Below are 53,812 nucleotides of genomic sequence, written 5' to 3' on the forward strand. Positions count from 1 at the left end.
CGCACTCATTTATACTGCTGGGTGGACAGAGGCAGAGGGATTTTTAAAGACTTTCCCCTGGATTGTAGTTGTATATAATGACATACTTCACACTTTACCAAACATTAAAGTTTTGAACTTCATATACCAGACGAAAGAAGTTTAGGCTATTTTTTTCTTACATCGGTCAGAACTTTAAAAACGTCCTCCGAGCTAATGTTTTTCGAGTAACTCTCAGAGACTTAGATGGAAAGTTTATTGCGAAAAATCGCGCTGGTGCGAGACATCGCTGCGGCGAACGTGCTCGGTGAGGGGCGTTGGGCAGCGCGCTTCACAAAAAAAAAACAGCTCAGCTGCTTTAAAAAACATCGCTGGGCAGACGCATGCTGTTGAGAGCCATGTGGGACCCCACCCCAGCCTTAAGGATGCTGCTGCATTAGCAGCAGCAGCAGCAAGTGAAGCCCAAAAACGGCACGTGCGTTTGAAGTTTCCATTAATTATCACCAGCGGCCTTGGGCAAATCGACTCGTGTGCACGAGCTTGGATGGATTGTTGATTCGCAATACTGTGAGCTGGTGGTGACTTTTGGAAGGCCTTCATCCAGCAGTGGATGGATCATGGGTGGCCGTGATGATGACGAACCAGGCCAGATGTTTGTGTGTTTACACTTCTTGATCCGCATTTGCAATGGCTCACCGTGTCGCTCTTTACACCATTTATCACAAGCGCTGTTTGCCAGTGTACATTGTTAACAGCGTATTGTTGTGGGCCGCATAAATGTGGGCTGGCTTTTCAAGGCTGAAGCATCATCGCATGCCGCAAATATGCGAGGCAAATACATTGTTGAAGGGTCAGTGAAGCAAACAAAAACACTTAATACCAAATGTTTTATTGTGATGCTAAACATGGGAGGCATTGCTGTTGAACAATGGCTTAGAGAGGCCTTCATCCAGCAGTGCATCGACGATGAAATGAAACATTTTTAAGTCAATGATAATATCACGCAATGCTAGCGAATTAACAATGGTATTCTTATCAATAGTAATACATTTCATCTGCTTGTTACAATAAATCTCATCTGACCTATCATAGAATATTACTTCTCAGGCTAAGGACGCATCGAAGAAGCTTGTTTTTTTTTCTAAGAAAGTTACTACTACTATTCAAAGCACAGCCGTGGATTGACCACGGCTGATGATAATAATGATGACGACGAATGAGGGCTGCCGAATCCATGCGTTGTTGATGTTTTTGTTGTTGTTTACGCCACGGACTCGCACACGTGGCTCTGGGGATGCCAACTCGTGGTGAAAGCCCCATTTGAGGATACTCTCGTGGAGCGGGGGGGGGGGGTCCTTAAGGCTCGGCGTGAGTGTGACGTACGCACTGTAACGCACCATATCAGCCCCGTGTCGGTCCATGCTGCCATCCACAGCCCTCGCGGTTGTCCGCCCGCGCTCCCCACAAGCCCCTCTGCGGACATCTGAACCGCGCGCAGCCCTTTAAAGGTACGCCGATACATCCTCCGTGGCCTGTTAGCCCACGAGCCTTGCGCGAAGTTGTTTATTTTGGTTGGTTTTATTTTTTTGTAATCGTATTAAAAGATAGTGACAGTTCACGTAGTTTAATGGTCAGCATGCAGGGTTTAGGTGTGCAGACTGCCCGTGTTGCTGGTTGGGTATGCTTGTGGAAGTTGTGTGGTTGTCTTCGTTTTTGGGAACGTGCATAACATTTGTTCTGTGGATTCTCTGACGGTGCTGAATAACTTGGGGGAGTGGGTGGATTTGTTTGCGAGGAGACGTTTAAAGAAGACGTTTTAAAGTAGCTGTGCATTGTTTGAGTCAAAGGTTTAGTGGGACCCAACGCAGGCGTCACCAAATGGACTGTCTCTACACATGAGTTTTAAATCAGTACAGGTCGTATACAATAACAGGGTACATATAAACCATTTTACAATTTAAACGCAGATTAAAGTGTTCCGAGTGGACGCAATATTGGCACGCATTTTGTTTTCGATACCGATAGGCAATGGTCGTCAACTTTAAATAAGTCCCGTTTGACTTGCTGTGCGGGAATGTTTCAGCCAAACCTCCACATTTGAATTTTGGCAGCTGATTTCACTCCTTAACAAGGTCGTAATCTGTGTAAGACACGTGGCTTAGGCAGCCAAAGTTCTCTTCAGACCCTCAGTACGTGTACAGGCGTTTTAAAAATAAATGCATTCAACTACAACCAAAGTTTTTGAAGAAACATAACGTTTTTAAAATCAGTGACAGATGCACATCCTCTGACATTGCTGTGAAAGGAGAAATACATGAAGATAAATTGTGATATGATGCTAATAATGTAACTGGTATGGATGGTGGTTGTGGTGGTGGTGATGATAGTGATGGAGGTTGTGGGTACATTGAGTCAATGATGATTGTGATGGTCGTGGTATGGGGTGGTGATGATTATTATCACGGTGGTAATGGTGATGGTTTTGATGGTGATAATGGTTGTTGATGATGGTATTTGTGGTTGTGATGGTGTTGTTTTTTTTCGTCTCGGGGATGGAAACTCGCTGTTGCCGTTACTGAGTCAAACGACAGACGCCATTCATAACGCTGCACCTTTAAAGCATTGACTCCAGAATTTCCGTAAATATTTTCCGCCCGTGTCATGTAATAAAAAACACATTTATGCACACTGCACTGTACTGTTTTTTTTTAATCCTTGGCATCACCGCTGTCATAAGCGTAACATTAAAAAAATATATTCGTCCTAACTTTTATTAATTTGTCAATACACTGCTGATCTTGCTACGATCGAACGCTTATAGGAGACAACTTGGTGTGAAATATGTTGGAACGCTGCCACTAATGCTGTTTGGTATTTTTTTCTTGGGAGGGCCTCGTTGGCATGTCGTGTGCAAGTCAAGTTCTTCTCTGATCGCTCATCCAAATATAAATGCCTCTGCAGTTCGTCAGGCAGAAAGCCACGACAGATACTGTTGGGGGCCTGTGGCTCATGCGCATCGCCTCATGCCGCGCGTCACCTCTGCATTTAATCAATTGCTGTTCTGTGGCCAGGCTGTGGCTGCCAGGTTCACGTAACAGGGCCTGCGTTTAACTCCGTACATTTCCTAAAGTTTGCAGTGTTAAATGGCCAAGTACAAGCGGTAGAGCGAGCGGCTCGCATTCAGGAAGGTTGTGAGTTCAAATCCTGGTTCGGTGTTGACGCGGCCCATCATCCCTCCATAGTCGATAAATGTAGTACTGCTTTGTGAAAAAAAATAGGCAGTGGATGTCCTATGGAGAGACTCGCCCGTGCCAAAGGAATGAGGAATTTCCACAACTGGCTGAGGATGAGCAACACCTCGATGCACGTTTGGGCAGGAAATCACTGTGACCTACAATGCAAACCGCCGTGAACTTATGGTTTAAACCTCACTTCAGATATGTCCTGCAACCGACCACGAATGGCAGTGGGACTCTACCCGTCGGTCGTGGCCCCGTCTCGGCAGTTAGAACGCCACGGTAGCTGGGAGATGTTAACTACCTCGCCTGGTGTGCAGGAGGTCTGTGTCTCTCATCATCATCATCATCACGGTGGCTAGGAGATGTTAACTACCTCGCCTGGTGTGCAGGAGGTCTGTGTCTCTCATCATCATCATCACGGTGGCTAGGAGATGTTAACTACCTCGCCTGGTATGCAGGAGGTCTGTGTCTCTCATCATCATCACGGTGGCTAGGAGATGTTAACTACCTCGCCTGGTGTGCAGGAGGTCGTGGGTTCGTTCCCGACCCTGACGCCTGCTGTGTATTTGGATGTTGCATGTCTCTCTCTCTCTCTCTCCCCGTGGTCACGACGATTTTTTCTCCGGGACCCCCGGGTTTCCCCTCCACATTTAAAATCAACACCACGCGTTTAGAGTAATTTGGCTGCTATACATTTCCACATAAGCCAGGTCGTTTCTGAAAATTAAAAACATTTGTTAATAGTTAGTAATAGTTGGTTCTCGACTGTCGGCCACCCCCGTTTGAGTCTAGTTTATTTGCTAGTCCATCGTTTGATGGCTTGGCGAGCGTGCGAGCGAGCCACGTTGAGACCTCTAAAGCGGAACGCTCACCAGATCTACTCCGTCCAGTGCATGCGTGAGCGCCTGTTGTTATTGTTGTGTGAAGATGTCCTCCTGTAAGCCTGCCACAGCAGTCTCTCAGGCCCCCCCCACCCCAATAATGTGGACCATTGAACAAATATGTATCGCTGAGCAAGTGTTTCCAAATCCAATGTTTCCTCAATGCATGTATTGTATTCGGGTATGACGATGCAGTCATGCTCCAGCAAGGTTAGAATATGAATTGTAGTCAATGCTGTGGAAACCTTAAATCCACGTTACTTCCATCTGGTTACATTTCCTTAGATTTGTTTCATTCTAAGTATAACTTAAACGTTAAGTGCGTAGAGAGTTTATTTTAGAGTGAACCTTAGTTTTACAGGTTTTGTTTTATTGCTGCATTTCTTATACAGCTGCAAAGAATCATTGCATTGGTGTCTGGTTTTCTAAATCTGGCTGATTGCGAGATCGTTATTTCTCCTGTAACATCTGTTTTGAAAATGTAGAGCCCTCTTGTGAAATCTGTAGGTTAAACTTGTAACTTTGACTTGCATTTCCATCACTTGTGAAATCGCAAAAACGATCTGTCCACTCAATGGGCTCTCAAGGATTTACAACATTGTAAACTTTCATATTCATGGCAGCGAAAGTCTTGACAACTATGCCCACGTGCAAAGATGAATTCACGATCAGTGCATTTGGCCGTACCAGTTTTGCAAATAATTTTTTGCAAAACTTGGGATGCTTCACGGCCCTTGAAGAGCAGTGACCTCCGTTTTTGCAAAAACCCGGGTGTGTGTATGTGGAGTTGTCGAGTCAGCGAGTGTTCACGTCGTGCGAGTGTTCACGCCGTGCGAGTGTTCACGCTGTGTGAGTGGTTCACGTCGTGCAAGTGTTCACATGGTGCGAGTGTTCACGCTGTGCGAGTGTTCACGCTGTGCGAGTGGTTCACGTGCGAGTGTTCACGTCGTGCGAGTGTTCACGCCGTGCGAGTGGTTCACGTCGTGCGAGTGTTCACGTCGTGCGAGTGTTCACGCTGTGCGAGTGTTCACGCTGTGCGAGTGTTCACGCCGTGCGAGTGTTCACGCTGTGCGAGTGTTCACGCCGTGCGAGTGTTCACGCTGTGCGAGTGTTCACGTCGTTCACGTCGTGCGAGTGTTCACGCTGTGCGAGTGTTCACGCTGTGCGAGTGTTCACGTCGTTCACGTCGTGCGAGTGTTCACGTCGTGCGAGTGTCCACGCTGTGCGAGAGTTCACGCTGTGCGAGTGTTCATGTTGTGTTGCCTTCATAGCGGGCGGTGCGTGACATTTTGGAGCGGCCAACACGAAGCGTAGCACCGTACGTAGAGCCTCCAGAGTGTTACCACTCCTCACTTGTTCATCACCACCAAGAGAGAGTGTTACCACTCCTCACTTGTTCATCACCAAGAGAGAGTGTTACCACTCCTCACTTGTTCATCACCAAGAGAGAGCGTTACCACTCCTCACTTGTTCATCACCACCAAGAGAGAGTGTTACCACTCCTCACTTGTTCATCACCAAGAGAGAGTGTTACCACTCCTCACTTGTTCATCACCAAGAGAGAGTGTTACCACTCCTCATTTTTTCATCACCACCAAGAGAGAGTGTTACCACTCCTCACTTATTCATCACCAAGAGAGAGTGTTACCACTCCTCACTCCTTTATCACCAAGAGAGAGTGTTACCACTCCTCACTTGTTCATCACCAAGAGAGAGTGTTACCACTCCTCACTTGTTCATCATCAAGAGAGAGTGTTACCACTCCTCACTTCTTCATCACCAAGAGAGAGTGTTACCACTCCTCACTTATTCATCACCACCAAGAGAGAGTGTTACCACTCCTCACTTGTTCATCACCAAGAGAGAGTGTTACCACTCCTCACTTATTCATCACCACCAAGAGAGAGTGTTACCACTCCTCACTTCTTCATCACCAAGAGAGAGTGTTACCACTCCTCACTTCTTCATCACCACCAAGATAGAGTGTTACCACTCTTCACTCCTTTATCACCAAGAGAGAGTGTTACCACTCCTCACTTGTTCATCACCAAGAGAGAGTGTTACCACTCCTCACTTGTTCATCACCACCAAGAGAGAGTGTTACCATTCCTCACTCCTTCATCACCAAGAGAGAGTGTTACCACTCCTCACTTCATCATCACCAAGAGAGAGTGTTACCACTCCTCACTTGTTCATCACCACCAAGAGAGAGTGTTACCTCTCCTCACTTGTTCATCACCAATAGAGAGTGTTACCACTCCTCACTTCTTCATCATCAAGAGAGAGTGTTACCACTCCTCACTTGTTCATCACCAAGAGAGAGTGTTACCACTCCTCACTTCTTCATCACCACCAAGAGAGAGTGTTACCACTCCTCACTCCTTTATCACCAAGAGAGAGTGTTACCACTCCTCACTTCATCATCACCAAGAGAGAGTGTTACCACTCCTCACTTGTTCATCACCACCAAGAGAGAGTGTTACCATTCCTCACTCCTTCATCACCAAGAGAGAGTGTTACCACTCCTCACTTCATCATCACCAAGAGAGAGTGTTACCACTCCTCACTTGTTCATCACCACCAAGAGAGAGTGTTACCTCTCCTCACTTGTTCATCACCAATAGAGAGTGTTACCACTCCTCACTTCTTCATCATCAAGAGAGAGCGTTACCACTCCTCACTTCTTCATCAGCTAGCCAGAGTGTTACCACTCCTCACTTCATCAGCTACCCAGAGTGTTACCACTCCTCGCTTCTTCATCAGCTAGCCAGAGTGTTACCACTCCTCGCTTTGTCCTGACCAAGAGAGAGTGTTACCACTCCTCACTTCATCAGCTAGCTAGAGAGTGTTACCACTCTTCACTTCTTCATCAGCTAGCTAGAGAGTGTTACCACTCCTCACTTCTTCATCACCAAGAGCGAGTGTTACGACTTCTCACTTCTTCATCAGCTAGCCAGAGTGTTACCACTCCTCACTTCTTCATCACCAAGAGAGAGTGTTACCACTCCTCACTTCTTCATCAGCTTGCCAGAGAGTGTTACCACTCCTCACTTCTTCATCAGCTAGCCAGAGTGTTACGACTTCTCACTTCTTCATCAGCTAGCCAGAGTGTTACCATTCCTCACTTTGTTCTCACCAAGAGAGAGTGTTACCACTCCTCACTTCTTCATCACCAAGAAAGAGTGTTTCCCACTCCTCACTTTGTCCTCGCTAAGAGAGAGTGTTACCACTCCTCGCTAAGTTTGTCAAGGAGTGTATTTTGTGTGGCTCTCGCTGGCTTGGCCAAACGGATTTGTGAACTAATTGGGGAAAAATGCGCGGAAATCCTTGGGCAGGGCTGGCTGGGCTCCCTCCCGTGATTGTCCAACGAGCGAAATACAATACAATATAGTACACTACAATATAGTACAATACAATATAATACAATACAATATAGTACACTACAATAGAGGACAATACAATATAGTACAATACAATAGAGTACATTACAATATAGTACAATACAATATAGTACAATACAATATAGTACACTACAATAGAGTACAATACAATATAGTACAATACATGTAATAAGAATGCAGTGGCCATCGGACTAGTCAACAAATTGCAGCTGTCTGCATAGCTCCCTTCAGGTCTCCTGAACAGTGGCGGTGTGTTTGCCGCGCTGCGTTACGGCACGGTGACACCGGCTCAAGACGGTGTCGATTGATGCCTGAACCGATCCTGGTCCTTGACTGAAGAGCATGGTGAAGTATGGCTAAGCAACCCCCATGCCCAAATCAGCACGAGGAAGCTTTCATCCAGCAGTGGATTGAGAGAGGGCTTGTGAAGTTTTTTTTACTTTAACAATGGGCTTGACCTTGACTATGGGAAGTTCTGTTCATGGCTCAGTGTCACCAACAGAGACGATGATTTCCCAATGTTAGTTTGAGCAGAGACAATGATAAAATTTTACGTTTAAGGGTATCTTTAAAAAAAAATACTCCAGCCTCGTTAATTTGTATCTAAATTCCCCTTGGCATAAACTTTCACTTTTGAATCAATTGTTAAACTCAAACCGCGCTAAAACGAGTGGACATTTAACAAAAATTTCGGCTCGCCGTAAAGCAACTTCTTGCTTTAAAAAAACCAAGACCAAATTTAGCGGAAGTCAGACTGCTGAGAAAAGCCAGCGAGCGGGCTTCTCATTGTCTCTGGCACTGGCTCGGATTCAAAGGCGGCCTGTGAAGAGGCAGCGTTGCTTTGTTGTCGGTGGAGGCTGAGATCAGACGAACGCAGGGGGACAGTGGGCATCTTCGGCACCAGCCAGTGGTGCTTCCCGTCCGGGCATCAGTGGCGAAGCTATCGAGGGTGCAGGCGGTGCAGCTGCACCGGGGTCCACGGGCAGGATGGTGCCCGGGCGCCGGGCTGCGAAGAGACGGGAAGGTGGAGAGGGGGCCCACATTCCACTCCGTGCACCAGGGCCCATGCCACACACACAGTACGCCACTGATTTTTGTTTGATTTTTATTGAATCTCGGTGCTATCCCTGTCAAGCTCTTTCTAACGGTGCAATTCATCCAGTGCGGTGTCTCTCGTGAGTATTCGAGTCAAAGTCCCAGTGGCTGTGAGGTATCCAGGCTATGGCACTAGAGCAGTGGATTCTTGAGTCTACAGTATCTGTGTGTTTCATGGAATTGGGCAATGCATTGCAATGCAGGGCCATCCAGAAAAGGAGTATTCAGACTCAATCATGCTCTCGTGGGTAAATAGAAGTATTTATTTTAAAAATATTAACATTGTTTTTTTATTATTACAAATCTCTGCTCAAATGAGAACTGGGGCAGCATTAAACACCACTGGTGAGCCAGAGGGGACCAGTCTCCTCAGAGACGTTCCACTGTTGACCTCCCAAAACAGGGATACTCATCTTATTGGTGCTGTAGGGATGATGGTGTATGTCAACCCTCACAAAATGGGATTTTGAACTCGCAAAAAAATTGACTGCTCCAACAGAAGCTAATTTTACGCGGATCGGTATTCTTTGTTCACAACAATCTCGCAGTATTACCACTGCATTGTTATTATTACATTACTAACATAACATCCTCATGCCATCAGATTCTCAACTTTTGAGATTTGTTTTTCCTGCTTCCTTGGAATTGCCGAGCAGACTGACAGCTGCTTATGAGATTATTTCAGCACCTGCTTATAATACCCCGGTCGGTCAGAGGCGCCGCTTAAGCATTTAAACCACGTGCTCGAGAAGATCACTGCAGCCTCTGCCGGCCAGGGCACGTAGCTGCTGGCTCCATCACTCTCCCCCCTCTCTTTCCCCTCTCTTCCCTCTCTCACCTCTATATTACCTTGCCATCTCTCTTATCTGCCCCCCCATCCACCCCCTCTCTTCTTTCTATCTCTTCTCCCTCTTTCTCTCTCCCTCTTCTCTTTCTCTCATTCCATCCTCTCTCTCCTCTCTCGTATCACCCTCTCTATACCCCCTCTCCATCATCTCCCCCTCTCTCCCTAACTCTTTTCCTTCTACCATTAACTCTCCTCTCTCTCTCTTCCCTCAACCACAACCACTCTCTCACCCCTCTCTCTTTTTCCTTTCATCTCCCTCTCTCTTCCCCTTTCCCTCCCAGGGACCGTATCGTTGTTTATATTCATCGGACACAATCTGTGTGTCCCAAGCGTGTGTTTATTCGAGCTATATCACGGGCTGCGGGGAAGACAACTTCAACCGCGTGCCCTTCCATGCACCGGCAGGGTTTTCGGGACCCTCTTGCGCAAACAAGACAGAGAGATTCATATCGCCCCCGATCGTACAACTCTGAAATAGTATCCGTCCGAAATTACGGCCGTCCTTGGGGACTGTAAAACACACGCAAACAACGAGCCACGGAATGGAAAAAAAAATCTAGGCGTTGAAATTTTTGTGCGGAATTCCATTTTTTTTGCTACCCGTTGTTTTGTTTAGAGGATCGTAACGAAAAGAATAATATTCCATCGGGCTGCTTTGGCAGGGACTCAACATCCACAAACAGGCAGTTCCCCGGACGCCCCAGCTATTGTGTGCGGGCAGTGACGGGATCGTAGCAGTGAGTTACTCCTCTAGATGGGCGCAGGAATGTCCATTCCTCTCCTCCCTCCATCTCTCGCGAGCCTTCCCTGGAATCTCTCTGGTGCCACATTTCACAGGGTGTGGCCTGGGCAATGCTTTTTTTGTCATCTACAGTCAAGAGCTCCACATGCATTTGCATCTGCCGGGGAAAAAATAGTCGTGTTGCAAAACCTCACGCTTACTGCATATCTGTGTAACATTTGTAGCATCGTGTTACAGATTGATTGCAGATTACTGCCTGGGGTGTGGCAGTCGAGTGGTGAACTGCACTTTGAACCTGGAAACCTGAGTTCAATTCCTAGCCATGGATAGCATCGGTGTCGAGTGATTTCCGAACCTGTACTAGGCCACCATTCACCAGCCCGCACAGTGCAGAATGGTGAAGTATGGTCAAACAACACCCAGAACTTGCACAGCATGGGGTGGTGCTTATCCAGCAGTTGATTGACAAAGTGTCTGTAAATAATTATCATTATTAGGCATTCGGAAAATTATGCAGTGATGTATTTAATTTTCCAAACGGGTCTCTGCTGGAAACATAGCATTACGACTACTCTCACGGGGTATGAGAGTTCTGCCTGTGACTACATTAGCTCGTGATTGTTCACCTGGTTAAACAAAATAGGCATGCAGCTCTCTGTGAATCGTGCTGCAAAAATCACGAATCTCTACGCCTGTCTCGTGTGTGAGATGTCCCACTGTCTGCCCACCGTCTTGAGATGCAGCTGCACTCTCAGCACTACGCTTGCTTGAATGTTCGCGACTGCCCGTGACCAAATGGCCCGCAATGCGCCCAATCTCATCGGATCTCAGAACCCAAGCGGGGTTTGAGCCTGGAGAGCGCTTGGAAGGGTCACCTCTGAGCGGGGCTTGATGGCAAGCAGCAGAAGGCAACGTAGGAAAATAACACAATCGTTGTAGTGTTCTTCTATGCCTAACTGACCAGGGTGGTGAAGTATGGTCAAATAACGTCCACGACCCACACGGTATGACAAAAGGTGCCAGACTTTTGGGAGCTGAGTGAGCTGCAAGGTGAGAAGACAAGGGTGTGAGCTTGAGTCAGAGAGGATGCTACGATCCCGAAGCCTCGAGTCAAATTCCCGCTCATGGCCAACACTAGCGATTATCTAGACTGGTTGAGCCTCCTGTAGGTTGACTCAGCCTTAAATGATGTGTGTAAGCATCGCCACTGGAGAGACAAAAACGGTCACTTTGTGTGCCGTGCCGGACTTCGTAGGTGCTCGCTAGCAGCGCTACGGGGGATCTTTGTCTTTGTGATTCAGCGTGCGGCAAGTGTGCACTGGATGCGCGTACGCGGGTGTGCAGGTGGAGTGAGTGCGCTTGCCCTACACACGTGCGTGCCCACATCTGACTGTTGTGTGCGTTACGTTGCACCCTGTTCTGTCCACACTTTCTCGATGAAGGTTGGTACGAGACTCGCGCCGCTTGCGTTCCGGTTCCTCTCCGCGGACTCTTCGGTTTCACCGGCTCGCGTTGCTGCACACCCAACAGCACTAACTCCTCTATGTCGTCGTCGTCGTCGTCGGCCATGCTCAATCCACTGCTGGGTGAAGGCCTCCCCACATCGTCATCCCTACGCCATTATCCATCTCTCTGGTCCATCCAAGTGTCAACACGCAACAGGTGGTCTTCCTGTTGGGTGTTGACACTTGAAACTGTTCCCTCTGTCGGCTCTGCCGGTCTATCGCCTGTCCCGTCGAACAACCATCACTCCCTCGAGCCATCGTGTGCATGGCCAAGCGCGCTTTTACACTCGCTAACAGTACATATACTTACATTTGTCATTTACATTTGTTCTCCGATCCCTGCATCCCTTCTCCCTGTCTCTAAGTAGAATTCCAAATGTGCATGCCTCCATGCGTTTTCAGTTGTTGTTGATGCGTTATTTGTGTCAGCCTCCGTGTTTACTGATCGACGCCACGGCTGGCAAGACGCATCGATTGAAAAGTGTCCACTTTAAGGCGTGTATGTGGCTTTTCCTTAACCAAACCACAATTTGTTTTACCAATAAAGCTTATTATTATCAAGTACGGTCACAAACAAATAACAAAAAAGCATGCCTATTCCTGGAATCGGTAATACTTTCCACCATGTGTTCGTCATCGGAAGTGTTTAATTATCGATAGCAACAGTAGCGCTCACACCATGTGCACCGGACGCTAAGGTACGTCTCGAGGCAGAGATGAACAATGAGTCTCGGTTTAGCGGCTCTTCCTGGGGAGGGCGCACGCTCACCCTTTCATCAATCTCGGCCGGGTTCCTCAAGGTTAACGTCTCTAATAGCGACGCAACTTTTAGTCTGAAGTTGTGTTGCCTAAAGTTGTGTTCATATTGGATCAACTCGGCGAGAGTGTTAGTGAACACTTCTCACACCCGGTCAGAGACGGGCGGACACAGCTGACGCATCAACACCCGCGTTGCATCGCGTTTGAGATCAATCGGACGCAGTATCACCAAATAATTCGTGTTGAAAGTCAACACGGTCGATCCCTATTCACGTCAATGGAGGCAGCTGTCACGTTGGCTGTGGTGGAGGTGGGCGTGGAGAATGTGTTTTGGTGTTCGTCTTGTCTCACAGTCACCAAAAACTATTTAAAAAAATCTATGAAACTATATTTTTTATCTTGATTTGAAGCTTTTTTTAAACCATGTAGGGCCGACTGAGCTCTATAGCTCTTTTTCAGAAACGACCTGGCAACAACTGATAGCTTGACGAAGTGGCTTATCACGTGGACATGAATTAGCAGCCAAAATGCTCTCAACGCGTGATGTCGATGGTAAATGTGTTGGGAAAAACCGTGGGGCTACTGAAAAGAAAATCCACGCGAGCACGAGGAGAACGTGAAAACTCCAAATTTACAGCAGGCGTCAGGGTCGGGATTGAACCCATGACCTTTCGTGTACCAAGCGAGGTAGTTAACATCTCACAGCCACCGTGGTGCCTGGGTAACGCCGTGAGGCTGGGCCGGCAGTAGGGCTGCAAAGCCCACGGAAGATTTGGGCAAGGGATCGCACAGAGAGTAAAAGTTCAACTTACACAAGATACACGGTCGATTAAAGCATTAGCCTGCACGTTGAACATTTAACGTTACACTTTAGACATTCGAAGGACCACACAAAAAAGGTGATCTTCATTTGAAACCGCTTGCCGTAAGAGTGCTTACCGTTGATCACACTTCGTTCTGAATTCTAATTTGGAGCAACTCCTGAATATGTTCACTGCCGAGACGCGTGCTGTGCGTCTACCCTCGGTGTGTTTCATTTTACTGCTCTACGGAATCACGTTTCTTCACGGCAGTCAACTCTTCACTTTCATTCCTTGCACCCGAAGCCATTCGCTCTTACGACGTAGTTCTATCCTATCGAGTTCTCTCCCTGCCACGAGGGACGTCTGCTGGTAATCCCCTGCTCTCACCCAGTGGGGCTTTTCATTAAAAGCCATGGGGTGCGTTTGCTAGATTTTTTTTGCGTGGTGGATGGGGGGGGCGGGAGGCGAGGATTTGACTCGCCGTACAGCACACTGTACTCCTTATTCCCATCTGATCTGAATCATCTGCTGAGCGCAGTCCAAGGGGAAAGCGAGCGCAGCTGTTTGTGCCAAAGTTTACAGAGTTTTTCGACGTAATTCTTTCCAGCGCCGGTCGCCGCTCCTTATAGCGGCGGCCGGCGCTGTGAACCTCCTTTCTGCAGAATCGGACGCAGGCAGCAATCGAGACGCACAGAGTAACAATCACGGTGCTTTTTGTGAAAACGAATGTTTATAGTAAAACTCGTGTGGTGTGTGCGAGTGTGTGCTTATCGTTGGTAATAATCGACCAAAGGAAAGTGTGGCCGAGTCTCACGACCCTTCTTTGCAAGAGGACTCTGCTTGGGATGGTTTTTTATGTTTTGGTGGCTTTGCACAAGTAACGACGTGAGGAACACCCAGAGAAAACGAAGTCGTACAAGAGGGGTGGTCTCCTCTTGTTCGACTTATTTCAGGCAGTCGCTGTATTATATATATAGCAGAGGCCGTGACCTAAAACCTGGACTTATGTATTTTTCAGTTGAAGGTACTGTACTGTTATTGCTAATAACGGCTGTGGTAAAGTGTACACAGCCTGCGGTATGTATGTTGAACGTAGGCCAACCGTGCTAATCGGAGGTGCATGGTGCATAGCTTTAGACTTTACCAGATTGTCTCGACGATGATAGATAACACGTGTTAGAAATGTCTTAAACCCTCCTGACACGAACGCGACTAATGTTTTTTGAACGCATCGCTGAGTTGCAGCATTTTTTACGGGCCAACGTGCGCTGTCGGTTTCACGATTAAGACAGCCGCCGCTCGCGAAGCGCGTCGTCTCCTCCGCCGAAGGCTCTCACTCTCCGAACGGTTTCCCCTGTCGTGTGTCAGGCGCGGGATGAAGAACCGGGCTCCTCCGCCCCCTCCGGGCGTTGCTCCCCTTCGATTGCCTCGGTCCCCCGAGGCTGAGCCCGCCTCGGCGGACAGGGCCGGAGCGATTCCATCTGCCAAGGTGGCAGCGGCGGCGCTGTCTTCGGACAAGGGCGATTCCCCGCCGGCCATCAAGGCGGCTAGCGGGAAGCCGCCCGCCGAGAAGGGCGCGACGCTGCCCGCCACGAGAGTGGGATCTCCGCCGCTGGAACGGGGCGGAACTCTGTCGCTTGCCAAGGGAGGAACGCTGCCTTCGCGGGGAAAGGCGGCTGCCCCCAAGCCTCCGCTGGTGGCGAGGGGCCAGAATGTGTCGTGCTGCGAGGTGGAGTTCTCCGTCATCCTGCCGTCGGGACAGCTGCACAGCGCCACGTCTGAGAAGCGGTAGGGAGCCCCGTGACCCCGCACACCTTGACCCCGCGCACCTTGACCCCACGCACCTTCACCCCGCGCACCTTGACCGCACACCTTGACCCCGTGCACCTTGACCCCGCACACCTTGACCCCACACACCTTGACCCCGCGCACCTTCACCCCGCGCACCTGGACCCTACACACCTTGACCCCGCGCACCTTCACCCCACACACCTTGACCCCGCGCACCTTGGCCCCACAAAACCTTGACCCTGCACACCTTGACCCCACACACCTTCACCCCGCGCACCTTGACCCCGCACACCTTCACCCCGCGCACCTTGACCCCGCGCGCCTTGACCCCGCACACCTTGACCCCACGCACCTTGACCCCGCACACCTTGACCCCACACAGCTTGACCCCGTGCACCTTGACCCCGCATTCCTTGACCCCGCGCACCTTGACCCCGCACACCTTGACCCCGCGCACCTTGACCCCACACACCTTGACCCCACACACCTTGACCCCATGCACCTTGACCCCGCACACCTTGACCCCGCGCACCTTGACCCCACACACCTTGACCCCGCGCACCTTGACCCCACACACCTTGACCCCGCACACCTTGACCCCGCACACCTTAACCCCACACACCTTGACCCCGCACACCTTGACCCCGCACACCTTGACCCCGCACACCTTGACCCCGCACCATGACCTAATTTTGACCCCGCGCACACTAACCCTGTACTCCACGACCCTTTACGTCCTGACCCTGCTGACTTTCGCGCGCGTGCACCTTGAACCCTGTGCGCTCTCACCTCGTGCACCTAAGGTGCGTTCCACAGGGAGAGAAGGGATATTTGATGTCTAATGGGGATCCTGGCCACGCGTCTCGCCTGCCCAGTCCGCATTAGACGCTTGTTCTTCGCACACGGTGTCAACGCTGGCGTTGGAATTGCCTTTTGCGTGTTAAATACGACATCGGGCGAGGTGAGAAGTCCCAGCTCAGCCACAGGGGAGCTGTTATTTAGTGTCTCGAGTGGAGTACATTGAGTGGACAGGCGTGGAAGGTGTCATGAATGACAACGGAATTATGTCAATCCAGGGCTTAAATTCAGCCAGGTCTGTTCGGGTCAATGACCCAGAAAATATGTTTGCACACGTCACACCGCATCTAGTCTACATCTCACTATGGCTGTGGCTACGAGTCATGTGCCACGTACTTCAGTATATCACCAATCTTGAACATGTTCAGTGAGAAATGAAGCCCTGGGTAGAATCCCATGGTTATTCTCCTGCAGTTAATTCATGCAATCTTACTACTTAGCCATTATTATGGGCTGTGGGTAGCAGCGGGCAGTGCAGAAAAAGACATTGTTGTACCGTACTTCTACGCTCCCTTGTCTACGCTCCCTGCCTTCACCAACCCGTGCTCACCAGCCCGCACTGCCAGCCTATGTGTAGGAATTTTGATATGATGAGGTAATTATTTTTTTATATTCCAGCTTCCTCCTGCAGGGACACTGTAGAACTCTTTCAAGAAGTGGCCAATAATGCTAACAAAGAACCCTCACGGAAAAGTTCCCAGAGACTCAGTGAGGCTTTGCTGGGCAAATAAAGCCCTACCATTAAGTTATATTTGCTCATTGAGGTCTGCGCCTGATAGTTTACTGGGTGATTGGCTCAACCTAATGTCTGGCACGAGTTGTGCGCAGGCGCATTCTTGACAGTCTGCGAAACATCGCGCTTTCCGCCGTGATAGGACAGAACAAACAATTTTAACGAACAAGTGAGACACTGCGCAACTGTGCACAGAAAAAAATATATCGATTTCATTCGCAGAACTCAAAACCGCTTGCATGGCCTCGCACCGCAGAGGTCGAAGGCGTTTTGGTGCAAGGTCACTCACCATTGCTCGAGGCTATTTCTAGCCCAGGATTTCTAGTCCCACATAGCAGTTGCATGACTCTTGTCTCAGAATGTTTTGGAAAAAAAAAATGTGTATTCGTGGTGGCCGGTCAATGGCTCTTGCAACTCTGACAATAATGGACGCAAAACGCCCGTCACTGTAGTGTACATGCGGCTGTGCGCTTCATTTGACTGAACATTTATAAATAAATCACGGATATCTGACGCTGCCAAATCGCTCTTTATAGAGCATGGAGAACAACGTTTGTGTGGTGGTGGTGGTGATGGTGATGAGAGAAGCAATTTACATTTGTGGCACGAGTGGAACTGTGGGCATCATCTTCCACGTCGCTTCCCCAGCATCACCTGCCAATGCTGTTCTGTTTCTTCCTCCGGTTCCTTGGCCTTCTGGGCCATTGGGCCACGTGACCGTTTCCTTCACCAATACCTCCTTCCCGTGGTCTCTCTCCACTTCTCTCTGTCCGTCACTGCCAATTTCAACTGAGCGAGCTCCCATCCCCATACAGTGTTTGATGTTTGACGTCCGGTCAGACGGCGGCCTTTCTCTTCCCTGAGCACCTTTCAGTGTTTCCTCCATCGCTGTCCTGTCCAGCCGGTCACCATTCATCCTTGTCACGTGCATGACATATTGCAGGATGCTGTGGCTGCAGGAAATGTTCAGCTCATTTCTTTGCCTGTGATTTAACTCAAATAACACACATTTAGAGAACGTACGCAGGTTAAAGACGTCCGGTTAAAGGCATCGTTCTGACTGTTAACCCTTTCCCGTTCTGAGATGTCTGCCACTTGCAGGGTGGGTCCCGTTCGCCACTGATTCTCGGAACGCTCCAGCGCTTAGCGTTAATTTTATTTAAGAGAAGCATAGCGCCGTTGTTTTTAAAGACCTTGTACTCACCGCAGAGAACTGTAACGACACGACCGCACTCTATGATAGCTGCCGTCGAACTGTGCCACACGCCCCTCCCTCATGGCCTTGTGAGAGCCTCAGTACGTCTTCGGACGTGGAGACGCACCAATAAAGTTATGTTATTTATTTATGATGCTGATGATGCTGATGCAGATGACAATGCTGCTTGTTTTGTGCAGGAAAGCCTCATTGAGTTTAAAGACTATTTATCCAGAGAGTCCTGCCAAGTTCTCGCAGTAGGGGGCGATGATGCTGCTGCTGTGTGTGATCCCAACTGAGTTATTATCAAGTCCATTATTAGTACCTGTATTGGGATGTTTGGCCAATACAAGTTACATTTTATACAAACTCCACACACAGAGAACATACAAACTACACACACAGAACATACAAACCCCACACAGAACATACAAACTACACACACAGAACATACAAACTACACACACAGAACATACAAACTACACACAGAACATACAAACTACACACAGAACATACAAACTACACACACAGAACATACAAACTACACACACAGAACATACAAACTATACATACAGAACATACAAACTACACACAGAACATACAAACTACACACACAGAACATACAAACTACACACAGAACATACAAACTACACACAGAACATACAAACTACACACAGAACATACAAACTACACACAGAACATACAAACTATACACAGAACATACAAACTACACACAGAACATACAAACTACACACAGAACATACAGACTACACACAGAACATACAAACTACACACACAGAACATACAAACTACACACACAGAACATACAAACTACACACAGAACATACAAACTACACACAGAACATACAAACTACACACAGAACATACAAACTACACACACAGAACATACAAACTACACACAGAACATACAAACTACACACACAGAACATACAAACTACACACACAGAACATACAAACTACACACAGAACATACAAACTACACACAGAACATACAAACTACACATAGAACATACAAACTACACACACAGAACATACAAACTACACACACAGAACATACAAACTACACACACAGAACATACAAACTACACACAGAACATACAAACTACACACACAGAACATACAAACTACACACACAGAACATACAAACTACACACACAGAACATACAAAATACACACACAGAACATACAAACTACACACAGAACATACAAACTCCACACAGAACATACAAACTACACACACAGAACATACAAACTACACACACAGAACATACAAACTACACACACAGAACATACAAACTACACACACAGAACATACAAACTACACACAGAACATACAAACTACACACAGAACATACAAACTACACACAGAACATACAAACTACACACAGAACATACAAACTACACACACAGAACATACAAACTACACACAGAACATACAAACTCCACACCGAAAGGCACCTGCATCGGGAATCAAACCGAGGCACTTCTAGCTGTGAGGGGAAACTGTTAACACGACGCCACCCTGCGAGTCAATGACAGTGATATAGCGATCAATGCTGATGTGACAGGCAGTACCAAATGACACAAAAACAAATGCTCATTGGCTAATATGAAGAAAACGGAATGCCCGCAGACGATAACGGATAACGGATAATGCCGTGGACTACGATTCATCCACGTGACCCTTTCCTGTTCGTCGCCTTAATCTGCCGCGATGCCGATTGCTCCCACCAGCATCCCCATGATGGACGTGCTGGTGCGCCTGTGCGCGTGGTACCGTCTGAGCCCGGCGCGCCACGCGCTGGAGCTGTACTCGCGCGTGGACGGCCGCCTGCTGCCCTTCAAGCCCAACACGGCCATCGGCAGCCTCCCCGTGGGGGCCGTGCGGCTCATCGAGCGGGAGCCGCTGGACGCGCGCAGGGCCCACCGCTCCAATGCGCCCGAGGTGAGATCCTGCCCCCCCCCACCCACCCCGCGAGGTGAGCCCCCCTTGAATTGAGCCCTTCCCCGAGGTGAGCTCCCCTGCCCCCTCCCCCCCCCCCCCGAATCCTTCCCAAGCGAGAGGCTCATCGGTGGCCGTGGCGCCGTCGTCTGACGCGACTGCCCCAACATGACCACCACTCATCGGCAGTAGCAGCAGAAGCCTCAACATCATCAACGGCAGCATCACCTGCACTGTCATCTGACACGACCGCCACGGCAACCATCAGCCGCAGCATTGTGGTCTTGAGCAGTAGCAGAAGCATGATTATTATCACAGGAGCCTTTCAAAACCATCACTTTACCCTACATTGCGGGGATCACAAAAAAGATCTCCAAAATCTTGAATAAACACAAGATCCAGGTCCGTTTCAACACATTACATAAAATCCGTGATCTGGTTCCGTCTGTAAAAGATGTGATTCCGGACATACAGTACCCTGGTGTCTACAAACTAAGTTGCCTCTGTGGTAGTAGTTACATTGGAGAAACCAAACGCCATGTCTCGGACCGCATTCGTGAACACAAAGCAGCCCTTAAACACGGTAGGACCAACACCTCGGCCGTAGCAGATCATTGTTCTAATTCAGTAGGCTCACATGCCATTGACTTTTCCAAGACAGAGGTTCTTTGTAAGCCATCTGGCTACCATGAGAGATTCGTTCATGAGGCTATCCACATATATAAGCATAGAGATAATTTCAACCGAGAAGATGGATTCTGGCTTAGCAATCATTGGAAAGATTTGATTAACCATTTCAGGTCTTAATTGATTGTTCATGCTTACAGTGGCTTTCAGACAGCATACATTAATTTTTTGTCTCCCCCCTCCTCTTTTCAGAACATAGATGGACTAGTCCTTCTAAATAAACTGCCAAATCGCTGCGCGTGGCGCTGACGTTTTTTTAGAAATAAATAAATACACCGTTTAAAAATAAATAAATTTATGCAAACGACACACCTGATGACGATCGTTTGTGTTATGGTCGAAACGTCAACGTGACTTTACCGAAAGAGCTAAGAATATAGCAATATCATCATCAGAGAAGCATCATCATCATCAATAATGTATCCACCTATCTTGAAAAGGGATAAATGTTCATGAAATGCCGTGGTGTCGGAAGTACTCGGACAAACATTGACTTTTTCATCCTCGCTGGGGTGACAGTGGTGGTGCATTCAGTTTTGGGTATTTGTCAAACCAGTGAGAAACTTTGCCGCTTGCGCGTGCACGTCATGATATGGGGCGGTTTCCATCCAGCAGCGGAATGGATGGCCGCAAGTAAGTATCGGTAAATCCCGGACACTCGGCATGGGATGACGGAGGCGCAAAAGAGTCACGCGTGTCGCGTTCCCTCGCGCGTCGCACATTTCGGAGTCGGTAACAAATTTGACAGCCACTTCCGTTGCGCGGGATGCTGCCTGGCAAGAGCTGCACGCAGCCCAGAGGCGTGGGACATCTTTCACGGTTGCCCAGTTCAACGCCTAAACACACGTCGAAAAGCACGTACACAGAAACCAGCTGATAAATAGATGGCGCAATCTGCTGCGCTCTGGAACGCGGCTCTGGCAGGACATCGCATTACAGAGCTGCGTCGTTCCATTTGTCGTCTCCTTTTGGAGTAGGCACGAAAGAATTCACGTTGTGACCGATTGATTTGTCCAGGGTTCAAGTCAAATTCGGTCAAAGAATCTCTCTGCTCAAACGAGTGATACTGTAAGCGGCCCTCATCTACATCACTGAGCCAGTGGTGGGAGATACACATTCCCATAGCAGTAGCTCTTGTCTGTGTCGGATATTCTCCAGCATTACGTGAAAAAAACTATTTGTAAACTAATTTTATTTTTTAATTGGCAGGAAAAATTCCTTTTCCATCTACATCGGCTGTTACCGGTTTACTTACTAAATAGGGCAGTTGAGGACCATTTCATTTTAACATTTCAAAATATTACTCGATGAGATAAACCAACTACAAACGAGTTCATTCTTGATGAATGTGCTTGCAGCACTTTCTATTTTAGTTTAAGTCGATGCAGTTAATTTCGTTAATGACGGCATCCCAAATGGTCCTAATTTGCTGACCGTTGGAGCCTCATTTATGAGCCTATAAATACCGCTATGAACGCTGGGTCACTGAGTGAATTCCATCACGCGGTGACTCACGTGGCTAATGACACGCACACACACAAACGAGTAACACACACACACGAGTAACACACACACACGAGTAACAAATACACAGTTCCCCGAGTAGCCTACACAGGTTGTTGTGAAGAGTGCCGTGAGCGAGCACCTAATAGGCGAGCACTGCTCATGGTGGTGTGGCCTGGACCACCTCTGTCTCCCCAGTGCTGATGTTTACACGCCACACCAGAGAGACTCATTTAAAGCTGAGTCGACCTAGGGGAGGCCAAGGACGGATTATCCACGAGCAGAATGAGAAATCAGGCCCCCGGGTTAATTGTGAAGTGCGCTAACCACTGTGCTACCGGTCCCTTCGTAAGAACACTCGCACATTCATTCACACGTGCACGTCAATGACGCGATCTGAGCACATTCCTGGTTTTCTTGGCAGGAAAACAAAAGAGCCTCGCTCTCCTACCCCGGCAGCGAGTACCCGCTATCAACTAGGCATTTAAAGCGCCGTTTTAAATGTCATAAATAAAAAGAGCATGCTGGTGCTTTGAGATACGACGTCCTGCGTATCTCGTGGTTATAGATTAAGCAGGAGCGTCATGAGCTGGGAATATATCCCTCTGCTCCGGGCTGTACGACCAGAGATATGTGACCGTGTTAATTTGATGGCCTGTGAAGGTGAAACACGTTTAGCGCTGCTGTGTGGATTTATCTTCCAGAGTCTCGACCTGAACGGCGCAACACCGAGCCGAATGACTTGACACTGATGTTTCGTCCTGATGAACAAAAACCACGTGGCTGTAAACAAAAACAGACGAGGCCTGTTTGTTTTTTGTTTACACTGTAACTTGTAACACTAACTTGTTACTATGTAACTTGTTACAGTGTAACTTGTAACACTAACTTGTTACCATGTAACTTGTTACAGTGTAACTTGTTACCATGTAACTTGTAACACTAACTTGTTACCATGTAACTTGTTACCATGTAACTTGTTACAGTGTAACTTGTAACACTAACTCGTTACCATGTAACTTGTTACCATGTAACTTGTTACCATGTAACTTGTAACACTAACTTGTTACCATGTAACTTGTTACAGTGTAACTTGTAACACTAACTTGTTACCATGTAACTTGTAACACTAACTTGTTACCATGTAACTTGTTACAGTGTAACTTGTAACACTAACTTGTTACCATGTAACTTGTTACAGTGTAACTTGTTACAGTGTAACTTGTAACACTAACTTGTTACCATGTAACTTGTTAGACTGTAACTTGTTACCATGTAACTTGTTACAGTGTAACTTGTAACACTAACTTGTTACCATGTAACTTGTTACCATGTAACTTGTAACACTAACTTGTTACCATGTAACTTGTTACCATGTAACTTGTTACAGTGTAACTTGTTACAGTGTAACTTGTAACACTAACTCGTTACCATGTAACTTGTTACCATGTAACTTGTTACCATGTAACTTGTAACACTAACTTGTTACCATGTAACTTGTTACCATGTAACTTGTTACAGTGTAACTTGTTACAGTGTAACTTGTTACCATGTCACTTGTAACACTAACTTGTTACCATGTAACTTGTTACCATGTAACTTGTTACAGTGTAACTTGTAACACTAACTCGTTACCATGTAACTTGTTACCATGTAACTTGTTACCATGTAACTTGTAACACTAACTTGTTACCATGTAACTTGTTACAGTGTAACTTGTAACACTAACTTGTTACCATGTAACTTGTAACACTAACTTGTTACCATGTAACTTGTTACAGTGTAACTTGTAACACTAACTTGTTACCATGTAACTTGTTACAGTGTAACTTGTTACAGTGTAACTTGTAACACTAACTTGTTACCATGTAACTTGTTAGACTGTAACTTGTTACCATGTAACTTGTTACAGTGTAACTTGTAACACTAACTTGTTACCATGTAACTTGTTACCATGTAACTTGTAACACTAACTTGTTACCATGTAACTTGTTACCATGTAACTTGTTACAGTGTAACTTGTTACAGTGTAACTTGTAACACTAACTCGTTACCATGTAACTTGTTACCATGTAACTTGTTACCATGTAACTTGTAACACTAACTTGTTACCATGTAACTTGTTACCATGTAACTTGTTACAGTGTAACTTGTGACAGTGTAACTTGTTACCATGTCACTTGTGACAGTGTAACTTGTGACAGTGTAACTTGTGACAGTGTAACTTGTTACCATGTAACTTGTTACCATGTAACTTGTGACAGTGTAACTTGTTACCATGTAACTTGTAACACTAACTTGTTACCATGTAACTTGTTACAGTGTAACTTGTAACACTAACTTGTTACCATGTAACTTGTAACACTAACTTGTTACCATGTAACTTGTTACAGTGTAACTTGTAACACTAACTTGTTACCATGTAACTTGTTACAGTGTAACTTGTTACAGTGTAACTTGTAACACTAACTTGTTACCATGTAACTTGTGACAGTGTAACTTGTTACCATGTAACTTGTTACCATGTAACTTGTTAGACTGTAACTTGTTACCATGTAACTTGTTACAGTGTAACTTGTAACACTAACTTGTTACCATGTAACTTGTTACCATGTAACTTGTAACACTAACTTGTTACCATGTAACTTGTTACAGTGTAACTTGTTACAGTGTAACTTGTAACACTAACTCGTTACCATGTAACTTGTTACCATGTAACTTGTTACCATGTAACTTGTAACACTAACTTGTTACCATGTAACTTGTTACCATGTAACTTGTTACAGTGTAACTTGTGACAGTGTAACTTGTTACCATGTCACTTGTGACAGTGTAACTTGTGACAGTGTAACTTGTGACAGTGTAACTTGTTACCATGTAACTTGTTACCATGTAACTTGTGACAGTGTAACTTGTTACCATGTAACTTGTAACACTAACTTGTTACCATGTAACTTGTTACAGTGTAACTTGTAACACTAACTTGTTACCATGTAACTTGTAACACTAACTTGTTACCATGTAACTTGTTACAGTGTAACTTGTAACACTAACTTGTTACCATGTAACTTGTTACAGTGTAACTTGTTACAGTGTAACTTGTTACCATGTAACTTGTAACACTAACTTGTTACCATGTAACTTGTGACAGTGTAACTTGTTACCATGTAACTTGTGACAGTGTAACTTGTTACCATGTAACTTGTTACCATGTAACTTGTTAGACTGTAACTTGTTACCATGTAACTTGTTACAGTGTAACGTGTAACACTAACTTGTTACCATGTAACTTGTTACCATGTAACTTGTAACACTAACTTGTTACCATGTAACTTGTTACCATGTAACTTGTTACAGTGTAACTTGTTACAGTGTAACTTGTAACACTAACTCGTTACCATGTAACTTGTTACCATGTAACTTGTTACCATGTAACTTGTTACCATGTAACTTGTAACACTAACTTGTTACCATGTAACTTGTTACCATGTAACTTGTTACAGTGTAACTTGTGACAGTGTAACTTGTTACCATGTCACTTGTGACAGTGTAACTTGTGACAGTGTAACTTGTGACAGTGTAACTTGTTACCATGTAACTTGTGACAGTGTAACTTGTTACCATGTAACTTGTGACAGTGTAACTTGTTAGACTGTAACTTGTTACCATGTAACTTTTGACAGTGTAACTTGCGACAGTGTAACTTGTTACCATGTAACTTGTGACAGTGTAACTTGTGACAGTGTAACTTGTTACCATGTAACTTGTGACAGTGTAACCTGTGACAGTGTAACTTGTGACAGTGTAACTTGTGACAGTGTAACTTGTTACCATGTAACTTGTGACAGTGTAACTTGTGACAGTGTAACTTGTGACAGTGTAACTTTGTTACCATGTAACTTGTTACCATGTACCTTGTTACAGTGTAACTTGTGACAGTGTAACTTGTGACAGTGTAACTTGCTACCTCCAACAGTTTCCCTCCCCAGATGTGTTCCGCAATGTCGACCTCTCAGCCGTGGTGCAGGGAGCCCAGTGACTCATGGACTATAGTTTTAGTTTCCTCGGGACAAGACGCACTCCTGCGTTGTTTCCGCATTGTTTCGTCGTGTTGCTTCCGACGATGTTGCCCGACGTTTTGCTCCACGTGCTGGGGGTTTCTCCAGGAACTGCACAACCCGAGAAACACACCGGGTAGCTCGAGAACACAAATGGTGGCTGCATGCACAGAGCTCAAACACACCGCACACAGCCTTGTTTGTTTACCCATCAATTTATTAACACCGATGGATACCACAACAGCGGTTGCCTTATGTGTATAAACCCACCCCTGCCATAGGAACGTGGAACTTCCATCACTGACTCGGGGCTGTATACGGTAGACGAGCATAGCCATTGTGCCCATATGAGCCCAAAAACAAACTTTGATAATTTTGTCACACCTAAAAAAAAAATGTCCCGTTGCATGATTTTGTCATTTTGGTTTGTGCGTGCGGACAGCCGACGGTGCGGCTGGTGGTGAACCTCTCGCGCACGCAGAAGGAGTTCCTGCGCGTGAGCCGGCGCGTGCCGCTGCGCGTGCTGCTGCCGGCCATCGCGGCCAAGAGCGGCCTGGAGCCGCGCTCGCTGCTGCTGTTCCGCGACGCGACGCAGGCCGAGCGCGTCGACCCCGCGTGCTCGCTCGCCGAGCTCGGCATCCGCGAGCTCTACGTCGTCGACACCAGCAAGGGTGAGAGAGGCGCGCGGCCCCTCGACCCCCTGACCCCTGCCGCCGCCACCTCCTCCTATCGCGGCGTTGTCGGGGCTGCGTTTCGAGCTCGTGGGCCGTAATCCCGATGATTAAGTCGACGGTTTGATCGCCCGATTCGAGGGCTCGTTCGATTACGCGAGTGATCGGAGGGCACGGCGTTCGCTGGGAAGAAAACCTCTCGCCTCTGTGCCGCTGGACGGGAGGTGAGGGACGGGGCTTTAGTGGCGTCATCGGCATCATCAGGCGCGTCACTGTGGCCGTGGCTCGTAGAGAGGGCTTCCAGACTTCCATTTTAAAAGAGGCCAGATTAATCTCCATACATATAAAAGGCAACGTTGTGATTATGTGTGTCTGTTCAAAATGTTTATTGTACTTCCCGACATGCAACAAACTGGAAATTTGCCATGTGGGTACTTTCCAGACTGTACACCATGCAAAAGTTATAAAAATACACTTTTTTGGGGGGGGGGAGCTAAATAATGCATTTATTTTTTTCACGGCAAGTGAGCTGTGACGTCAATTTGTCACGTGACCCGCGCATGTGGAAGCGTAACGCATGGTAGTGTAGCATTTAGCGCGCCGCGCTACGAACACGGCGACCGGCCACCACCGGTGACGATTATTTTAACCGGTCTTGGGCCTCCCCTAGGTCGACTCAGCCTCAAACGAGTAACTGGTGTGGTGTGTGAACATCGCCACTTGGGGGACAAAGGCGGCCGGGCATGGTGAATCCAAGTCCAGGGCGAAGCCGGGTAGTACAGCTAGTCTACCATAAAAAAAAGTAGTTGATTTAACTTTAATTCAGTTAGTCTACCGAATCGACGAATGTTCCCAAAATAAACACAAATCTTGGATTTCTATCGACATCCATGAGCCTCATCATCGATTAAAAATAATTTTCCAGGATCTTTTTTTCTGAACTCTTTTGAGCGTGGCATTGAGAGTGGCAGTGTTTTGTTGGATAGCTCCTGCCTGGATCACCAGCCAAGCCAAGTAATATTTGTGAAATGGACTACACCCTGCTGATGAGATACAGAATAGTGCATACTGTACTAGTCGAGGTTTTGTAATTTGGCCAAAAGACACATTGCCCGATGTACGTAATTGTAATGTTATTCAGTGATAAAACAGACACAGATGGCTTTCCTATTTATGTATTTTGTAATAATAATAATAATTTGTATTTATTTGTTTGCTTGGGAAAGCAAAGGCACACCGAGTCCCAAGCTTCTCTTCATTGGGTATATTTGGCCGGCTACATGTTCCAGGATTTATTTTGAGTGTGGGAGGAAACCAAAGTGCCCGGAGAATTCTCAACGCCAAGCTACACGCGGTTGGGTCACCAACCTCGGGGAAGGTTTTTCCTGCGCTCGTTTTTTGTGAAAAAATTGTTTGTGAAATAAATGTAATGCTTGTTTATCTGTACTTATTTACACTTCTCATTTACACCCCCCCTCCCGCCTACCCCTCCACCATTCAAACAAGCTCTCATCTCTACACGCTGGCATCTTTGAGTCAGTCACGGAAATTCCACATCTCTATGGCAGGATCCATCCTCCCCATAGTGAAGTCGACAGTAACCTATTTATCCGCGTGATGCAATAGTTCACACACCCGCGCTACGAACCTGCCCTCCCGAGTTCGATCCCTGGCCATGGTATCACCAACCCGTAGTGGCGTATGGTGAAGCAATCCCCGTGTACCGACATGGCACGGGGAAGGCCTCCATCCGGCAGTTAATTGACAAGAGCGCTGTACGCTGCGTTCATTCACCCCTTTATTTTGATAAAACCCAGGCAGGATGCGTGACTGATTGGGAACCCGTGTGGTTATTTCCTTGTGAGTGAAGCACAGGTTACAGTCAAACGCACCGATCTCTGTTGCACGTCCATCACGAACGGCCACACTTTTTGAAAGACTCTTTGCCTTTATTTTAAGTTCTCATATGCAAGATATGTTAAAACAGTGATAACTATGACACCGCCTAGCCAGATATCGCTGTTCGGCCTGTCACAGTGTGTGGTTGTTGATTGACTAATGATGACACGGGTGACAAAAGGCCCTCCAGGTTGTAGGAATTGACAGCGGCATTGTCAGTGACGTCAAGCTCTCTACTTCTTGTTCTGTGTTTTGACAGCGGCCACGCTATGCCATCCCATCGTGCATGGCTCCCACACCTACCCAGGTAGGGACCCCACCCACGCCTGCACCTCGCACTGCCGCGATGTCTCTCTCATCGGCCCACGCAGCTTGGGTGCCGGGGACCAGACCGCAGAAAAGAGAGATGCGCAGACAAATAGACGGACAGGAACATTGCCACAGAGAGAGAGAAGAGAATAGAGGCAGACACAGACAGACGCAGAAACATAGAGGCATAAAGATAAAAAAATACACAGACGCAGAAAAATTTACACAAACAGAAACATAGCGACACAGCGGGACAGGTATGAAAAAGGACACAATCAGAGATAGACAGATACGGAATGAGAGAAACGCAAATACACATCGAAACACACAGAGGTAAAGACACACAGAGAGAAAGAAACGGAAACAGATCGGCAAAAGACAGAGACACAGCGACACAGAAATCTAGAGACACAGGGAGAGACAGATACATCGGGGGAGACATAGTGAGGGGGTCAAACATGACCACAGAGACAAGAGACGCACGCAGATTGAGGCCACCGTAACTTGCAACCCCGGCTGACAATCCCTCGGGGCTGCCCCGGGTACCGCGTCTACCAACCGGGCCCTGTCAGCGAAAACAACGATCCTCTCACCAGTGGCCATGCATTTGTTGGACAGGGGCCCGCAGACAACCACCGCCCCCTCCTGGAGTCACAGAGCATGCTGGGAAGGAAAACGCGGGCATCTTCAGCTGCCTTCGGCCCCGAAAGAAAAAGCTGGTGAGTCTATCACACGTTGTTGATTTGTTTTACATGTTTTGAAATACTGAGAGTGTTATGAATAAATGTGCAGCGGCTGGCGCGCTGCGCTACAAACCCGGCGACCCGAGTTAGATTTTCGCTCACGGCAACCACCAGTGGCGATTATTTGAAACGGTTCCAGGCCTCGCCTAGGTTGACTCAGCCTCAAATGAGTAACTGGTAACATGTGTAAACATCGCCACTGGCCGTGCCGGCCTTCATAGGTGCTCGCTAACAGCACTTGCCCTAATAGCCTGTTAAGGCTATATGGGGGATCTGTGTCTTTGCTATGAGCAATTATCATACTTATTGTATGTAATTGCCTAATTTGGCTGTGATTGTTGTTCTCTACATTACCAGTGAGTGATCTGAAATGATAATAATTGGCGCGTTAAACGCTTGCACACCAATGCAACAATTACTTTTGTTTGATTATGTCGGGCGGTGGAAGGTCTTACGACATAAATGTGGTCAGATCATTACATGGCCCAAGTAAAACATCAATTATGAATCCTAACATTGGCTGCGAAAAAACCCAGCGCATGAGGAGCATTACAGGGCAGAGCGGAGACGCAGTGGCACACCACACGAACCCCGACCACCTTGGTTCGATTCTCGGCCAGGGCTCACATCAGGGGCGAGTGACATCGTAACCGGTCCTTGGCCTCCGCTAATTCACCAACTCAAATTGACCGGCGTGGTGAAGTATGTTCAGACAGCCTCCGTCATTGACAAGGCGTGGGTGGGCTCTGATCCAGCAGTGGTTTTACAGAGGGCTGTAAATTCCAGAGCAGCGTTATCCATTGCAAGGCCACTGGTAGCCCCTGGTGGCCTTTAGTGTGGCCCTCCACCGACAAGACGGAACACGTGGCAACACCCCTTGTCGGCGGCGTGGCGGCCCTCACACTGATGACGTCTTATCGGCAAAAGTGGCCCCCCTCTGAACATGAGTGAAGAACGCTGCTCTAGAGGCTCGTGACGCCCCGGGTTCTCGGCTTACAAGGGTTCGCTCCTGTCCGGATGACTTGTCACAGTCCGTGGGGTCGAGGCTCGAGTCACTAAGACGTTTTTGTCACTAGTTTCTACAGGAGCTCTGAATCATGTAAAAAACAACTACACGCAATATGTAAACCAATTACATACAACGTATGCCAATCAAAAATAGCACAATCGATTCTTTGCGAGCACGATTCGATGCCTGCTCCGTGAGGTCAATCTCTTCCCTGGTTAAACAAAATCGACTTGACTTTAACTAACGAATCATTAACTCGGATACTGGTCACCTCACGGATTCCACTCTAACATCGATTTCCGAATCAAATCGTGAAATCCACGGGACTCACGGCAAAGGTGAACCCGCGACAACTCACCGGTAACATCGGCGGCGCCGTGCAGTCGCGTTCCGCGAGACTGCAGCCTTGATTTGACGGAACTTGCGCGCCCCGCGCGTCTTTGACCCCGCGCGTCGCCGCCGCCGCCGCACGCCCGCAGGTTCACCACTCGGTGCCGGCGTCTCCAGCCCCGGTCCTCGCCGCCGCGGCCCCCAGGAGACGATCGCTCGAGTCGGACGCCCCCAAGAAGCGGCGCGCGCCGGCGCCGCCCATCGTCGCCGCCACGCTGCCTCGCGCCGCGTCCTCCGCTCGGCCCCGCGCGGCGCCGGCCCAGCCCGAGCGGCCCCGCAGCCGCTCCCTCCCGGGGGCCGACTCCGTCGCGCCCGAGCCGAGCGGCGACGGCGGTGCCGATGGCGGCGGCGCCAAGAAGAAAAAGAGGGCCGCCCCGCAGCCCCAGGGGCAGCCGCAGGCGCGGCCAAAGGAGCGGCCGCAGGTGCTGCCTCAGGTTCAGGAGCAGCCTCAGGTGCAAGTGCAGCCAAAGGTTCAGGAGCAGCCTCAGGGGCACTCACAGGAGCAGCCTCAGGTGCAGGTGCAGCCAAAGGTTCAGGAGCAGCCTCAGGTGCAGGTGCAGACAAATGAGCAGCCTCAAGTGCAGCCAAAGGTTCATGAGCAGCCTCAGGGGCAGCCTCAGGTGCAGGTGCTGCCAACGGTGCAGCCTCAGGGGCAGCCAAAGCCACAGGGGCAGCCTCAATCACAGGATCAATGTCACGGGCAGCCGAAGGGGCGTGCTCACCCTCGGACGCAGCTGGTGATCGTCAGCGGGTTGGAGGTGACGGTCATCAAGGACTCGCACCCGGAGAAGCGCGGCCGCTGCGACGGCGAGGCGTGCGGCGAGGCCGACGAGCGACGGTGCAAGGAGGGCGACCGCGGCGATGCCGAGCAAGCGGAGAAGACGGAGTGCGGCCACGGGGAGCGCGCGGCGGGCGGTGGCGGCGGAGATGACGGCACCGGTCCGCAAGCGTTCGGTGCCGGGGCCGGAGGGGATGCGGCGCCAGTGAGGGCGGTACCGGTGAGGGTCGTGCCGAGTTCACCGGAGAAAGGGGCCGGCCACACGGTGACCTGGGCCGACGTGAAGGTGGCGGAGGCCGTTGCGGCGTTGCCGTACATCGACAGCGTTTACGAGCAGGTTCGTGTGGCGACAACCACATCGGTTTCTCTCTTAGTGCCATTCCCCATCAGCCATGATCGATCCGCCGGTGGATGAAGCCCCCCCTCCCCATGGTGTGTCAGTCAGGGGGGCTGTTTGGTCATACTTCCTCATTCTGGACAATGGGTTGCTGGAGGCTAACAGCCAGTTCAGACGTCGCTTGCACTGATGTCAGCCGTGGCCAGGAATTTAATTTCGGTTGGCGGGTTCATAGCGCAGTGCGCACACAACCAGCTCCACCCTGGACACTCTTCATATATTAACCGCCTCATCACTGACTTCTGATGTATTCAATGAAATCGACAAAGCAACGTGTGGTTTATTTTATAGCGTTTTCTTTTCGGGGTCCCACGATCACAAAAGGAGAAGTCCATAGTGGAGGAAGGTAGCTCCGAGATTTACTCAATTCCGACGGATAAGCAAGTAAATTTTAGACAGCGTGTGATGCTACTCCACTCCACGATTCCCTACAATGCCCGAGTAAGCCAAGGAGGTCCTAGGTTGTGACCTGACCGGAAGTGACATCCCAAACCAACAACAGCTCTAATTTTGTAATAGCTGTGCGTCTAAAAGTCTGGTACGCCCATCTCGAACCTTTACAAGCAGCCTGCATCGCAGCTTCCCTCCTCGTTCTTCCGCACGATGACGATTGCTTGCGTTGCGATCGAAACGTCCTGGCATTCTTATTTCTACCTACGGGACTTTACCGAAAGACCCAAAGAATATTGAGATGCGTGTGTATATGATTGTACACGTTAGGCTATTCGAAAGAACAAGACAGAGCAAACAAGGCGAAACATGCGAGAAAAAAATAACACAAACAAGGTAGCACCGAAAAAGACGTGAGAAAATATTTTTTTATGGAATTGTGATCCCACACCATGGCAATGTATCACCTTGCCGAGGCAGTGAGTAGATAAATGCCGCATTTTTTGCTGGCCTTTACTCCGCACGAGCTTTGTCTGCTGTGATAAGGATGGTGTCGGTGAGAGGCAAGGGGGGTCTGGACGATGTTTGGGTGATGTCCACTCTCGGTCCAGGCCCCTTTTTAAAGGGAAAAACGTGAATTCATTTTACGCTGCCGCACGGCTCCCACCAGCAGGTGGAGGCACACCCACGTGTCTGGGGCTGCTGCTCGCGTTCCAGAGTCCCAGGCATTTAGAACATGCAGCGGCAAGGCTTGGACCAATTTACCCCCAGAGATTTGAGGAACGATTACAATTTGGGTTCACGATGCAAGGATGGGTTGGCATCTAGCAGCTTATCCCCACAGATAGTTGATGACTCATCGCAATATGGGTTCACGATCCATTTAAAAGATGGGTTATTTTTTGTGTGTATTGTTTAGGCTCGTGTATTTTTACATTGTTTGTTTTGACTCGTTCGTTATAATAGCGCTTTAGTACGTTAGCGTTACATTCGCATACGATTTTCATTTATTGTAACCGATTCTTTGACGTCAATATTATGCACGTATTGTGACCACCAGAATCAATGAATCTACAACTCATTACATTCCGTTTAAAAGGACGTATGATTATCATGCTATATTATACAAAGTTTTACTGGCTGGGTGCATGCCTGCATGGCCTTCACGTCTGGAGTGAGGGAGGGACGGACGGTTATGTCCAATGGACGTTGGGGGCTGCTAGTTAAATTAAAATAATAATCTCATACGGATGTAATCACGTTTGAGTTTACTGTACTGTACTTCAGTGAAATCTCACAACTCTCACACACTCCATGCAACGCGTGTACCCAGAACGTAAAAGTCGTGTTTTTTGTTGTTAAATCGATTGATGGAGCCCCCCATCGTTGACAGAGGTACAAGGCAGTGCCGCATGCAGCCAGAGTGAGGCGCACCTTAGCAAGACCACAATCAGCTGTTGAGTTAGGGCCATTCACACAACCAGCTTAGATCACCCGCAGCAATGAGCCCTGCTGCACAATGTTGACATGAGCCGAGAAAAACGCGTATTTTTATTTCATTTTGTGTCTCTCTGTCCCCCTGTCTTTTTGTCCATCTGACTAACTCTCTGTCTTTTTAATCTTTCTGCCTGTCCTGCCTGACTGCCTCTATTTTTTACTCGTGGTCTATCTTAGTATATGCGACTGTTCATCTGCCTGTCTGCCTGTCTGCCTGTCTGCCTATATGTGTGCTTGTCCATCTCTCTGTTCACCTGCCTGTCTGTCTGTCTGCCTGCCTGTCTTTGTGACTGTCTGTCTGTCGGTTAACCCGCCTGCCTTCTTATTTGTTTCCCTTCTCTCGCCGCCTCTCAGTTTTGCCAGTCTCTCTCTCTCTCCCCCCTGCCCCTGCCTCTCTGTTTGCCTTTGTCTGCCTGCTGTCGTGTTCACCTGTGCGCTCTCCGCTGCAGGAGGAGCTGCGCGAGGCTTTCCCCAGCATCTCGGCCCACGGCCCGGCCCTGGAGGACGGCGAGACGAGAGGGGGGCGGCGTGGGGCGGGGGCACCCACGGGGCCAGCAGCGTCCCCCTCCTCACCACCCAGCGAGGGGCAGCCCCCACGCCAGGTGAGGCCACGGGTCAATTCCGCACACCCCCTCCCTCCCTCCCTCCACCGTTTTATAGATTATTCGTAAAAAGGGGGGGCTATTGCACAAAATTGTCTCACCGTGCTGGACAACCAAACGATATAACAGAATTATCGTGTGCTCCGGATTGTACGTCGCACAGTTACTCCTGTATTATAAAGCGAGATTTGGGGGTGCGTCGTATAATCCGATTGCTGTGTGTGTGATTTGTAGAATTTGATGTATACTGGGCACACGCTTTTTGGGGTATGTCTTAGTTGGCGGAGTATCTAATGATCCGGAAAATATGTAAAAAAAATTTTTAAAACAATATTCTTTTCTTAATTATTTTAAATTCACCACTATATCCCAATTGCGCTATCGTCTTCACGCTGTTCAGACGAACACATTCCAGCTAGCAGTGCATCACCCTGTGTCAGAGAACGGCTCCGGACGGTGATGCCTTGGAGCTGCTGCAGTCGGCTTCTCTCGTCACGCTGGTGTCACATCGTTGTACATGCCGTGCAGTGGGCATCAGTGGTAGTCGCATGTCCATGAAACAAACCGTTTCTATACTCTTTGGTTCTATTCGGTAAAGTCACGTCTGCACATGTTCACCCCCTCTACACCGTTCACCATGCTAAGTCCGCCAATTGAATGCTAATTTTTATGCTAAATTCCTTTGTCAAGGCACCTTAATTCCTCTCACACAAGCTTAAAGGTCGCGGTCTGAGCTTGGCTGTGTTCACTCCAGCGCTGTCCTCAAGACAGTCTGGTCCCTTCACCTGATGAAGGCCACTTGTGTTGTGGCCGAAACATCGTGAATTTTTTATTTAAATTTTTTGTTGTTTTATACTTTTACGTGACTTTACCGAATAGAACCAAAGAGTATGGATCATTGCAGTCACAAAAGCTTCAAATCTAAAACCGTTTCTAGTCTCAGAGATAGAATTAAATTTGATGGGGTTTTATGTGCAGCAATTAGTAAGTAGATTGAGACCATCGCCTGACTACACTTGAGAACGCAGTCTAATCCCAGGCTCTCAGTGCTGCTGGTTCACTGTACTGAACCCTAACCCACAGGGTGGCTTCTTATTGAAAATAACCTTTGTGTTCAAAGTCTAAGTGATTGCGCTCGAAATTAGTTTGAGACTCATCTCCGATTTACAGCCCTGAGTCGGTCGTGGAGGTTCCACGTCTGCTCTTAATTAGCAGCAGAAGCACGAAGGACCGAGTTTTATCTCCAAGAGCGATGTGCATTCGCAACCTTCCGATTGTCAGCCGTGTGCTCTACCCACTTCCCAACGCGGCCAGCACTCGTCTTGATATCTCACAGGCTTAACCTGTGCGTAACGACGACCAGCATTTATCGCCGGTGAATGTTCGGCGAGAGCGAACGGCGATCGGTTTAATATGTCACGGTGAAAGTGAGCGAATATCGATTCGTCGGGGTCCACGTGCGGCCACGATTTTGGCCGTCTCCTCCTCCTCCGCGCAGCAGCTGCTTTAGCGCCGCTCTGCTAAGCGCGGGCCGGCTGGGGCCGGCTGGGGCCGGCTGGGGCCGGCTGGGGCCGGCTGGGGCCGGCTGGGGCCGGCTGGGGCCGGCTGGGGCCGGCAGGGGCCGGCTGGGGCCGGCTGGGGCCGGCTGGGGCCGGCTGGGGCCCTCGCGGCGTCGCGAGCGCCGTGCTGGTCCGCGCAAGGAGCGACGGGGCGAAGGGTTTTGCTGCGGACGGTCAATGGGTAGCGATTAGCTCCTCGGATTTTGAAGGTTGGTGAAGTGGGGTCAACAATTCCTGCCAATTGTCCCCCATTGCATCTGTGCACGCTCTCGAGCTCGGGGTGCATTTCACGCGGCTGCTTCTGCGAGAGCGGTTGCGTCAGACGGGAGCGTCTAGGTGGGCAGGTGCGTGGGATGGCTCTCGACATGCTCATCGGAACACGCCCACCACGCGCAAAATAATAATTGCGCCGCTACATCGCCGGCTCCCACACACGTGCGCACGCGCGCGCATTCTCAGAATCCCATTGTGATCTCCGACCTGAAGCATTGACGCACGCATTCTGATTTGTGCGTTATGGCACACAATGTCTTTTAGGAAAGGAGTTCTAATTCGGCCCGATTGATGTTTATATCAGGAACGTAGAGACACGTTTTTTTGTAATGTCTAAGCAGACGATGAGCCACGGTCAGTTAATTCCGTCGTTTAAAGTTAGCCTCAAGATTTGTTTTTCACCGTCATCGTCATCATCGCCATCATCATTTATTATTCATACCGCGCCTCCCTTACGGCGCATCTCAAGGCGTCTGAACAAAGTGGTGTTTGAGATCATTACTCGGCAAGGAAGCTATTGCAGATCAAATACAATGTTCAAAAACTATACAGTATAGACAATATCATAATCATACTAATCTCTTATGAAGCTCCTTTGACATCCAGATGTCTGAAAGTGCTGTAGATAAAAAATATATATACACACTTACAAATACAGATACAATTATATCGAAACAATGAAAGGTGATAATAATGATGATAATAATAAACATGCCAACTATACTCGCAATAAAATAAAGAACAAACTACGATAAAAACGGAAAAATAATTACGCTCACAGCGGAGGTAAAATCCACACAGCAAACGAGAATAATCAAACTTGAAGAGCTGAACTGTGCGTCGGTTAATTCTTTGCAGGATCACCGTTTTATAATGCTGGCGATGTTTTTTGGTGACTCACATTACGGCGCAATTTACGATGGCATTCTCTTGTGAATGTGGCTAAAGAAGAACGCGTTTGGTCGTTGCGCGTCAGCTGCTGTGGCACATGGGTGAGGAATGTGGACGCTGGCAGCGACGACGGGACAATACACGGGACGGTGCGCAAAGACGCGCGGGAGAGGTGCACGCTTGGAATCGCGTCTGAGAGGCAGTGGAACACTTTGGTCAGAAAAAATACACAAGCCCGGCACATCGCGGCCACTGTGAAGGAACGTGCGTGCGTTCGCGTAGGGCACATCGCAGGAAGGGGCGATTGGCGGTGGTCGAGACTAATTACAGAGCGGCAGCCAACGGAGGGAACGTGCCTGAGAGAACGTCCACCGTGCAGGAGCCCGCCCTTATCCCTCACGGTCCATCGGTGTAATCATCCATCTCGTGTGCAGGAGCTCGACGGCTTCTAACATCGATGAGTTGAAGTGGCGGTTCGCTTTGGGAAGGCCTTAATCTGGCAGTGGCTCGATCGCGATTTTGATGATAAGAACGGATGATGTTATTTTCGACGGAAGATCCACAAGGCGTTTGCGGAATGGGAGCGCGGGCGCGCCGGTCAAGTTTCACGTCGTCGTCCGCTTCGGCACAACATCGTAGATTCCCCTGTCCACAGTGAGCCATGCGAACGTCACGTTCTCCGATCCCGGAAATGTGCAGCGTGTGTAGCGTCTCCATTAGCGGCCCCTGGGGAGCTGCGCTGAGGCACATTAGTTCAACGTCCTGCCGTAGACCGCCCTTGAGTGTAGTGTTACCGGTTCACAAATCAACATCGTCCATTTGGCAAGTGGTGCACAATACGAGCAGCGATGATGATAGTAATGCAAGTAATGCCCTTAGTCCTATCCAGGAAAGCCTCGGTGAGTCACACAACTGCTTTTCTCTGCTGCTGCTGCTGCCGCTGAGGAACAAAGCGCTGTGCCCCGTGGCACGTCAGCGCCGCCGAGGGCTCGCCAGATGGCTCGCGGAGATGCGCCGACATCGGGGCGCGTTACGCAAGTGGCAACAGAACCGAGAGTGTCACAGCGTCGTGGGCCCCATTGCTCCGTGCGCACCACCACCACCCCCACCACAACTCCCCGCGTTAATGAGCGGTCCCCTCGCTCGTTAGCGACAGGGCGACACAAACTAACGAGCCGGGCCCCTGTAAAGAATTGCATTGTGGGTTTCTCTTGTTTTAATGATGGTGTTTTTTTATTATCAGTCACGTTATTTCTTATACCTAAGAGAATGCTTTCTTTTGCAAGTGTGCGGCGGTCAATATATGGCGCAAGTCTTTGTGAGCTCACGAAATGTCGACAAAACTGGGACAAGAAGAATACTGATGTGATGATTATCATTCATTTTGCAGAGATATGATGATACTGAGTTTTCTGAGGGTTCCTTTCGAAATCGAGCAACCTCTGTGCATATCGTGACAAGGAACCGTAACATTAAGCACACATATAAAATGTAGAAATGGAATTAAAAGCTCAAAAGTGGACAAAGAAGCATGGCGAGGTGCGAGCTTGGATTAAACTTCGAGACTAGAAAGAGCAACACGTGCATCACAGAACGCGCGCACACTCAAGGTAGACGTCACCATTAGGAATAGCACGTGAGTTTTGCGCAGGACACATCGCTGGAGGCGGGACGTGGGGCGGTGGTTGAGAATAACAGTGGAGCTGCGGCCAAAGGAGTGAACGTACTCAAGCAGACGGCCACTGTGGAGATGGAGCGATGGCATCAGCTCTCTCGTGCAGGAGCCAGATAGATTGTTTCATCTCAAGACCAAGACGGGTGGCCACGGCTTTGGGGGAGACCTTCATCAAGCAGTGGATAGGTGATGACGGTGATGGGAAATGGTATTACACGGTGCCTCAATTGTTTTTCTGAAGGCCTGTGTGGTGAAACTACCATGAGGTCATGTTTGGTTTGTGGTTAGTCCCACGTCAGTGCTGTTGTGACTGAAACCTACACTAGAACCGGACAATTCCACTTCTTGCCTTGTCACCACCTGTTTCCGCAGGTAGATTGTGTGAACAAGCGCACGTGCTCGTTGGCTCGTGTTGCGTCATATCCCGACCCTGTCTGCGCGGGGGCGGGGGTGACGCGGTGGTTTTGCGCACCGCGCTACAAACCCGGTGACCTCTCCGTGTTCCATTCCCGGTCACGGACATAGACTCATCGGTGAAGCGGTGTCTGAACCCGCCGTGAGCCTCCTCAAGATTGACTCAGCCTTAAATGTCTACCTGTTGCAGCGTTTAAAGATCAGCACAGGAGAGACAAAGGCGGCCAGGTGTGGCACTAGCCAAATCGCCCATTGTTCTCTGCACCGCCCTTAATAGGTTCTCACTAACAAGATTTCCCCCCGCCAGGGATCTCGGTGCCCGCGCGTGTGTGTGTGTGAGAATTCGCGCACTTGAGCCGCGTGTCCAGTGTTTGTGTTGGGTTTATCGGCACAACAGCGGCCTTGAGCCGCGCTGGGTTCATCACGGAGCCCACGCTCGACAGCGAGCACGAGTGGCTGAGTTATTTGCTGTTTTCTTTGTGAGTAAAGTGACCACGTCGAGCGAGTACACGGACGATTTTCCAGGAATGAAATTAAATAATAATAACAACAACAACAACAATGGCCGCTTCCGATGTTCATCGCCCTCGAGGGGCAACGACGCGGCCGGGCGGTGGCGCTTATTGCAGGGGTTTGTGGTTCGAGCCCCCTGCGGCCGCCCTGGTCAATACGCCGGTGGGTGTATCGACCGGACAATGTCTACGTGCCGTCTGCTCCACAGCGGCCGTGAACGACATCTGCCGCGTCATTCGGAAAACGGGCTACCCACGTTTGTCGGAGTCGCCCTCTAAATTTGCCGTTGCTCAATTGGGTTAGACCGCAGAGCAACTTTGGCCCCTTACTGTGAAACTACTGCACGAGATAATTGTCCGTGAAACATGATCCGCTTCGTCATAGCCTCGCCCCGCCCAGTGTATTATACGTGCCAAGAAATAAGACGCAAGTGCCTTACCTTGACGTACAGAGTTGCAGCAGAGGGAGGGGGCAGAGAGGGCAATGAGAGAATGACATGGGCCAACACTTCAGTGTGCTGGTGATATATATATATTACTCTGCGGCATCACCGTAATTGAGTGTTTCTCTGCAGGTCTTCGACATCAATCAAGCGAGCTGAAAATTGGCGATGGCGAGAGTGATGTTCCTGAAGAGAGAAGCCCTGGTGCCTGGTGGACGGTTGCAGCCATCACTCTCTCCTCACCTTTTCCCCCATCTTTATTTCACATTAAGTCGTGACGTGACATTTGATTGCGATGATTAGCAGCGGGTACCCACGTGCGACTGTCCTTTTCAGCCGCTGACAGCTTCATCGCATATAGACGCGTCCGTGCGTTCAGCGCGCACAAGCTCATTCACATGTATATCTTTTCGTGAAGCTTTTCGTTGTTATTTTTTTTTTATTTAATGGGCATACAGCTACATAACCAAAGAAGCTTAAGCCATTTACTGAGCACAGTTGTGTAAATGACACTGTACGGTATTGTCAGGAATCGTCCCTGAGGCTCGCACTGCGGGCATGTAGGTGTGTGCGGTTGTGGTCCGACGTTTTGCCCCGGTGAGTCGCATCCTGCTGGGAGCTTGCCAATTCGGCATCCCAAAGAAGCTGCCGGCACTGGGAGTCGAAACGGCGCATGTCAAGCCGAGCAGGGCACGGCACTAGCCGGTGCACGGCACGAGCCAGTCCGGCGGGTGACTATGAGAATATGAAATGGTGTTAGGATCCTGTGGAATTCCTTCAGGATTTCTATTTTGACATTTCCTATAGAACCAAACGTTGCTTTGGGTTTTTTTAAAGGTATATCTGATGTTTTTTCATTGATAATGACTGCAACGTTACATTTCTATATAGTTATATATATTCTTAGTTTGCATGTAAGATTACATTTCTAGAGCAAACATAGGCATATATTATGCTTCGAGTGGGTGCTGCAGTTAGAATACAAGTGGCGAGTGATCTCGGAACCGGTTCTGGGTCCTCCCCTTTCACCAACCCACGGTGACCAGCGTGGTGAAGTATGGTTAAACAACCCCCATGACCGACAAGGCGTGGGGAGGACTTCATCCAGCAGTGGATTGACACAAGGACTGAAAAGTATTATTATATCATGATTACTAGGCATACCTTATAGCATTGCATCTGCTGCCCTTTTTAGCTTTGCTTTCGTTAAGAAATTGCAGTATAGAAGTTTTAATTTAGTCGATGCAGAACCCAAAAAAATGTATGTATTGCCTGTGATCGCTGTACAAAATCGTACGGAATTTGTGTAAGTGGTGCCGGTGAATCCAGCTGACTCGGCATTTACAACGACAAAAATCTACATCAAGCGTCCTCCACGGCCGCGCGTGTGTGTGTGCTCCCCTACTCGCTGGCAGCCTCAACAGAGCCCCTTTGATTCCCCTCCGTGACAAGGGCAGAGCTGGAATTTTATTGTAACCCCCCCTCCCGCTCGCCACCCCGTGGAACAAAAGGCGTGGATTTTACATTTAAATGTCAGGCCACTTTCACCGCAGACGAGGCTCCTATGAGACGTCGCAACGCCTGAGCGTTTTTTTTTAATTTCTAATGAAAATCTAACTTTTTTTACGATGTCCTTTTCCCTTTACCAAGGAATTGGAAAATATTTCTCAATTGTTTTTCATTTTCAAAACACAAAGAGAAAGCCAGATCTTTAACCCGACTCAAACAAAATTCAAGAAAGTAAAATCTGTGCGGGATGTGAAGATACATTAAAATGTAATACCGCATGTTTTTGTTGTGCAAGAACCATGTCCCGTGACAAAACATCCACAATTCTGGAAAATGTTTAACGTTCTACGGTGCTAAGGGTTTCTAAGAATTTCCATTTGTAAACATTTAGACGCTCCTATTCGGCTTATGAAATCAATGAGGACAAATTGTAAAATGTCTGTAAATGTTTGCATACTAGCAAAGCTGTTTGCGCAATTGTGTCGCGGGAAGGAAGAAAAAAAAGACGACCTCAGTTTACGTAAAAAGTTACCAGATAGATGTTTTTTTCAAGACAGCAACGGGGTGTTTCGAACTGGCCTGGCTGCTGGTGACGTGCCTAAAATAGACAAACCCCGTTTCTCGGGGGGGGGGGGGGGGCGCAGGGGGTGTTATTTTGGCTGCCCTCATCGAAAGGCCATGTGGCACAAATGAAGAAAACGAAGAATCCTTGGGAAGGGGGAGCCATGGCGCAGCCTGCCCGAATGGGCCACGGTGTGACGTCGCCACCCCACTCACCTGGCAGCTTTGGGCATCGTTCCCACAGGGCTTGCTAGCAAAAACGATGTTATTCATGCCACGGTGCCTTCCAATAATGACAGGACGTGTGAAAGGAGAGGTGAAATGTTCATGTTATTCAGAGATGAAACAAAAACAACCCGTCATTTCTTACCATATAATTCAAGCGTCTTGTGTCACCTCATGATCCTCATCAAAAGCCTGGGGAATGTGTGTAGGCTGCAAACAAAATGTTAATTTCGGAAAAGTTTATAGTGAAATACTGTATGGTAACTACATGCAGCGTGCAGAATATATACATCAATGGTGGCGTTACCTCGACACGCAGAGCATGCTGGGACTTCCTTTTCTGCACTTGCTGTCTGAAAAAAACCCTTTTCGCATGATTATAATTGTCAACATTGTCACAATTTGTGAAGTAAGGCTGCTGTCTACTGCATTTATGCCTCTTTTCTCCCATCCATCCACACATTCACTTGCACATATTGGCCCAAGTTAGGCCTGGTTTTGTAATATTCATCCGTCCAACATCTCTCCACATGTGCCCTCATCCGTGCTCATCTGACGTTTACTCCACCGTTCTCAGGCACGTAAACCTGCAGTGAAATACCGATCCTCTCTTCCTTTGCTTAGAGCCCCACTGACACCGATAATCCCCTACATGTATCGTAACAATCAGCCCGTTCCACGAAGTGGATATACAGCCCTGGCGATTCGGTCTGACAGATGAACGGCACGGCAGTTCACGCAAGTCTGTGCCCGATCACTGCGAATGAGCGTGAAGTGTTACGAGCGTGGGAGGCGCTCAGCGAGATTTGAAGGGGGGGGGGGGGTGAATTTTCTGAAAGTTCCATAAGCGACGATGAACCGTCAGTGGTCGAATGAGCGGAGAGTTTCCAATGATGCAAGCGCCTAACATGCGCGAGCCGCGTAGACTGGGGTCTTTTGAACACAGCCAATCCTTACCTGAACCCAATAACAGATCTCGGCAGGCAGGGCGTGCTCCCTTTTGGCGATGCAACCACTCCGATTGTTCCCCCCGCTCCGACTGCCACTCTTCCCCCGGGTTGCGTCAGAGTGGGCTCGGTGGGGATTGTCCGTAGAAAGTCACCATCCGTATACGGGGCTGCTCTCGAATTGGTTCTATCCAGCACGTTGTCAAGCAATTGCAACAAGGCAATTGGCGTTTCGCCACTGTTGTGCCGCACAGATTTCCGATGTGCTTTTAGGTTGCACCGCGCGTCGTTCGGCACGACATCCGACGTTTCTCTGCGCATGCCAAGGCGATTCTTCAGCAACCCAATCGAAGAAGCTCCCCCAGCACGTTGTATGTACGTATTGTGGATTGAACTTCTTTCACACCGTACGTAGCCAACCGTGTTAACCGGAGGTGCGGGGGAAGGACAACCAACTAGACACAACATGCCGTTCTAAAGAAATTAAACGTTGAGTCAAACGTAGGACATCATGCCGAACAAAACGCGATACAACCCAAAAGTTTTGATTTAAAGCTTTCGTGACTGCAGTAATTCATATTCTTAGTTCTTTCGGTAAAGTCACGTTGAAGGGAAACAATAAAATAATAAAATAAGGTCGACTCTTATTGTTTTATATATTTGATTATTTTATTGTTTCCCTTCAACGTGACTTTACCGAAAGAACAAAGCATATAACCCAAAAGTTAATTTGATCACAAGGTCCATCGTACGTTCATGCAAGCACGGGGTCTCGTGTTGCGCGATGCAGAGCAACGCTTACAGCAGCTACGAAAGCTGAACACACACACAGCTGTTACAGCTACACCTTTATTTCATTCGTGACCATTTGTAGGTTCAACACGGACCAAAGTCGACTTCACACACTGACCATTTTGGTTGTCACTCCCGTTAATGTAGGCTTTGGTCCTACAGTATCTACCCCCCCCCCCCACCACTTGAACCGCACTTGATACAGGAGGATGAGATGTCAAGGTCAGGCCCAGCTGCGCGTGTGTGTTCCCACACTTGATCAATCGGCAGACGGAAGGATGGCTCGGGGCGTGAGTGTTTGTTCTGCAGGCAAGGAGGTCCTTGAGCTTGACTTGCCTGCACACGAAAGAGAAATCTGCCGTGCGTACGAATGTCGCAGTTGCTTGACCCCTGCTTAAAGATAAGGTCAAACGGGCACGCCTGATAACAGTGGTAAATGTTGCGATCTTTCCAACTAAATGTGTTTTACCACACCAGACCTGGATTTGTTATTTAAATATTGATGATCGTAACACCCGTGACCAGCAGATCACCTGGAGAGCGCCTGACTCACGTGTGTGCTCTGTTGCGCCAGAGTCATTTTAGGACATCGGATCTTGGGCAAAATAACATTCCTACAAACGCAGAGATGAGCCCATTCGGCTCTTGAAATCCAGATCTCCCCCCTCCCCTCGCAACCCCGCATCTCCAGCCTTCCACGCCAACCACTCCGCTCAGTCAGAAAATGCGGAGTGCACGCTGTGGTGGTGGTGTTGGTGAACGCAAAACGCTGAGCGGTGAGGGTTGTACAAGATGAGATTTTAGGTTGAAACGAACGTTGCCCAGTTTTAAGGCAGTCGCAGAGATGTGGGTATCGGCCGATGAATGGAGAGGAGAGGGAAATGAAGAGGCGAGTTGGACGAAGGAAAGTAGACACATTTCACCTGGGCAATCCTTTCGTTTGCCTGGGTGCCTCGGCTGTCGATTGAGGTTCGTAGCAAATATGTTTTGTATACGAAACCGAATGTACAGATAGAGAGGAAAGGGAAAATCCCGTTCTCAGCCGATCTCTTCTGTCTGCTGATTAATACTTTCAATTGCACTTTGGAGTGAAGGCTTCTCAATTCATGGAGAGACAACGGTTTAGTTGCGTTTATCCGCCTGCATCTCATCCAACCAGTGAGATGACCAACGTCAATTACCACCGAATAGCAAAAAAACCCGTTTAGTTTATATGTTTAAATATACTAAATGACAAAATATTGGTACCTGTATTAACGTGAAGCAAGTGTTAGTTGCAAATTCACACGAAGACAAGGATTTATGGTAGAGCCGTGCAGACTGTTCACGGAATTGCTGTTCGTGAGCACCAATTAAAGCCCGCACGGTACACAAGCAGGCCACCAACACCACGTTCAGCTCTCATTGTATCATCCTAAATGCCGATGTTTACCACACTACACTAGGCACTCACTTCAGGCTAAGTCGACCTATGGTAGGCACAGGACAAGTCTGATATAACGTGCCACTGATGTTAGCCATGGCCGGGAATCGAACGCATGTCGCTGGGTTTGTAGCGCACCCCTCCCTACATACACACAGACATGCGTACAACAACAACCGCCATTCACCACTCAGAGACGGAGATGCCACCACAGCGCTTGTGTCAGGCTAGGTGCACTTTGAGGCCACGTGAGTGTCAATGGCTTGCTGGCAGGAGGTCACAGGACAGACCCAGGTGTTATGGGTTGAATGAATGAGATGGCTGACTGATGCACAACCTGTGCTCCCACTGTGCCAACTTGCTGCTCTGCCCTCTGTTGTTGGAGGGAAACTGCCTCCAAATGCCCAGTAGAGTCCTTCACGAGGCTCCTCCACGGAGGTCTATCTTGACACCGCTGGTAGAAATCATTTGAATAGTCCAAATCAGCTCTACACCATCCTGTACCACATCAGCCCATATTTTCTCTCGCCCGTGCTGTGCCTGCAGAGTCCCATCTACCCAGACAAACAGAAGCAGCCCCCGCAGTATCGCCTGCTGGAAGAGCTCACTGATAAGACATGGTCCAGATCTTTTAAAGATCTGTGAGCTCCTCACACAATCCAGTCCCGTTAAACCCGGGATGGATTGAAGGCAGGCCAGCCTGAATGTTTCAAGCAAATGCAAAGATCCCCCGTATAGCCTTTGAGCAACTGCTGGGGTAAGTGCTGTTAGCGAGCACATCGCTAATACGCACACATGCATACAGACACACATCCACACTAAATGGATTGTTACCAATAGTTGCATTAACGTGTGTAAGTGAATGTTTAACATTATTCTTTTCTACTCCGAAAGTGTATTATTATTACCATCATCATCATTATTACTCTGATGTATATGTTTCACGTGGGTTTGTTTCAAACATCTACGTATGCAAAATGCACAACAGCTACCCGGATGAGTAATTAAGGGACTGTGTATCCAAGCAAAACTCACCGTCGCTGTCAATGCCGTCTCGTAACGGACAAAGGTGTGGGGCTGTGGAGTTGTTTGTGGGGCTGTGTGGTTGTTTGTGGGGCTGTGGGGTTGTTTGTGGGGCTGTGGGATTGTTTGTGGGGCTGTGGGGTTGTTTGTGGGGCTGTGGGGTTGTTTGTGGGGCTGTGGGGTTGTCTGTGGGGCTGTAGGGTTGTTTGTGGGGCTGTGGGGTTGTTTGTGGGGCTGTGGGGTTGTCTGTGGGGCTGTGGGGTTGTTTGTGGGGCTGTGGGGTTGTTTGTGGGGCTGTGGGGTTGTTTGTGGGGCTGTGGGGTTGTCTGTGGGGCTGTGGGGTTGTTTGTGGGGCTGTGGGGTTGTTTGTGGGGCTGTGGGGTTGTTTGTGGGGCTGTGGGGTTGTTTGTGGGGCTGTGGGGTTGTTTGTGGGGCTGTAGGGTTGTTTGTGGGGCTGTGGGGTTGTTTGTGGGGCTGTGGGGTTGTTTGTGGGGCTGTGGGGTTGTTTGTGGGGCTGTGGGGTTGTTTGTGGGGCTGTAGGGTTGTTTGTGGGGCTGTGGGGTTGTTTGTGGGGCTGTGGGGTTGTTTGTGGGGCTGTGGGGTTGTTTGTGGGGCTGTGGGGTTGTTTGTGGGGCTGTGAGGTTGTTTGTGGGGCTGTTTGTGGGGTTGTTTGTGGGGTTGTGGGGTTGTTTGTGGGGCTGTGGGGTTGTCTGTGGGGCTGTGGGGTTGTCTGTGGGGCTGTAGGGTTGTTTGTGGGGCTGTGGGGTTGTTTGTGGGGCTGTGGGGTTGTCTGTGGGGCTGTGGGGTTGTTTGTGGGGCTGTGGGGTTGTTTGTGGGGCTGTGGGGTTGTTTGTGGGGCTGTAGGGTTGTCTGTGGGGCTGTGGGGTTGTTTGTGGGGCTGTGGGGTTGTTTGTGGGGCTGTGGGGTTGTTTGTGGGGCTGTGGGGTTGTTTGTGGGGCTGTGGGGTTGTTTGTGGGGCTGTAGGGTTGTTTGTGGGGCTGTGGGGTTGTTTGTGGGGCTGTGGGGTTGTTTGTGGGGCTGTGGGGTTGTTTGTGGGGCTGTGGGGTTGTTTGTGGGGCTGTGAGGTTGTTTATGGGGCTGTGGGGTTGTTTGTGGGGCTGTGGGGTTGTTTGTGGGGCTGTGGGGTTGTTTGTGGGGCTGTTTGTGGGGTTGTTTGTAGGGCTGTGTGGTTGTTTGTGGGGCTGTGGGGTTGTTTGCCCCGAACGGAACTTCTGGACGTTTCCGCGAAACCGTGGAGGCGGTGACGTACCCAATGCTTTGTACTCACAGACACGGAACTCCTGACGCGTGAAACGCTTTACCCCTGAATCAGCGTCAACCGCACTGCATCGCCCGGTAGAAGAAAAAAAATGTGCCTTTAAAAAAAAATCACATCTGCCATGCTCAAGGTGCTACACGTTACAATAATTGTTGTTTGGCAGGTTCTGACCAGGCTGCGTGATGCGTAACACTGCTCCAGTTTAAAATTAGCCATTAGTTACGCCGCAATGAACAGCCACGTAAAGTTAACGAACTGTGACTTTGCTGTTAACTTGCTCAAATGTGATGTGCTCACGCACATCGAGATTGAGCCGAGCACAGTGGAGCGCACTTGTGATCCGGCGCTTTGAATGCAAGGGTTGGGTGGATCACGTAGAGATTTGTGAGGCTCCCACAGTGGCTAGGAGTTGGCAGTAGTTTAAGTGGGTTCATGAACTCCATCATGCATTAGTGTTGACTGCTCGTATACACGGGCTGAGTGCACTTCGTTTCCTTCCATATGCAAAACATGCCGAATGCAATTTGCCAAACATCCAAAACGCAGAATCATCTTGAAGGTCTTGATTGCTGGATATATAAATGACATTACTATTATTATATCCAATGCCCGGTGGTGCAACTTATTTGCAGTTAAGCTACAAAGTAGTTTTGTTGGTCAGTACTGACCCTCCGTTCACTTTTCTACCAGATCATAATCCTTTATATCTCTTTTTTTAAGTATAAAAAAACAAAGAACCCGCCTGTACACAAAGTCTGTATTCGAAGTGCCAAGTTTTGCCTTAAATATTTGTCACGAATACGTTATTGCAGGGACACTCTCATTTGAGCTGCACGGCTCGCGGAGCTGAGGGCAGATTTATGTCTTTCATCAATCCGCGCGACGCGCCCAGTCGCAATGATCTCTCCCTCTCTTACAAAACGGGAATCGTAGCCCTCCTCGTCCGGGTAATCCCGTAACGCGGCGTGCTCTCACCTGGCTTTAATTTGGGGGATTGATCGGTTGAAGACAAACGCCAGGGGTTTCATTTCCAGTCGTAACGTCGTGACTTGCTCCCACCCCCCCCCGCCCCGTGCTACTAACGCCTCTCTCCGCACGAGGCTCCCGTGATGAAGCTGCCTGGTTCCACGTGCACCCGCCGGTGCGACGTTTATTCGATGAGAGACTTCGGGCGAGGTTGCTTTTCTTTTGATCTTTTGTTCACCTGGAAGTGCCCTTTTTTGTGTGTCGCAAAGCCCACACAGGCTCACGCTTGACGGTGTTATAACTTATATTAATCCGATAATACTGCCATTAAGCCAGACGAGATGTACTGAAAATGGAACGCGTTTGCCAGGTTCGGCGACGGGGAGGCGCGAGTAAATGGAAATCTATTCCGTGATTTATTGTGCAAAATTCATAATTGAAATGAAGCCTCGTGCCTCTTGCGTGTCGTCAATTGTTTGCTCCAGGAAAGGTTTACAACGTTGTCTTTACAAGCAGTATTTTTCCGTGCGCGGCACCATGTAAAAGGAATAGAGTATCCCTAAATAAAGGAACCGCTTTAATTCAGTAAATGGTAACCATGCTGCCAGCTGACGTTGAATTGTTGGCTTGTATTAAATGCACGGCTTTGCCAGGGCACAAGTGTGGTTCATTAATAAATGCCATGTGCTTGGCAGGCGTGCGCACACACACGCACGCTCACATCCACTCGCAAACACACCTAAATGTGCTCAATCTCCTCAAATCTTGTAAGCTAACCAGGTTTAATCCTGGTAAGTACTTGGATGGGTGACCACGAGGGCTTGCCCGGTGCTATCTGTGTAAGGCTGGCAAAGAGATAAAAGTGTTTCGTTTTTTAGCCCTTCATGCATGCTGGGGTTTCTCCGGATTCTGTCTGAATCAAAGCCAAACGATGATTGATTGGTATTGGCCAATACACCTCAATGTAAACAGGTCTCTCTGCTGAAACGAGTCTTGAGACCCAGCGATGCTTTTCTGTGTAAATATCTGGGAATTGTATTATTACATGCATACATACAAATACAAAGGTCGCCCGTATAGCCGTAACGTAGTTTTGGGGCAAGTGCTGTAAGCGAGCACGTATGAAGACTGGCACGGCACACGAGGTGGTGGGTGGCCAGCACCACGCGATGTTTACAACACCGCAGCAGATACCTCTTCGTAAGCTGAATCGATCTAGGGGAGGCCCAAGACCAGTACAGATAATCGCCACGGGTCGCCGGGCTAATAGCTACACGACCGCTCCCCACATGTATATCTACACAAATGTGCACACACGCGCACGCGCGCGCGTACACACACATTGTACACATTTTATAACGTGCATGTGCTCAATGTGGACTCAAACACCTTTCGCACACACATACACATGCAGGGTAAACGTGCGCGCACACACACACATGTTTTGCCCATGTTTCATTGGCACTTTGCCAAATGTGGAAACTTAACCTTGCGAGAAGGCAAGCTTGACTGGACACGCTTAGGCTGTTGGTGTGCGGTGGGTTTGGGTCACAGGCAGCTTTCTCTGCCCCACCGTCCCACATTCTCGATCAGGGCGTGGCTGCTGCTGCTGTGTTGGTGGCTGTCTCAATCAGACTCCATCTCTGAGTGATCCACCAACCCTTCCTTAAAAGCCTCTGCGTTAAAGGCATGGGTCAGCATTGCTACCGTTATGAAACGTCTCGGTTAAACCACTGAGACTGCTACATCTGTGTGAAGAAAGTTGTTTTTGTTATTTTCTAAATAAATAAATAAACACACAGCCAGACGCCAAAGTGGCCTCCTGCTCCAATAAGCATGGGGCAACTGCCATCTCTTGTTTTTACCCTTGAGTCAAAGATTAGAATTCCACATTCCTATGGCCGGAAAAAATATATATGTTAAGTACAACCGCTGTTCAATTCCCACAAAATGGTACTGTACTAATTTTTTTTTCACGCGTTAAGGAATAAAAAGCTGACCGGAGCCTCCAATCGTCAGTCGAACTCCGCAGCCTTCCCGATCGCGCGACGGCCACGCGCTGCAGCAGGGGCAGTTTTAACAAAGGGCTTCGGCAGAAGCAGAATATACCAGTCAGCAAAAAAAATAACAATCCGAAAAACTCAGGGCAATATCAGCTCCGCAGTGACGTCATGGGCTCGCATGAGTGCCCAACAAGAGAGCACTGATAAGTGCTCGCAGTGGAGCAGCTGGCGCAGGGCCCAAACCGATGTTCAGATTAGGCGTGCGCGTTCACACGCCACATCCTGACCACTCCAGCCGGGTCAATGACCACGAACAAGCCCCGGTTGTGTCGCTTCGAGCGGGCGTGCGAGATAGCGTCAAACAGTCGACGCGTCCAGCGGGAACGATTTCTATCGGGGAGCCATCCGCTGGAAACTGGCGGAAAAAGCTGCGTCGCTGTCTTGTGTGTGTAGGGGGGGGGAGAAGACATCCTCAACTTGGGAGGAGAGCAGCGAATTCACCCGATGGGATTAGAATAAATGCCGTACTTAGGGTAATCATAATAATAATGCCAATTGTTGACATGGGAAAGCCTCGCTCCAGGTACTCTGGTTCACTCCCACGGTAAGCCAAACAGTCATTAGCGGAATTAGCACAAAATACAAATTGCAGGCCCTTTCTGAGAAAGAGTATTGAAGCTCATTGAGGCTAGCCTGGGTAAGTAATGGGCCTAGTTATGAAGCCGGTGTGGTAAAGTCCTCATTCGCAGGTCGGGGACCAAGCAAATTCATACAACAACCACTGTTGACGTCTCATAAAGGTGTACTAACTTTATCACCCTAAAGGGATGATGGGTTGAGTCAAGCCCCCCCCACCCCCATCCTTCTCCATGACCAGATTTAAAGTGCCACCACAAACATTCTGATTGTCGAGTGAAGGACTCACAGACACGGCACCTTGTCATCATCCTGGGGCCATTTCTCTGGGCACTCTGGTTTCCTCTCGGAAGCCAAACAAGCATGGAGGTAATTGGCCAAACATCCCACAATGCAGGACCCTCCTGAAAAGGGCTTTAAGAGTCAGTGAGGCCTTCCTGTATAAATTATGAGCATTGTAGTGACTTGCGATGGAATGAGTGGTGGACACTCTCACACTTTTGGTAATGCTTGGGCACTCTCCTATTGTGTCTTAGCCTTGTCACCTCCCCACCCCGCCAAACCATTCAGAAGACTGAGCCGTGGGGGTCGTCACTACTCAATCACAGCCCTGGGAGTCAAGCCAAGGGGTGAGAGCGAAGGTAGTGAAACGTGCTCGGTGAAATGCAGCACTCCAAAGTCTGTCGCTGAACGATTACCCAACAAACAAAACCGGGGTTTACAAGAGCCCCGAGCAGATCTTCTCGGTGAGTCTGGCCTGCGCCCTGGGAAACAGGGAATGGCCGATTAGCACGGTTGGCTACGTACGGTGCGAAAGAAGTTCAATGGACACATTTCTACTCCCCGCAGCTGCCACCCGTGTGCATCTGCTTCCTTCGAAAGCCAGCCCGTTGTATTGTTTTTTTTTTTTGTTAAGATGAAGGGAACGCTTCTTGTGCAGTCAGTAATTCAGATGAATTCGATTTTATTAAATTGTTTCCTTCTCTTTGCGGGGTCATTGCAGGATCAATGTTCCCAAGGGCACTGGCACCACCCGTGGCGTGCCAGCCTGCGGCGTGACGCACCCTGCTGCTCCCGATGCGCTCAGCACACGGCCGAGTTGGAGCGGCTCCGATTGGGGTGTTTTGTTTTGTTTTTAACAAGAGCACGTGCCTCGCACACTGACTTACAGAGCACACAGCGTGCCAGCTTTAAGTGTACTCCGGGGGAACAAGTGGAATGTGAAGCACGCACGTGGTTTTTAGTTTAGTTTTTGGTTTATTTATTTTAGTTTATTTATTTTGGTATAGCCCTGTGAGCCATTCGGCTCTTGAATCGGGTGCAGCCACAACAAACAAAAAAACAAAAACATGAACAAGAAAACATCTTAAAGTGACTATGTGACTGTGACTGTGCAAACAGAAAATCCATGATAAAAAACAGCAAAATATTCCTGAAAAAAGCACCGTACACCAACGCTGTGTGCAAAAAGTCCCAGTGGGATGCAAGTCAGTCTAACTCCGTACTACAACAAAACAAACATGTCCAAACCAAAAAAGTTTTCGAAATCACCAAAAAATAAAGCCATAATTGCAACGTAACAGTGATCATAGGGACTGTGACCGAATTTTTACAATAAACTACATAAATAACATGTAACACCAAATCCTAGAGCCATAGCTGGCTACATGAGTTATTCCACAACAATAGAAGCATCAGTCGGAGTATCAAATTTTTCAATGCACCTTTAAGATCAGCACACTAAATCAAAATACAGATAATACTTTGCAGCGTCATCTGGAGAGAAACATTTTATTTTATTTTACGCCAATGAATAACAGTGGCAGCTAGGGGTGTACAACTTCTCTAGAGCAGTTTTGAGAGAATATCTCATTGGTAGCGATTCAAGTTGCAGTTTATTGGCAATATCATTCCAAACCATGGGGGCATCAATAGCAAAGGCCCTTCCTCCAGTTTT

At 48.6% G+C, this 53,812-nt stretch overlaps 1 protein-coding gene across 4 annotated transcripts; it reads left to right on the top strand.

Moving 5' to 3' along the window:
- The first annotated feature begins 1,316 nt into the window (after positions 1-1,316).
- Positions 1,317-44,998, top strand: LOC116948725 (uncharacterized). Of its 4 annotated transcripts, none has more exons than XM_032965733.2 (9): positions 1,317-1,487; positions 14,620-15,039; positions 19,584-19,794; positions 26,482-26,710; positions 28,869-28,916; positions 29,537-29,637; positions 31,150-32,175; positions 34,572-34,724; positions 40,624-44,998. In XM_032965733.2, exons 2-9 carry the CDS (start codon positions 14,627-14,629, stop codon positions 40,648-40,650), a joined length of 2,208 nt encoding a protein of 735 aa, XP_032821624.1. In that variant the 5' UTR covers positions 1,317-1,487; positions 14,620-14,626; the 3' UTR covers positions 40,651-44,998. The 4 variants fall into 4 exon arrangements, with proteins under 4 accessions (XP_032821624.1, XP_075927835.1, XP_032821627.1 ...); XM_076071720.1 differs by lacking the exon at positions 1,317-1,487 and adding an exon at positions 8,394-8,579; XM_032965736.2 differs by lacking the exon at positions 1,317-1,487 and adding an exon at positions 13,752-13,958.
- Positions 44,999-53,812: the final 8,814 nt, after the last annotated feature.

Source organism: Petromyzon marinus, chromosome 34, assembly GCF_048934315.1.
Source record: "Petromyzon marinus isolate PM22_M1 ecotype Great Lakes invasive population chromosome 34, UKy_Petmar_22M1.pri1.0, whole genome shotgun sequence".
Classification (NCBI taxonomy): domain Eukaryota; kingdom Metazoa; phylum Chordata; class Hyperoartia; order Petromyzontiformes; family Petromyzontidae; genus Petromyzon; species Petromyzon marinus.

Bases quoted from the DNA above. Each gene is read 5' to 3' on its own strand.
- LOC116948725 (XM_076071720.1), top strand. From the start codon at position 8,488: ATGGTGCCCGGGCGCCGGGCTGCGAAGAGACGGGAAGGTGGAGAGGGG. The intron at 19,795-26,481 runs GTGAGATCCTGC...GCGTGCGGACAG, and splicing joins ACCGCTCCAATGCGCCCGAG to CCGACGGTGCGGCTGGTGGT. The intron at 26,711-28,868 runs GTGAGAGAGGCG...GTGTTTTGACAG, and splicing joins CGTCGTCGACACCAGCAAGG to CGGCCACGCTATGCCATCCC.